The following is a 72,089-nucleotide window of genomic DNA, read 5'->3' as shown; positions in this document are numbered from 1 at the left end:
GTATCAGGAAGGCCAATAACTGCCAGATAGAGCAGAGTTCTGTTGAGTACTTGGGCCACCTTGAAGATTGAGGCCAAGTCCAACCTCTCCAACCCAAGATCCAGACTATTCTGGAGTAGCTCCCAAAACCCAGACTCAAGTCTGGGCCTTCCTTGGCTTGACTGGGTACTACAGGAGGTTTATGATGATTTATGGGACCCCTGTGATCCCACTCACTGAACGTACCTTCAAAAAGCATCCTAAGAAGGTCACCTGGACCACAAGATGCCAAAAGGCCTTTGACAATCTGAAAGAGGCTATGTGCTCAGCACCTGTCCTGAAGGCACCTGACTATGGAACATAGTTCATTGTCCAAACAGACGCTTCTGAACATGGGAGTGGGGCAGTGTTGCCACAAGCAAATGATGAGGTCCAGGATCAACCAGTTGCCTGTATCAGCAGGTGACGCCTCCCTAGAGAGCAGGATTGGAGTGCCATTGAGAGGGAAGGCTTTCCTGTGGTTTGGTCCCTAAAGAAGCTAAGACCATACTTGTTTAGGACTCACTTCAAGGTTCAAACCGACCACAGGACTCTCAGCTGGCTGATGCAAATGAGAGGGGAAAACCTCAAACTGTTGAGGTGGTCCATTTCCCTACAGGGAATGGACATTACAGTGGTGCACAGACCAGGGACTGGTCATGCCTATGCAGATGGCCTGTCCAGGTTTTGCCACATAGAGAATGAAACTACCAGGAGATAGGTTAGTAGCTCATCACCTTTCATCTGGCGGGGGGTCATGTAGGAAAGTGTCCTTTTTGGATGGTCACCCTCCCACGTTTTGCTCTGATCCCGATGATTATGCCTCTTATAGTGCAGTGGAGCCTGCTGCCCAGGCCCCAGTGCCAGTGCTTTCTCCCTAAAACTGTTATGTGTAAATTGTCAATCCCAATTGACAAGGACTTTACCTACCCATATAAGCCCCTAGTATATGGTACCAGTAGTCCCCCCCGGGCATGGGTGGTAAAGGGGTCCCCATGGCTTGCAGCACTGTTTGTGCCACCCTGAGTGACCCCAAAAAACTACTGACAGCAGGCCTGTCATTTCAGACTGCAGAAGCAGTGCAAACTGCTTGAACTCGACTTTTCCCTCCCTGTGTGTCAATGCACTATCTTTAATATCACCCCTAAGAAAAGGCTCCTAAAGCCCGGGAGGCAGGGTGCATTATATTAAAGGTTGGGACATGTATGCACAAGCATGTATAACCCTATAGTGCCCTTTACCATTAAAGAAACAAACGGTTCTGTCGGGTAAACAGTATTGCTTCTAGCAAACAACCTTCATTGGTTTGTTTATATGAACACACATAAAGACCATAAATAGTATTCAAAATAGCTTTATGAATTGCATCATTCATGAATAACTCCTTACAATGGCTGTCAAAGAATAACCGTGAAACATATTTGTGACAAAGTGACATATAGTGCTCAGTGCTGTGGTGAACGGTGCGTAATATATACAGTGTGACTTATGGAGGTATCGATAATTTAAAAAGGCCAGAAAAGCAAATATTTGAAACAGTCTGCAGACGGATTGAATAAGTCTTTATGCAGAGTCTTTCAAACTGATCCTTGAAAGAATGTCGACGTTTCAACCCAAGGTAGCGTTACTAGCTAGTCAGTACGGGTCTTCATCAGGACAGGGAGTGACAGCCTATGGAACAGTAAGGAATACGGTCAAGTGTGTTCAAAACTATGGATGCCGTGTAAATTCGGCGCATGCAAGGTGAAAACTCACCAAAAAGGAGCCCAACGTAGCTCCTGGGACGGGGTGGACAGATGAGCAAACAGGAGCAACTGTCTCCTGTAAGACGTGGCTAGGAGTCTAATTGAGAAAATAAAACTGTATAAGACAAGGCCCTAGAATGGCTGTCAAATAAAGGGATTACCGGAATTACGCTGGTGAACTCACCCGGTAATGGGATTTAATCTCTCTCCAAATGGGTTCAGAAGGAGTAACCTCTATGTCGTATTAGTGATCCTCCTGAAGTTCCGCAAAGGGAATGAATCTCTTCCAGGCGGCAAAGGGGCAGCAAAAGTCTGGTAACCTCAGAAGGAGCCAATCACACTGAGGTCCTGTGAAATAAATAACGGGAACTAAGTCTTATATAATGCCATCAAGTCGGGCGGTGTATCTAGATCAAGTAGGGCAGGGTGTCTAAATCGGGAACTCCGCTCACCTTAAATGCCAGCCCGGCAGGGAACAACTACTTCATGTTTGAACGAGCGCAGGCAAGCGTCCTGTCTCTAGAGAAATCTGTCGGTGAATGTTTGACAGGCGCTGTCAGTTAAATGACTGAGTGAGGCGCGAGTACGTAGCGTGAGCAACCGCGTCATGCATTCGTTGCTAGGGGACGCTCGTTGTGTGGGAACCTATCCGGGAATGGGTGATTCCTGATTGGATATACGTGGCTTAAGCAACTACGACAAGCGTTCGTTGCTAGGAGACGCCTATCCTGCGCGAACCAACTCCGGACTGATTGATTAATTAAATACCACAGATTCCTGAGTAAGTGAGTGTTAAAGGCGGTCTCGTGAGTACCCCAAGTAACTGCTACATGTTGGTGCGTTTTCTTGTATATGTTCTTACTTGCCCAACTTGGTACAGACCATGTTGAACTACATTGAAGAAACTGTGAAGAGGTTGTGACAGATCTGGCCTCGTAAACACTCAATTTATTTAATTATGCCCCAGACTAAGTTTTCTAGATTATTGTATTAGTAATCAAAATATCCGCAATATGTTGGCGTGTTACTCTTTGATTTATGCTTTTAAACGAATCTGTGTGTAATGTTTTTAATCATGAATAGTCTGTATGTATGACACTACAATACATGCAGAAAAGTCCTGGTTGTAGTAATAAGCATTGTTTTAACATCAATCATACGATCATTTAGATTCGACGTTCGTGGCACTGCTTATTGAAGCCATTACTGGGTTGACTTTAATTTTAATTTATGAACTCGTCCCCTATAAGTATAATTCCCATTTCAACCGCAACTGTTGACATTGCATTCTCATACAGATAGAGGACACTGCGGGGTAACACACTTCTCATGAGCTGAGCATCATAATTGCTTTCTAGGTAACAATCGGTATTTCTTATACCGCGACTTACTGACACCAGCCTTGCTATTCTCCTAATCGTTTAGGGTTCCGCGCTCCATTACGAGACCGCCTTTAACACTCACTTACTCAGGAATCTGTGGTATTTAATTAATCAATCAGTCCGGAGTTGGTTCGCGCAGGATAGGCGTCTCCTAGCAACGAACGCTTGTCGTAGTTGCTTAAGCCACGTATATCCAATCAGGAATCACCCATTCCCGGATAGGTTCCCACACAACGAGCGTCCCCTAGCAACGAACGCATGACGCGGTTGCTCACGCTACGTACTCGCGCCTCACTCAGTCATTTAACTGACAGCGCCTGTCAAACATTCACCGACAGATTTCTCTAGAGACAGGACGCTTGCCTGCGCTCGTTCAAACATGAAGTAGTTGTTCCCTGCCGGGCTGGCATTTAAGGTGAGCGGAGTTCCCGATTTATGTTTAAAACGTTTTTATTGAAACAAAACAAACCATGGGGGAGGGGGGTAGGAGGTTAGGGTACATTTAATACAATCAAAGAAAAAAGGTGCCACTCAAGAGGGTTGGCGATGGATAGCTCGATGGGCCAGGGGAAAAGCACAGTAAATGAAAGGCTAGAAATGCAAACTGTGGAATCCCTGCGTGCATATCCAACACCCCAAATCTGAGCAATGAAAACCAGCGGCAACTCGACAAAGCACAATCCACCCCCCCTCCATCCCCCCAGCAAAGAAAGGAAGGAAGAAAAAACAATACCCCACCCCCCCGTCCTATGGTCCCGCGTCAGATTAGTCCTCACCAAGAAGCCCCGCACCCCCCCCCCCGAGGCCTCTATCTCACATGTGATCTAGTCCGCCGGGATCACCGGCGGCTTCAGCCTGAGAAGCCTAAGATACCTCGGACAGGTGAGCTCCCGGAATTCGGTGGACAGCAGCGCTAGAAAGGGTTGCCACAGCTCTTCAAATTGGTCTATTTCCCCCGCCACCGTGAGCGACAACTTCTCCATTCCCAGCACATGCCAAAGCCTATGCAACCAACCCGTGATGGAGGGGACAGTGTTGGTGCGCCAGTGGATAAGGATGTTCTGGACCGCAGACCCCAGCGCAATCACGATCTGCCTGCCCCTGCGGGACTTCAGTGGGTACATTAGGTCATTGGGGAGGCCCAGCAGGACATACGCCGGGAAGCGCGGCAGCTCTATCTCAAAGTGCTTATCCACCTCGTCCAAAACTTCCTTCCAGTAAGCGGTCAGCACGGGGCAATCCCAAAGAATGTGTGAGAGGGTACCCTCCTGCCCGCAGCCTCGCCAGCACCCCTTGTCAGTGTATTTATGCATTTCATACAGTCGCTCCGGGGTGTAATACCAATAAGTGGACACCTTAGTGAAGGTCTCCGTAAGACCCGTGTGATATGCAGAGTGCCGCGCCCGATACGCAATTTTGTCCCATTCCTTGTGGCTGAGTGTCCTACCCAATTCCTTGTGCCAGCGCTCCCTCCCCGGGTTGTAATAGTGAAACGGCGGGGGTTGTAGGTATTTGTACAGATCGGTAATTAGCTTAGCATCGGAGGTCCGGGTAGCCAGCCACCTCTCATACGGTGTAATTTGACGAGCAGCGGTGTCACGCACCTGGGGCTGGAGGGCCCAATGCCGAACCTGCATGTAGCGCAATCTGTCCAGCTCCGTCAGGCCGAACTCCTGGCGGAGTTGCTGAAACGGAATCACTCCCTCCGGGCCGTAGATCTGGAAGAGCGCCCTGCAGCCCGCCTGCACCCAATGGGAGAAAACTGCCGGCTCCATCCCTGGGGAGAAGTCCGGGTTGCCCGCTATGGGTGTGAACGGCGAAGGGATGGTGGTGAGGCCCCGAGCCTCACAGACTGCGTCCCACACCCGCAGGGGGACCCGCGTAATAAAAGAAGCATAAAGGTTAGGGGGGCGGTGCGTGCGGCGCAAGAATGGAACCTCTTGTAAAGTGCGGCCCGCCACTGCCTGGTCTTGAAAGAGCCAGTGTTTGTCGGACTCCCACCTGCTCCACTCCACCAAATATCGCAGCTGTGCCGCCTGAAAGTACTTACGGAGGTCCGGAATACCGAGGCCCCCCGCCTCCGGAGCAAGCGTGGAGAGGACCCTCTTCATTCGTGGCTTGCGGCCCTGCCAGACAAAGCGGGAGATGTCAGCCTGCATTTGTCGTATCCAGCCCACCGGGGGCTGGAGAGGGAGGGCCCGGAAAAGATACAGTATCTGGGGCAACACCGTCATCTTAACCGCCGCGATTCGCCCCAGCCAGGACAGTAGGCCTTTGCTCCAGCGACCAAGCTCCTCCTTGATCTTCCTGCTGAGGGAGGCATAGTTAGCCGTGACCATCTCCGGTAATGTGGGCGCCAGCAGAATCCCCAGGTATGGCACCGTGGAGGAGGACCACTGCATGGGGAAGAGTCGCTGAAGGTCCCTCCTGGTGTCCGCAGCCAGGGACACGTCTAATGCCACCGACTTGCTCATATTAATTTTGAAGCCGGCCACACAGGCCAAGGCGTCTAGTTCCTGGAGGCAAGCAGGCAGCGACCTCCTAGGGTCGTCCAAGGTCAACAGGACATCGTCCGCGTAGAGACTGACAGTGTGGACATACTGGCCCATCCGGACCCCAACCGCATCCGGGTTATCGCGAATCCTCTGAGCAAACGGCTCCATGTAGAGGGCAAACAAGAGCGGCGAGAGGGGGCAGCCCTGCCTTGTGCCGCGTTCGATGGCAAATCCACCGGAGCTACACCCGTTGACCCGCACCGACGCTGAAGGATGCTTATAACAGTTGAATACCATGGTGCGGAACTTATCCCCGATTCCCAATTTCTTGAGAACCAGCTCGAGATACGGCCAGTGAACTCTGTCGAAGGCCTTCTCCGCGTCGACGGACAGCAACATCCGCTCCCCCGGGATCCGCGAGGCCTTCTCCAGAACATGCGCCACCCGCTTGGTATTGTCAACCGTCTGTCTGCCGGGTACAAAGCCAGCCTGGTCCGCCTCCACCAATCCGGGGAGGTGCGGACCCAGCCTGGACGCTAGAATCCCTGTATACAACTTGAGGTCGACATTTAAGAGCGAGATGGGTCGATACGAACCGCAGAGGGCCCGGTCCTTCCCAGATTTCGGAATTACCGCGACCGTCGCCCTCAGGAGATCCGGTGGGATGGCTCCCGGTTCGGAAAAGGAATTAAATAGCCGAGTAAGGACAGGGGCCACAGCCGTGCAAAAAGTCCTGTAAAACAAAGACGTGTACCCGTCCGGGCCCGGGGCCTTACCATGCTTCAGCCGCGCGATAGCGGAAATCACCTCCTCAACATGGATATCCCGCTCCAGGTGGTCCGCCTGAGCCGGATCCAGCACCGGAAGGGTCACCGACTCCAAATAGCCTTCGGCGTCCTGTGGCGAGGAGGGTTCCTCCGCATACAGCGCCTCGTAGAAGCCGCGGAAAGATTCCGCTACCTCTGCGTCCCCGGAGACGACCACCCCGTCCGTGCCCACCAGTTCCCTCACGACGCCACGCTGCTGCGCGACCCGGAGCCGGTGTGCTAGGAGCTTGCCACATTTGTCCCCCCCAGTGTAGAAGGCGTGTTTCAAGCGCAAGGCGGCATACTCCGCCCTATCAAGATCCAATGCCGACAGGAGCTTCCTCGCAGCCTTCAACTGCCTCCACACCCTTGGCGCCCCCGTACGGCGGTGGACCTGCTCAAGCTCCCGGACCTGAACGGTCAGCTCGTCCCTCTTTCGTTGCCGCTCCCTATTTTCGGCTGCGGAGATAGAGATAAATTCCCCCCGGAGGACTGCCTTCAATGCCGCCCACTGTGTCGCCTGCGAAGTGTCGGTGTTGCTATTGTGAGTTAGGTAGTCCTGTATGACCTCCCCAATGCGCTGCACTACAGACTTTTTGTGTAAAAGGGTATCCCGGAGGCGCCACACTCCCCGAGAGGGGGAGGCCGCCGGCCACTGGAAAACGCCGGTGACTGGTGAATGGTCAGACAAGGTCAGGACCCCGATGTCCCCCGCTGGCAGCGGCATGCATCGGTCCACTCACCAGAAGGTAGTCCAGCCGTGAGTAGGTTCGATGTGCGTGTGAAAAGTAAGAGTAGTCCCTATCCGTGGGGTGCATGGAGCGCCAAAGGTCGTGTAAGTCCATTTCCGCAATCCGGGCCTTCACAGCCTGGGACAGTTCCCCCGTCTGCGGGAAGCGCTGCGCCGATCTGTCCATCACAGAATCAAAGACAATATTAAGGTCTCCCCCCAGAATGACGTGGCGGTCGGGGGAAGCAGTGACATCCACCAACACGGAGTCTAGGAAACGCTCTTGGTGGTCGTTTGGGCTATAAACGGAGCCAACCGTAAACGCTATGCCTCCTAAGCGCATGCGATACGCAAGAAGCCTCCCCTTCTGTTCAGCACACTTATACAAAACCTCCCCCCTAAAGGAGCTCGCTAAAAGAATGGCTACCCCCGCCGTCTTGTTCGCTGCCGAGGAGAAGAACTGGGTAGGGAACTTAGCAGAGCGCAGCCTATGGCAATCCCGGGACAATAAGTGGGTCTCCTGTAAAAGGCAAATGTCCGCCTGCGTCCCCTCCAGCAAAGATAAGATCGCTCTGTGCTTCACGGGGTTGTTCAGACCCTGAACATTAAGGGTCACTACCTTTAGGGCCGACATTCCTCTCGGGGATCGGGAGCGCCGTGCAATGGGCAGGGGATCAGCGGGTGGGGCGCGCGGGGCAGCCGCGCAGGACAAGCCATAACAGACCAAGCGTGGGCATGGACAACGTCGGACGGGACCTCCCCAACCCCAGAACAACCCCTACACCCACCCAAAACACAACCCTGGCAACTAGCCAAACGCAAGCTCAAACACCCCATTGTCCAGTCAAGCCCCAAAACGGGCAAGTCCGTAGAAAGGAACGAAGTGGACGTCCAGCCACTCACCTCCAGCCGCTCCCCCCCGACCCCCCCGCCCCGAACCCAGCAGTTAAAGAAGCTAAAGGCATCTCCCCCCGGAGTGAGTGTTAGGCCGTCAAGGCCACGCCGGTGGAGCCGGCCGAGTCCTTGGCCGCCGCCCTCAAAGCGTCGGCCATGTCCGCCCTGATGGTAGGGGAATCAGGACGCCCTGCGCTGGCCGTTGATCGTCGCCTCGCCGACCTCCGCCGGCTCCGTCTCTCCGAGGCCCTCCACGACGGTGTAGCTCCTTCCTCCTCCGCCGCCGTAAGCCCCAGGACTCCACAAATGTCCTGCAAGGAGCGTAGCTGGTGTAGCACCCCGTTCCATCGGAAGATCAGGCGGAAGGGATGACCCCAAGAGTTCGGCGTCTCGTGCTCGCGCAAAAAGTCAGTGGCAATCCTGAAGGACCTGCGTTTCTGCAGCGTGATGGCGGAGAGGTCCTGGTAAAGCGCCACCGGCCGCTCCCGGAAAGTCAGGGGCTGTTTCCTGCGGGCCTCAGTCATGATGCGTTCCTTCAGCGGGAAATCGGGCAGGAAGGCCAGAATGTCCGGTGGAGGTGCCGATGATTGGCGCTGCCTGCCAACCCTATGTGCCCTATCAATGCTAATGGGGAAGTCCGCAGCTTCCCCCAGGATCTCTCGGAACAGGTCCCGCAGGTAGCTCCCCAGATCGGACCCCTCATCTGCAGTCGGCACACCACGCACTCGAATGTTGTTCCTCCGTGATCTGTTCTCAAGGTCCTCAGAGTGGGCCTGGAGCTCAACACACTGCTCCCGGAGGCGGAGAACGTCCTGTTGAAGATGGCCTATCTCCTCCTCCCGGCGTTGGGCCTCCGTCTCCACCGTTTCAACGCGCTCGCCAAGGCCCTCCACTTCCCTGCGCACTTCCCGGACCTCGCTGGCCACCTCCCGCTTCAGTGTCTGGAAGTCCTCCCTGAGGGAGCTAAACAGTTCCTCCATAAAGGTCCTCGTGACGGGTGGCTCCCCCCCAGTCACGTCCGCCGAGGCCCGGGAGGTCCCCGGCGAAGGCTGTGTTCTGTCCCGCAGTTGCTGGGCCCTGCCAAGCATGTCCGGCAGGGTGCGGTCCCCCTTCTTCGAGCCTCCTCTTCCAGACATCGCAAGCACTGCGGTCGGGCCCTGGTCCAGCCGCCCCAGGGATGCCCAGCTGCTGGCAAGCACTCGACGTGGGTGTCCCCCCACAAGCAGGGTCGCTGCGTCACAGGTGACAAGATGGCGGTCCAGTCCGGTCACCGCCAGCCGCGGGTGCCCATCCGAGACAGGAATGGAAGCTACAGTGAGGGGCTCCTCGTCAGCACATCCCCCAAAAAGTCAGCCCGGCAGCCGTGGCGGTCACATACATCCACCAGCGAGGGCTCCGGTGAAGGCCAACACCACTGATCCCACGGGGACAAAATGGCGGCAGGGCGAGGCAGGGCAGAGCGACCAGGCCCGGCGACACCACCGGGGCCCCCAAAACGCACAGCAATCAAATAGGTTCCACCGCCGGTTTCAGTCTGTCACACGCAGGGGCCCAGATGGTCCGACCCCAACAGAGAGTCCGCCGTACTTCGGCCAAGGGACAGGGGCCTACACAGTGCGAAGTGTCGCCGACACAGGTCTGAGTGCCAAAGCACCCGTCCGAAGTCTTCCGCACCGTCGGGTCCCCTCCCGCAGGGCTCCTTCACCCTCCGTCGAGCGACGGGCCAGATTCCTTCCAGATCGCAACTTTCAGCACCAGGCCCAGCCGAGGCGCCCGGACAGCACTCCGATGCGCTCCGCCTCTCAGGCCCTCCTTCGCTCCTCGAGCTCGATCGGACTTTTTGGGGGCTTCCCCCGAGGCGATCAGAACCAAAACGGCAACAACGTGCGCACCAGGTGCTCCGCCACGCTCCTCTTCCATGCTGAGCCTCAGCGGGGGGAGAAAAGCATAAGAAAAGGCCTCAAGCTTGGCCGGGCCGGAGGAGCTACGGGAGGAAGCGTCCGCTCACCCCGCCATCTTGGCCACGCCCCCGTTCCCGATTTAGACACCCTGCCCTACTTGATCTAGATACACCGCCCGACTTGATGGCATTATATAAGACTTAGTTCCCGTTATTTATTTCACAGGACCTCAGTGTGAGTTTTCACCTTGCATGCGCCGAATTTACACGGCATCCATAGTTTTGAACACACTTGACCGTATTCCTTACTGTTCCATAGGCTGTCACTCCCTGTCCTGATGAAGACCCGTACTGACTAGCTAGTAACGCTACCTTGGGTTGAAACTTCGACATTCTTTCAAGGATCAGTTGAAAAGACTCTGCATAAAGACTTATTCAATCCGTCTGCAGACTGTTTCAAATATTTGCTTTTCTGGCCTTTTTAAATTATCGATACCTCCATAAGTCACACTGTATATATTACACACCGTTCACCACAGCACTGAGCACTATATGTCACTTTGTCACAAATATGTTTCACGGTTATTCTTTGACAGCCATTGTAAGTAGTTATTCATGAATGATGCAATTCATAAAGCTATTTTGAATACTATTTATGGTCTTTATGTGTGTTCATATAAACAAACCAATTAAGGTTGTTTGCTAGAAGCAATACTGTTTACCCGACAGAACCGTTTGTATCATTTTGATAAACTGCCCAGGTTCTGAGGGATACTGGGTTACCCCATTGTGATAATAATAAGTTGAGTGCAGGTTTTTTACCTGCGAGGGTTTCTAACTCTCATTCATTGTTTTGTAATAATTTGTCAGTTGTATTGTATTTGTATTATTGTAGTATGTCTGAAAAGGAAACTCTGTCATATAGCGAAGATTATATAGCGAAGCTAATACAAGATCAAGGTGCTTCTAATTTTCTTCTAGGCTCAGACAGAGTATCAGTTGACTCAGGTCTTAACGAGAAATTGGCCAAAATTGAAAGACTAGAAAAGAAACTAATTAGAGCACGCCTTCACGGGCACGTACTAACCAAGTACTTGCAATCCAATATAATTCCCAAAGGATTGCAAGTACGCAATGAACCAGCCATTTTTATAGACATCCCCAAGTTCAGGGAAGGATTCAGCTACGTAGCCAATAATTGTTCTAGACACTGGACGGTTCTTGGTGTTGAGACTGCGATTGAGTACGTTAAAAAACTCACGCAAGAAATCTCTGACCTGAAGAAGGAGATTCTTGAGGATAGAGCTCTTTCTAATGCCAGAGAAGCCCTTGAGCGGGCTGAAAAAACATTGGCAGAGTTTAATACAGTCACTCTGAATAGGAAGTTGGATAAATTAGCTAAGGATATAAGGAGTTACGATAAGAACAATACATATCCCTATTTATCGGACAACTATTACCAGCAGGATAGTTAGGGTTTTTTCTCTAATAAAAGCAGACAGGGCCCCAGGAGATTCAAAACATTCTCAGATTCTTCTTTTGGAAGTGGCTCAGACACGGATTCTGACAGACCCTCCACTAGTTATCAAGGCAATCAAGGTAATCAGGGCCCCAATTTTTTAGGGGAAGGTTACCGCCAAACCAACAGGGGAGGAGGCAGGGCGCAGAACTGGGAAAGACCAAGGAGTTGGAACAGAGGCAGGAATACACAGCAGGGAACATCGCGTGTCCGCTTCTACCAACCAGAAACTCACGGAGAAATCTCCACTCGGAGACAAACCTACAGGTGGTAGATAACCAGAGAACTAGTGTTAATAACATTCAGACACAGAGTGCCTTCACCAGTACTGACAATATGAACAACGAAGCTTTATTAGCTAATTCTCACCACAATATCAATTTGAGAACACAGAATGAAAGGACAAATCAAAATATGATGAGCATTGCCACTACAGACAGCATTGACATTTCAGTACCACAGATAGCTATAACTGGCAACACAGACATTATTGACACCTCAGCACCTCAGATAGCTATAACTGGTCCTATTGACACAATAGATCGGACTGAATGTACAAACAAAAACAATATCACTACAATTGATCATAGAGAACCAATAATTAACTTGTCAAACCATAGCTTGACCGATGCTGAGAGAAATGTTCTCATTAAAGGATTGTCCTTTGTGCCTACCGTTATACCTGACTCATTTCAAGTGAAACTGGAGCTCCAACACTTCTTTCGCAAGATCAGACTGAAATACTATTTCTGCAAAAATACTTTTAATCCAAAATCATCGGCGACGAGTTTTAGGCCTGCCTCCACTTTCACTCCAAGTGCTTACCAAATAAGTGAGAAGATTTTAGCATTTGAGAAGATTGTTCTGCAAGAGACCATGCAACTTTTGGATGGAAGAAAATATATACAATATAACATCGACAAGGACGAAAAGCTGGCACTGCGCTCCCTGAGCTGCAATGATTCCATCGTTATCAAAGCAGCAGACAAGGGCGGAGCTGTCGTATTACAGAACACTATGGACTACGTGGAGGAGATAGAACTTCAATTGGGAGATTCGGAAAGTTACCAACTAACCAGAGGAGATCCGACCCCTACAGTACAATCATTGATTCAACAGGTGACCAAATACGGAATGGATTGTGGTTTCCTGAGTCAACAGGAACATGATTTCCTTAATAAAAAAGAACCTCGAATCCCGACAATCTACACGTTACCTAAGGTGCATAAGCGACTAGTCAAACCACCAGGTAGACCAATTGTTTCTGGTTGCGGATCAATCTTGGAACCACTGAACAAGTTTATTGACCATTTTTTGCAACCTTGGGTTCCTAAGACAAAATCCTTTGTTAGAGACACGATGCACATTATACAACTTTTGGAGGGGCAGGAATTTGATACACAACTGCTGGTAACACTGGATGTCTCTTCACTTTACACTTCAATCCCTCAAGATAAAGCGTTGGAGGTCATCAGAACCACCCTGGATGAACGACAGAGACCCCATTGGATCCCAACTGATTTCTTGATTACACTCTTGGAGATCGCAATGAAAAAGAATTACTTTGTTTTCCAGAAACACTTTTACTATCAGTGTAAAGGAGTGGCGATGGGAGCCACATATGCGCCGAGCTTGGCGAATATCTTTATGGATCACTATGAAGAGGAGCATTTGTACAGCCACCAAAATCCATACCTCGACCAGATTGCGGTATGGAAACGTTACATCGACGACGTCATCATGGTGTGGTCTGGTGACAGCATAGAGTTGAATAACTTTCATGAGTGGCTAAATGCCAGGTCCAACGACATTCAATTTACAATAACTAGTAACAACGAGTCAATAGACTTCTTGGATCTCACTTTTCGAGTGGAGGAAGGGCTCTTGTACTGTGACCTTTTTCGAAAGCCCATGGAAAGAAATACACTGCTAAGATACAACTCACACCATCCTCGTAATCTGAGAGACAATTTGCCCTACGGACAATACCTGAGACTACGAAGAAATTGTACTCGAAGAGTTGATTTCTTTAAAGAAGCAGATATCCTCACAAATCGCTTGAAGGAAAGAGGTTATCCCACGGGTTTGCTCAAACGAGCAAAAAAACGCGCTTGGTATTGTCCAAGAGACCAGCTGTTGGAGGTCAAAGCTAAAGATACTGAAAAAAACAATATCGTCTGTGTCACGACATTCAATACCAGAAGTAATGACATCAAAAAAATCGTGAAGAAATACTGGAACCTGGTAGCAAGCGAGCTTATGACTCAGCAGGACCCCATCTTTGCATTCAAGCGGGGCAAAAATATCAAGGACACTATAGTAAGAGCATTTCTTGAACCACCTAAACAACCTGACCTAAGGAACTACTTTGGACTACCACCCGTGTCCGGACACCACAAATGTGGACAATGCAAGGCATGTGACCTTTGCCAAGAGGGGACTAGCTTCACATATGAGAACAAAACATACAAATTGCCCCACTTCACCAATTGCAATAGCTCGCATGTTATATATGCCATTCTTTGTCCCTGTGGTCTTATTTATGTAGGACAAACCATCCAGAAAGCAAAGGCTAGAATCCTTCAGCATACGAGCAGAATACGGTGCAAAGTGCAAGGTGCACCGATGGTCGAGCATTTTATGACACACAATCACCCTCCAGACAGCATTAAATGGTGGATCCTAGAGAAGGTTAGCCCCAATGTTAGAGGAGGTGCAATCTCTGTGGCCTTAAACTACAAAGAATGTATATGGATCCATTCGCTCAACTCGGTACAGACCGGGTTGAACGAAATTGAGGAGACTGCAAGGCAGATGGGGCAACTTTAGCTTGTTTATCTCTAGAAGTATTCTACTATGTTGCATCTCTATGTTTACCGTATGAATTTTGAGTACCCCAAGTAACTGCTACATGTTGGTGCGTTTTCTTGTATATGTTCTTACTTGCCCAACTTGGTACAGACCATGTTGAACTACATTGAAGAAACTGTGAAGAGGTTGTGACAGATCTGGCCTCGTAAACACTCAATTTATTTAATTATGTCCCAGACTAAGTTTTCTAGATTATTGTATTAGTAATCAAAATATCCGCAATATGTTGGCGTGTTACTCTTTGATTTATGCTTTTAAACGAATCTGTGTGTAATGTTTTTAATCATGAATAGTCTGTATGTATGACACTACAATACATGCAGAAAAGTCCTGGTTGTAGTAATAAGCATTGTTGTAACATCAATCATACGATCATTTAGATTCGACGTTCGTGGCACTGCTTATTGAAGCCATTACTGGGTTGACTTTAATTTTAATTTATGAACTCGTCCCCTATAAGTATAATTCCCATTTCAACCGCAACTGTTGACATTGCATTCTCATACAGATAGAGGACACTGCGGGGTAACACACTTCTCATGAGCTGAGCATCATAATTGCTTTCTAGGTAACAATCGGTATTTCTTATACCGCGACTTACTGACACCAGCCTTGCTATTCTCCTAATCGTTTAGGGTTCCGCGCTCCATTACGAGACCGCCTTTAACACTCACTTACTCAGGAATCTGTGGTATTTAATTAATCAATCAGTCCGGAGTTGGTTCGCGCAGGATAGGCGTCTCCTAGCAACGAACGCTTGTCGTAGTTGCTTAAGCCACGTATATCCAATCAGGAATCACCCATTCCCGGATAGGTTCCCACACAATGAGCGTCCCCTAGCAACGAACGCATGACGCGGTTGCTCACGCTACGTACTCGCGCCTCACTCAGTCATTTAACTGACAGCGCCTGTCAAACATTCACCGACAGATTTCTCTAGAGACAGGACGCTTGCCTGCGCTCGTTCAAACATGAAGTAGTTGTTCCCTGCCGGGCTGGCATTTAAGGTGAGCGGAGTTCCCGATTTAGACACCCTGCCCTACTTGATCTAGATACACCGCCCGACTTGATGGCATTATATAAGACTTAGTTCCCGTTATTTATTTCACAGGACCTCAGTGTGATTGGCTCCTTCTGAGGTTACCAGACTTTTGCTGCCCCTTTGCCGCCTGGAAGAGATTCATTCCCTTTGCAGAACTTCAGGAGGATCACTAATACGACATAGAGGTTACTCCTTCTGAACCCATTTGGAGAGAGATTAAATCCCATTACCGGGAGAGTTCACCAGCGTAATTCCGGTAATCCCTTTATTTGACAGCCATTCTAGGGCCTTGTCTTATACAGTTTTATTTTCTCAATTAGACTCCTAGCCACGTCTTACAGGAGACAGTTGCTCCTGTTTGCTCATCTGTCCACCCCGTCCCAGGAGCTACGTTGGGCTCCTTTTTGGTGAGTTTTCACCTTGCATGCGCCGAATTTACACGGCATCCATAGTTTTGAACACACTTGACCGTATTCCTTACTGTTCCATAGGCTGTCACTCCCTGTCCTGATGAAGACCCGTACTGACTAGCTAGTAACGCTACCTTGGGTTGAAACGTCGACATTCTTTCAAGGATCAGTTGAAAAGACTCTGCATAAAGACTTATTCAATCCGTCTGCAGACTGTTTCAAATATTTGCTTTTCTGGCCTTTTTAAATTATCGATACCTCCATAAGTCACACTGTATATATTACGCACCGTTCACCACAGCACTGAGCACTATATGTCACTTTGTCACAAATATGTTTCACGGTTATTCTTTGACAGCCATTGTAAGTAGTTATTCATGAATGATGCAATTCATAAAGCTATTTTGAATACTATTTATGGTCTTTATGTGTGTTCATATAAACAAACCAATGAAGGTTGTTTGCTAGAAGCAATACTGTTTACCCGACAGAACCGTTTGTATCATTTTGATAAACTGCCCAGGTTCTGAGGGATACTGGGTTACCCCATTGTGATAATAATAAGTTGAGTGCAGGTTTTTTACCTGCGAGGGTTTCTAACTCTCATTCATTGTTTTGTAATAATTTGTCAGTTGTATTGTGTTTGTATTATTGTAGTATGTCTGAAAAGGAAACTCTGTCATATAGCGAAGATTATATAGCGAAGCTAATACAAGATCAAGGTGCTTCTAATTTTCTTCTAGGCTCAGACAGAGTATCAGTTGACTCAGGTCTTAACGAGAAATTGGCCAAAATTGAAAGACTAGAAAAGAAACTAATTAGAGCACGCCTTCACGGGCACGTACTAACCAAGTACTTGCAATCCAATATAATTCCCAAAGGATTGCAAGTACGCAATGAACCAGCCATTTTTATAGACATCCCCAAGTTCAGGGAAGGATTCAGCTACGTAGCCAATAATTGTTCTAGACACTGGATGGTTCTTGGTGTTGAGACTGCGATTGAGTACGTTAAAAAACTCACGCAAGAAATCTCTGACCTGAAGAAGGAGATTCTTGAGGATAGAGCTCTTTCTAATGCCAGAGAAGCCCTTGAGCGGGCTGAAAAAACATTGGCAGAGTTTAATACAGTAACTCTGAATAGGAAGTTGGATAAATTAGCTAAGGATATAAGGAGTTACGATAAGAACAATACATATCCCTATTTATCGGACGACTATTACCAGCAGGATAGTCAGGGTTTTTTCTCTAATAAAAGCAGACAGGGCCCCAGGAGATTCAAAACATTCTCAGATTCTTCTTTTGGTAGTGGCTCAGACACGGATTCTGACAGACCCTCCACTAGTTATCAAGGCAATCAAGGTAATCAGGGCCCCAATTTTTTAGGGGAAGGTTACCGTCAAACCAACAGGGGAGGAGGCAGGGCGCAGAACTGGGAAAGACCAAGGAGTTGGAACAGAGGCAGGAATACACAGCAGGGAACATCGCGTGTCCGCTTCTACCAACCAGAAACTCACGGAGAAATCTCCACTCGGAGACAAACCTACAGGTGGTAGATAACCAGAGAACTAGTGTTAATAACATTCAGACACAGAGTGCCTTCACCAGTACTGACAATATGAACAACGAAGCTTTATTAGCTAATTCTCACCACAATATCAATTTGAGAACACAGAATGAAAGGACAAATCAAAATATGATGAGCATTGCCACTACAGACAGCATTGACATTTCAGTACCACAGATAGCTATAACTGGCAACACAGACATTATTGACACCTCAGCACCTCAGATAGCTATAACTGGTCCTATTGACACAATAGATCGGACTGAATGTACAAACAAAAACAATATCACTACAATTGATCATAGAGAACCAATAATTAACTTGTCAAACCATAGCTTGACCGATGCTGAGAGAAATGTTCTCATTAAAGGATTGTCCTTTGTGCCTACCGTTATACCTGACTCATTTCAAGTGAAACTGGAGCTCCAACACTTCTTTCGCAAGATCAGACTGAAATACTATTTCTGCAAAAATACTTTTAATCCAAAATCATCGGCGACGAGTTTTAGGCCTGCCTCCACTTTCACTCCAAGTGCTTACCAAATAAGTGAGAAGATTTTAGCATTTGAGAAGATTGTTCTGCAAGAGACCATGCAACTTTTGGATGGAAGAAAATATATACAATATAACATCGACAAGGACGAAAAGCTGGCACTGCGCTCCCTGAGCTGCAATGATTCCATCGTTATCAAAGCAGCAGACAAGGGCGGAGCTGTCGTATTACAGAACACTATGGACTACGTGGAGGAGATAGAACTTCAATTGGGAGATTCGGAAAGTTACCAACTAACCAGAGGAGATCCGACCCCTACAGTACAATCATTGATTCAACAGGTGACCAAATACGGAATGGATTGTGGTTTCCTGAGTCAACAGGAACATGATTTCCTTAATAAAAAAGAACCTCGAATCCCGACAATCTACACGTTACCTAAGGTGCATAAGCGACTAGTCAAACCACCAGGTAGACCAATTGTTTCTGGTTGCGGATCAATCTTGGAACCACTGAACAAGTTTATTGACCATTTTTTGCAACCTTGGGTTCCTAAGACAAAATCCTTTGTTAGAGACACGATGCACATTATACAACTTTTGGAGGGGCAGGAATTTGATACACAACTGCTGGTAACACTGGATGTCTCTTCACTTTACACTTCAATCCCTCAAGATAAAGCGTTGGAGGTCATCAGAACCACCCTGGATGAACGACAGAGACCCCATTGGATCCCAACTGATTTCTTGATTACACTCTTGGAGATCGCAATGAAAAAGAATTACTTTGTTTTCCAGAAACACTTTTACTATCAGTGTAAAGGAGTGGCGATGGGAGCCACATATGCGCCGAGCTTGGCGAATATCTTTATGGATCACTATGAAGAGGAGCATTTGTACAGCCACCAAAATCCATACCTCGACCAGATTGCGGTATGGAAACGTTACATCGACGACGTCATCATGGTGTGGTCTGGTGACAGCATAGAGTTGAATAACTTTCATGAGTGGCTAAATGCCAGGTCCAACGACATTCAATTTACAATAACTAGTAACAACGAGTCAATAGACTTCTTGGATCTCACTTTTCGAGTGGAGGAAGGGCTCTTGTACTGTGACCTTTTTCGAAAGCCCATGGAAAGAAATACACTGCTAAGATACAACTCACACCATCCTCGTAATCTGAGAGACAATTTGCCCTACGGACAATACCTGAGACTACGAAGAAATTGTACTCGAAGAGTTGATTTCTTTAAAGAAGCAGATATCCTCACAAATCGCTTGAAGGAAAGAGGTTATCCCACGGGTTTGCTCAAACGAGCAAAAAAACGCGCTTGGTATTGTCCAAGAGACCAGCTGTTGGAGGTCAAAGCTAAAGATACTGAAAAAAACAATATCGTCTGTGTCACGACATTCAATACCAGAAGTAATGACATCCAAAAAATCGTAAAGAAATACTGGAACCAGGTAGCAAGCGAGCTTATGACTCAGCAGGACCCCATCTTTGCATTCAAGCGGGGCAAAAATATCAAGGACACTATAGTAAGAGCATTTCTTGAACCACCTAAACAACCTGACCTAAGGAACTACTTTGGACTACCACCCGTGTCCGGACACCACAAATGTGGACAATGCAAGGCATGTGACCTTTGCCAAGAGGGGACTAGCTTCACATATGAGAACAAAACATACAAATTGCCCCACTTCACCAATTGCAATAGCTCGCATGTTATATATGCCATTCTTTGTCCCTGTGGTCTTATTTATGTAGGACAAACCATCCAGAAAGCAAAGGCTAGAATCCTTCAGCATACGAGCAGAATACGGTGCAAAGTGCAAGGTGCACCGATGGTCGAGCATTTTATGACACACAATCACCCTCCAGACAGCATTAAATGGTGGATCCTAGAGAAGGTTAGCCCCAATGTTAGAGGAGGTGCAATCTCTGTGGCCTTAAACTACAAAGAATGTATATGGATCCATTCGCTCAACTCGGTACAGACCGGGTTGAACGAAATTGAGGAGACTGCAAGGCAGATGGGGCAACTTTAGCTTGTTTATCTCTAGAAGTATTCTACTATGTTGCATCTCTATGTTTACCGTATGAATTTTGAGTACCCCAAGTAACTGCTACATGTTGGTGCGTTTTCTTGTATATGTTCTTACTTGCCCAACTTGGTACAGACCATGTTGAACTACATTGAAGAAACTGTGAAGAGGTTGTGACAGATCTGGCCTCGTAAACACTCAATTTATTTAATTATGTCCCAGACTAAGTTTTCTAGATTATTGTATTAGTAATCAAAATATCCGCAATATGTTGGCGTGTTACTCTTTGATTTATGCTTTTAAACGAATCTGTGTGTAATGTTTTTAATCATGAATAGTCTGTATGTATGACACTACAATACATGCAGAAAAGTCCTGGTTGTAGTAATAAGCATTGTTTTAACATCAATCATACGATCATTTAGATTCGACGTTCGTGGCACTGCTTATTGAAGCCATTACTGGGTTGACTTTAATTTTAATTTATGAACTCGTCCCCTATAAGTATAATTCCCATTTCAACCGCAACTGTTGACATTGCATTCTCATACAGATAGAGGACACTGCGGGGTAACACACTTCTCATGAGCTGAGCATCATAATTGCTTTCTAGGTAACAATCGGTATTTCTTATACCGCGACTTACTGACACCAGCCTTGCTATTCTCCTAATCGTTTAGGGTTCCGCGCTCCATTACGAGACCGCCTTTAACACTCACTTACTCAGGAATCTGTGGTATTTAATTAATCAATCAGTCCGGAGTTGGTTCGCGCAGGATAGGCGTCTCCTAGCAACGAACGCTTGTCGTAGTTGCTTAAGCCACGTATATCCAATCAGGAATCACCCATTCCCGGATAGGTTCCCACACAACGAGCGTCCCCTAGCAACGAACGCATGACGCGGTTGCTCACGCTACGTACTCGCGCCTCACTCAGTCATTTAACTGACAGCGCCTGTCAAACATTCACCGACAGATTTCTCTAGAGACAGGACGCTTGCCTGCGCTCGTTCAAACATGAAGTAGTTGTTCCCTGCCGGGCTGGCATTTAAGGTGAGCGGAGTTCCCGATTTAGACACCCTGCCCTACTTGATCTAGATACACCGCCCGACTTGATGGCATTATATAAGACTTAGTTCCCGTTATTTATTTCACAGGACCTCAGTGTGATTGGCTCCTTCTGAGGTTACCAGACTTTTGCTGCCCCTTTGCCGCCTGGAAGAGATTCATTCCCTTTGCGGAACTTCAGGAGGATCACTAATACGACATAGAGGTTACTCCTTCTGAACCCATTTGGAGAGAGATTAAATCCCATTACCGGGTGAGTTCACCAGCGTAATTCCGGTAATCCCTTTATTTGACAGCCATTCTAGGGCCTTGTCTTATACAGTTTTATTTTCTCAATTAGACTCCTAGCCACGTCTTACAGGAGACAGTTGCTCCTGTTTGCTCATCTGTCCACCCCGTCCCAGGAGCTACGTTGGGCTCCTTTTTGGTGAGTTTTCACCTTGCATGCGCCGAATTTACACGGCATCCATAGTTTTGAACACACTTGACCGTATTCCTTACTGTTCCATAGGCTGTCACTCCCTGTCCTGATGAAGACCCGTACTGACTAGCTAGTAACGCTACCTTGGGTTGAAACGTCGACATTCTTTCAAGGATCAGTTGAAAAGACTCTGCATAAAGACTTATTCAATCCGTCTGCAGACTGTTTCAAATATTTGCTTTTCTGGCCTTTTTAAATTATCGATACCTCCATAAGTCACACTGTATATATTACGCACCGTTCACCACAGCACTGAGCACTATATGTCACTTTGTCACAAATATGTTTCACGGTTATTCTTTGACAGCCATTGTAAGTAGTTATTCATGAATGATGCAATTCATAAAGCTATTTTGAATACTATTTATGGTCTTTATGTGTGTTCATATAAACAAACCAATGAAGGTTGTTTGCTAGAAGCAATACTGTTTACCCGACAGAACCGTTTGTATCATTTTGATAAACTGCCCAGGTTCTGAGGGATACTGGGTTACCCCATTGTGATAATAATAAGTTGAGTGCAGGTTTTTTACCTGCGAGGGTTTCTAACTCTCATTCATTGTTTTGTAATAATTTGTCAGTTGTATTGTGTTTGTATTATTGTAGTATGTCTGAAAAGGAAACTCTGTCATATAGCGAAGATTATATAGCGAAGCTAATACAAGATCAAGGTGCTTCTAATTTTCTTCTAGGCTCAGACAGAGTATCAGTTGACTCAGGTCTTAACGAGAAATTGGCCAAAATTGAAAGACTAGAAAAGAAACTAATTAGAGCACGCCTTCACGGGCACGTACTAACCAAGTACTTGCAATCCAATATAATTCCCAAAGGATTGCAAGTACGCAATGAACCAGCCATTTTTATAGACATCCCCAAGTTCAGGGAAGGATTCAGCTACGTAGCCAATAATTGTTCTAGACACTGGATGGTTCTTGGTGTTGAGACTGCGATTGAGTACGTTAAAAAACTCACGCAAGAAATCTCTGACCTGAAGAAGGAGATTCTTGAGGATAGAGCTCTTTCTAATGCCAGAGAAGCCCTTGAGCGGGCTGAAAAAACATTGGCAGAGTTTAATACAGTCACTCTGAATAGGAAGTTGGATAAATTAGCTAAGGATATAAGGAGTTACGATAAGAACAATACATATCCCTATTTATCGGACGACTATTACCAGCAGGATAGTCAGGGTTTTTTCTCTAATAAAAGCAGACAGGGCCCCAGGAGATTCAAAACATTCTCAGATTCTTCTTTTGGTAGTGGCTCAGACACGGATTCTGACAGACCCTCCACTAGTTATCAAGGCAATCAAGGTAATCAGGGCCCCAATTTTTTAGGGGAAGGTTACCGTCAAACCAACAGGGGAGGAGGCAGGGCGCAGAACTGGGAAAGACCAAGGAGTTGGAACAGAGGCAGGAATACACAGCAGGGAACATCGCGTGTCCGCTTCTACCAACCAGAAACTCACGGAGAAATCTCCACTCGGAGACAAACCTACAGGTGGTAGATAACCAGAGAACTAGTGTTAATAACATTCAGACACAGAGTGCCTTCACCAGTACTGACAATATGAACAACGAAGCTTTATTAGCTAATTCTCACCACAATATCAATTTGAGAACACAGAATGAAAGGACAAATCAAAATATGATGAGCATTGCCACTACAGACAGCATTGACATTTCAGTACCACAGATAGCTATAACTGGCAACACAGACATTATTGACACCTCAGCACCTCAGATAGCTATAACTGGTCCTATTGACACAATAGATCGGACTGAATGTACAAACAAAAACAATATCACTACAATTGATCATAGAGAACCAATAATTAACTTGTCAAACCATAGCTTGACCGATGCTGAGAGAAATGTTCTCATTAAAGGATTGTCCTTTGTGCCTACCGTTATACCTGACTCATTTCAAGTGAAACTGGAGCTCCAACACTTCTTTCGCAAGATCAGACTGAAATACTACTTCAGCAAAAATACTTTTAATCCAAAATCATCGGCGACGAGTTTTAGGCCTGCCTCCACTTTCACTCCAAGTGCTTACCAAATAAGTGAGAAGATTTTAGCATTTGAGAAGATTGTTCTGCAAGAGACCATGCAACTTTTGGATGGAAGAAAATATATACAATATAACATCGACAAGGACGAAAAGCTGGCACTGCGCTCCCTGAGCTGCAATGATTCCATCGTTATCAAAGCAGCAGACAAGGGCGGAGCTGTCGTATTACAGAACACTATGGACTACGTGGAGGAGATAGAACTTCAATTGGGAGATTCGGAAAGTTACCAACTAACCAGAGGAGATCCGACCCCTACAGTACAATCATTGATTCAACAGGTGACCAAATACGGAATGGATTGTGGTTTCCTGAGTCAACAGGAACATGATTTCCTTAATAAAAAAGAACCTCGAATCCCGACAATCTACACGTTACCTAAGGTGCATAAGCGACTAGTCAAACCACCAGGTAGACCAATTGTTTCTGGTTGCGGATCAATCTTGGAACCACTGAACAAGTTTATTGACCATTTTTTGCAACCTTGGGTTCCTAAGACAAAATCCTTTGTTAGAGACACGATGCACATTATACAACTTTTGGAGGGGCAGGAATTTGATACACAAACACAACTGCTGGTAACACTGGATGTCTCTTCACTTTACACTTCAATCCCTCAAGATAAAGCGTTGGAGGTCATCAGAACCACCCTGGATGAACGACAGAGACCCCATTGGATCCCAACTGATTTCTTGATTACACTCTTGGAGATCGCAATGAAAAAGAATTACTTTGTTTTCCAGAAACACTTTTACTATCAGTGTAAAGGAGTGGCGATGGGAGCCACATATGCGCCGAGCTTGGCGAATATCTTTATGGATCACTATGAAGAGGAGCATTTGTACAGCCACCAAAATCCATACCTCGACCAGATTGCGGTATGGAAACGTTACATCGACGACGTCATCATGGTGTGGTCTGGTGACAGCATAGAGTTGAATAACTTTCATGAGTGGCTAAATGCCAGGTCCAACGACATTCAATTTACAATAACTAGTAACAACGAGTCAATAGACTTCTTGGATCTCACTTTTCGAGTGGAGGAAGGGCTCTTGTACTGTGACCTTTTTCGAAAGCCCATGGAAAGAAATACACTGCTAAGATACAACTCACACCATCCTCGTAATCTGAGAGACAATTTGCCCTACGGACAATACCTGAGACTACGAAGAAATTGTACTCGAAGAGTTGATTTCTTTAAAGAAGCAGATATCCTCACAAATCGCTTGAAGGAAAGAGGTTATCCCACGGGTTTGCTCAAACGAGCAAAAAAACGCGCTTGGTATTGTCCAAGAGACCAGCTGTTGGAGGTCAAAGCTAAAGATACTGAAAAAAACAATATCGTCTGTGTCACGACATTCAATACCAGAAGTAATGACATCCAAAAAATCGTAAAGAAATACTGGAACCTGGTAGCAAGCGAGCTCATGACTCAGCAGGACCCCATCTTTGCATTCAAGCGGGGCAAAAATATCAAGGACACTATAGTAAGAGCATTTCTTGAACCACCTAAACAACCTGACCTAAGGAACTACTTTGGACTACCACCCGTGTCCGGACACCACAAATGTGGACAATGCAAGGCATGTGACCTTTGCCAAGAGGGGACTAGCTTCACATATGAGAACAAAACATACAAATTGCCCCACTTCACCAATTGCAATAGCTCGCATGTTATATATGCCATTCTTTGTCCCTGTGGTCTTATTTATGTAGGACAAACCATCCAGAAAGCAAAGGCTAGAATCCTTCAGCACACGAGCAGAATACGGTGCAAAGTGCAAGGTGCACCGATGGTCGAGCATTTTATGACACACAATCACCCTCCAGACAGCATTAAATGGTGGATCCTAGAGAAGGTTAGCCCCAATGTTAGAGGAGGTGCAATCTCTGTGGCCTTAAACTACAAAGAATGTAGATGGATCCATTCGCTCAACTCGGTACAGACCGGGTTGAACGAAATTGAGGAGACTGCAAGGCAGATGGGGCAACTTTAGCTTGTTTATCTCTAGAAGTATTCTACTATGTTGCATCTCTATGTTTACCGTATGAATTTTGAGTACCCCAAGTAACTGCTACATGTTGGTGCGTTTTCTTGTATATGTTCTTACTTGCCCAACTTGGTACAGACCATGTTGAAGTACATTGAAGAAACTGTGAAGAGGTTGTGACAGATCTGGCCTCGTAAACACTCAATTTATTTAATTATGTCCCAGACTAAGTTTTCTAGATTATTGTATTAGTAATCAAAATATCCGCAATATGTTGGCGTGTTACTCTTTGATTTATGCTTTTAAACGAATCTGTGTGTAATGTTTTTAATCATGAATAGTCTGTATGTATGACACTACAATACATGCAGAAAAGTCCTGGTTGTAGTAATAAGCATTGTTTTAACATCAATCATACGATCATTTAGATTCGACGTTCGTGGCACTGCTTATTGAAGCCATTACTGGGTTGACTTTAATTTTAATTTATGAACTCGTCCCCTATAAGTATAATTCCCATTTCAACCGCAACTGTTGACATTGCATTCTCATACAGATAGAGGACACTGCGGGGTAACACACTTCTCATGAGCTGAGCATCATAATTGCTTTCTAGGTAACAATCGGTATTTCTTATACCGCGACTTACTGACACCAGCCTTGCTATTCTCCTAATCGTTTAGGGTTCCGCGCTCCATTACGAGATCGCCTTTAACACTCACTTACTCAGGAATCTGTGGTATTTAATTAATCAATCAGTCCGGAGTTGGTTCGCGCAGGATAGGCGTCTCCTAGCAACGAACGCTTGTCGTAGTTGCTTAAGCCACGTATATCCAATCAGGAATCACCCATTCCCGGATAGGTTCCCACACAACGAGCGTCCCCTAGCAACGAACGCATGACGCGGTTGCTCACGCTACGTACTCGCGCCTCACTCAGTCATTTAACTGACAGCGCCTGTCAAACATTCACCAACAGATTTCTCTAGAGACAGGACGCTTGCCTGCGCTCGTTCAAACATGAAGTAGTTGTTCCCTGCCGGGCTGGCATTTAAGGTGAGCGGAGTTCCCGATTTAGACACCCTGCCCTACTTGATCTAGATACACCGCCCGACTTGATGGCATTATATAAGACCCGTTATTTATTTCACAGGACCTCAGTGTGATTGGCTCCTTCTGAGGTTACCAGACTTTTGCTGCCCCTTTGCCGCCTGGAAGAGATTCATTCCCTTTGCGGAACTTCAGGAGGATCACTAATACGACATAGAGGTTACTCCTTCTGAACCCATTTGGAGAGAGATTAAATCCCATTACCGGGTGAGTTCACCAGCGTAATTCCGGTAATCCCTTTATTTGACAGCCATTCTAGGGCCTTGTCTTATACAGTTTTATTTTCTCAATTAGACTCCTAGCCACGTCTTACAGGAGACAGTTGCTCCTGTTTGCTCATCTGTCCACCCCGTCCCAGGAGCTACGTTGGGCTCCTTTTTGGTGAGTTTTCACCTTGCATGCGCCGAATTTACACGGCATCCATAGTTTTGAACACACTTGACCGTATTCCTTACTGTTCCATAGGCTGTCACTCCCTGTCCTGATGAAGACCCGTACTGACTAGCTAGTAACGCTACCTTGGGTTGAAACGTCGACATTCTTTCAAGGATCAGTTGAAAAGACTCTGCATAAAGACTTATTCAATCCGTCTGCAGACTGTTTCAAATATTTGCTTTTCTGGCCTTTTTAAATTATCGATACCTCCATAAGTCACACTGTATATATTACGCACCGTTCACCACAGCACTGAGCACTATATGTCACTTTGTCACAAATATGTTTCACGGTTATTCTTTGACAGCCATTGTAAGTAGTTATTCATGAATGATGCAATTCATAAAGCTATTTTGAATACTATTTATGGTCTTTATGTGTGTTCACATAAACAAACCAATGAAGGTTGTTTGCTAGAAGCAATACTGTTTACCCGACAGAACCGTTTGTATCATTTTGATAAACTGCCCAGGTTCTGAGGGATACTGGGTTACCCCATTGTGATAATAATACTTTACCATTAAAGGACACTCTAAGTGATAGACAGTCCATAGGATAACATGGGCTGGCACCCGGGCAAATCCGAGGTTGGCAGATCCATTATGGTACCGCCTAAATATATCATGTTTGGTATTCAACAACATGCCTTCTCACCCTTAACATGAATCTCGTGCCTGCAGCGATGTGGCATGCACACAGGTGGCTACTTTAGAGGTTGCTCATTTGTTTGCACCGGCTTTCCTGTATGTTTGCTGACAGCCCGCGCTTGTTGCTGCTAAGACAGGATTCTGACCTCCTGCTAGGCAGTGCGAACAGTCCCAAGATTCAGGAACAAAGGCTTGGGCAGGAAAGAGGTCACACCTCCTCCCTCCCAGGGTGGCTAGTGAAATGGCACATCAAGGCATGAGCTTCAAAGGCTACACTGCCTCTGATATGTATCCAGGCTGACTTCCCTCTGAAGGAACAGCCATCCCCCTGCCCCCAGGCACTTTTGTACCGGGCAGGCAGGAAATTAGATAGTCAGGAAGCATAGAGTCCCAGAAGGCTAGCCACACCTCTAGGGTGGGCTACCTGGTCTGTACAGCCAAGGAAAACATCTGCCATTTTTAAAAGTGGGTGAAATAGTGAGCTCTGGGTAGAAAAGGTGACCTCACCCCTGGATGTAGTCACTTCAGGGGCAGATTAGCTGCGGAGGCTAGTATCCCATTGGCCACTTGCACCCACACCCCTAACGCCCCTAAATCTAGGATTTAAGGGCTACCCCTGACCCCAGAACCCCAGTTCTTAACATCCTGCAGCGACGAGAACAAAGAAGGGACCTGTGTCGGCGACAACAGGACTTGAACAAAAGCATAGGAGGAATGCTCTGTTCCTTTGGCACCACTCCCGTAACTGCCTTATTGAGACTCATCCGAGGCTATCTCTCAATGCCCCCTCGTGGAAGCGGGAACCCTTGGATTCCCTTTGACTAGTGGCACTTGTCCTCTGCAAACTGCAGATAAAATCACCCAAATCCAGATGGCCTAGTGCACGGGTACTCATAGTACAGCCCAGGGGCCGCCAGCGGCCCGGCAAGCCTTCCTTGGCAGCCCGCGGACCTTGCAGACATTGTACCTGTGTTTTAAAAAAAAATATTTAAAGAGCGTCAGCAAACACCCCCGCAGCAGCGCGGACTCTGAGACACTGCTCTGTGGGGGCCGGGCGACAGAGGGAGGGAGACAGAGGGAGCGAGACAGATAGAGAGAGACAGAGGGAGGTAGACACACAGAGAGAGACCGACAGAGGGAGAGAGAGGGAGACAGAGGAAGAGAGGGAGTGAGACAGAGGGAGAGAGAAGGAGGGAGACAGACAGAGTGAGTGAGACAGAGGGAGACAGAGAGAGAGAGGGATGGAGAGAGAGGGAGAGAGAGAGAGATAGAGAGAGGGAGGAAGACAGAGAGTGAGAGAGAGAGAGAGAGAGAAGGAGACAGAGAGGGAGGGAGAGATAGTGGGAGGGAGACAGAGAGAGAGATAAAAAGAGAGAGAGAGAGAAAGATGTATGTATGCCAGGTCTGGTGGCTCAGTGGATGAAGGCGTCCACTACAGGGGCCTGTGTTCAACCTCATGGTCACAGTTCTTTTTTTGCTCTAGCCCCGCGCCCCTCCCCCATTGACCCCGCCCCCACCGGTGTAGCCCTTGGCCACAAACCACACTGTAAATTTGGCCCCGAGAGAAAGTTTGAGTACCCATGGTCTAGTGCATTGTGGGAACTCTAGTCCTACCTTCCACGAAGGTACAGGCAGGTACCACATTCCCTGGGACCACCGTACCTCGAAGTAACTTTCTGCTCCACTTACCTTGCCAAGGCTTGTTGGTCGCCAGTCTGGAAACTAACCCCTACTTTCGATGCTGCGCCTAGAGAGGACTTCATCTGAAATCAGTAGAGGCCCCATTGTTGTGTTTGTGCATCTTTTCCCCTGCAGCACCGTTTCAGCAGTAAAAGCAGCTCTTTCTTGGCTCCCGCTCATCACCAGGGACAGCCAGGGCAACTCTGCACCCAGGCTCCACGGGCCAGGTAAAATTGAACTGACTGTTGTGGCTTGGTCCTGGGACCCACATCACCTGTACCTTGCAAGGGTTCCATGCAACTCGACCTGCAAGTGACCAATTCTCATTTGTGGTTTGACCCTTTGAGAGAAATGATAATGTTACACTGTATTAGTTTGCACTGATGTTATACTGGTTAAGCAATCTATACATCTGGTTATATGTATGCTATTTCGTTCATTTTAGTGCCTAAATTAGGATAAAAATCTGCTTTATTGTTATAAATTGGTGTCGTATTTCTTTTGAGTCGTTTCACATACTTATCGTCCATGTTAGTACTCTGAAAACCTTAACACATGTTCCTCTTGTAAAACCTGACTGTTCTTTGCCACACTACCAGGACTGAGCTAAGGATTTTTTTTTAAATGTCTTTGTTGGCGTTTTGTGCAAACAACACAAGAAGCATGTGAACACGCAAAGAAACGACAGGCACATGAGAGCGAATACACAAAAATGTACACCAACATATTTCTGTATTGGGCTAAGGATTTATTGATGTGAATCTAAAGACCATCTTTGGGGTTTGTGATAGTATTTCATAGTAAAGCCTAACCATCATCACTACATACTATTCCATCTTCCTACAACCAAGTCTACCCTGAGGGCACTTTCTAAGCATAAACAGGGCACCTCTGGCACCAAGTACTCAGATTTCAACTGGACTGGAAGGAGGACCAAAGAGGGACTGTCCTGCTGCACTATGAAATCGACAGAGAGGATGCACTTGCGTGGACTGCGACTGTGGAACCTGGTGACTAGCACAGGAGAGGGACTGTGACTGCTGTGTCCTGCTCATGAAGAAGTCTTCTCCAGAGCCCACCTGAAGCAAGAGACTCCAAAGGTCAAGGTCAAGGTCAAGGAAAGCTTATTCGACTGCATCTTTTTACAATCATAAAATCGTACAATATTAATAAAAAATACAAACGATAACAATTCTCTCATCTATACATAAACCTAAATGCTCAGTCAATTATAATTCATCATACATTTAAAAATATTAAAAAAAGAACCATCACATAAAATTCGTCATAATTTAAAAATCTTCACATATCATACTTTTTCTAAAGTGCAGTGCTTTCTTCAGGAACCTTGCTATGCGCCAAGCTACATGTTCATTCTCCAGAAACTGGAGTCTAACCATAGACGGACCACATTGTTTTAGCCCCTGCTGCTTTAAAAGTGGTAATATCCACACTTTCCTTAACACTATACCGTATTTACAAAACAGAACTAAGTGTATTGTAGACTGTTCAGCCTGCATGTCGCATGGACACAGTTGCAGTGTCCTTGACCAGTCGTTCATTTTTGGAAAGGTTACTAATCTATGAACGATATCCAGCCTGAACCATGTTAAGAGCCGCCTGTCAAAGTTGTCAGGTACAAATATTAGATACAATTGCATATCAAAGGAAGTTAAAATTAGCTGGTGTTGTTTTACAGTAAATTTTGAGCACTCTCCCGACATCCTTATCATACCCAAATGCTGAAGACCCTCCTTTCGCAATTTCTTTCCAGGGATTTCATACATACTATTGGGGTTGGTCAAATATTCTTTGTGCCCTAGGTCACTCATACAATTTCGGACATACCTGACCCAGGGGATTTTTAATGCGCCCTCATGTTTAAGGCAATCTTGAAGTATCTCTCTATTTAACTTAGTTTGCTCCTCTGTTGATATTCTATGCCATAAGAGGATAGGTTCCAGTTATTGAGGTCTGAAATATACGGGAGACCCAATTCCTCATGGCAGACAAAAGAAGAGGTGCTGGCTGGAACAGGGAGGTGATACCTTAAAAATTAGTTTTCCACTACTTGAATTGGTTGAGCTATAGTGAAGCCCCATACATTACCGTTGAGGTACATTTCGCCTTATAAATTTGGATAAGCTCTGATGGGGGTTTCCTACCTAATTATTTAGAGAAGGAAGAAAGGGCAGCTGTTGTCTTTGCAAAGGCCATCTTCTTTGTTTGTATTGCTTATGCCCATAAGTCGCTTTGATTGAATATAATACCTAGATAGGAGAAATTCTTGGTTGTAGCTAACTTCTGCCCTCCCACGACATGCTCCTTGGCCTGTTTTTTTCCCCACCACAGTTCATAATATAGGTCTTTGACTTATTAATTGTAAAACCTAAATTCTCCATAAATTCTGTATACCTGTTTAGGGCCCTCTGCAGGCCGATTTGGGTTCTAGACATCAGTACTGCGTCATCCGCATAGAGAAGTGGAGGTATTGATCGACCACCTACTATGGGGAAATCCTGGTTATTGTCAAGGAGTGCTCGTTCCAACCCGTTAGTGTACAAATTAAAAAGAAAAGGGGCCAGTACACAGCCTTGCCTTCCACCCCTTTTGATAGCGAAGGGGGCTGTGCGCTCGCCCCCTAATCCAAAGCGCACAGTAGCTGATGCATCTCTGTACAAATACTGTAAAAAACAGGTAATATGGGATTCCACTCCTAAGGCTTCAAGTATCTCCCATAGTCTGTCGTGTCTCACCGAATCAAAGGCAAGCCGTGAGATCCACGAATGCCAGAAATAGGGAGCCCTTTTATACCCTGACGTATTTCCCCACCAATAAGGCGAGATTTAAACTCTGCTCAATTGTTCCCAATCCCTCGCGGAAGCCATACTGTATGTCTGATAGGACCTGTCTATATTGTGCCCATGCCTGAAGGCGCTCTAAAAGGACTCTACCGGCAGCCTTTACCAATGAGTCCAACAGGGATATTGGCCGGTAGCAGCTGGGATTGTTACAATCCCCTTTTTTAAATATTGGGACTATTATTGATTCCCCCCAGCTCTTTGGAATTGCTTCCATTCAACTAGCATTAAAAACCTGGGTTAAGGGGAGGAGCCTAGCGCGCATCCAAGATGGTCGCGTGAGCACAGGGCTCCCCGGACCCTCGCTGCTCCTCGGAATTTATCCTGACTTTATCCTGACTTGGTTGATGGAATCTGGAAGACGAATGCTGGCTGAACACTAAACTCCTTTTGGAAATCTAATCAGACCTGGCAATCCGGAGTTATGGTGGTTTGAACTTTTGAGGCCCAACCGATGGCTGTGCCCGATGCGAGGGTGATCTGTGGAGCCGGGGCGTAGTTGAACAACAACGGCAGCGGGGCTGTGCCAGGGGCCGTCACATCACTTTCGGTTTCACTTTTGGTCTTTGAGGGGCTGGACAGTGGACTTGCTTGGTGCGACTGGGCTTTCACTTTGCCTTCGCTTGATGCCTGTGTCTTCGCCCGCTGCCAGTGTGCTCATCGACGGTGGTCCCTTCGCTCCGCCACATTGCGGCCTGTGGTGCGGACCGCGTCTGCCTGGCCTGTGCCACCTCGACGCTTCCTCGGTGGTCCCCTTCGGCGGTCGAGGTTCTCATGGGAGGCAAGGGAGACCCCGAGAGGCGTAAGACCAAAACATCCCTACGTGGGGGACCGGTCCAGACGAACAACATGGACCGCTACACTCAGGGTAAAGGATCCCCTGGGACGGCCAATGTCCCCCCGGAGGACACCAGTGGTGGCCCGTCCGTTTCTCCGGATTTGTCCCTGCAGGACATCATGGGCGCCATTAAGGGCATCAGGGAGACCATCGCTACGCAGTATGAGGCCTTGGCCCGTAAAATCGACACGGTGGCCATTGATATTACGCTAATCCGGGCGGATCTCTCTAAGACCAACGAGAGGGTTCAATCGCTGGATGTGCGGACGTCCTCCCTTGGTACGGACGTATCGGACCTGCAGGCCACTCTCGGCGATCTCAAGTCGGCCAACGATCTGATGGCCCGGCGGCTGGAGGACTTCGAGGGACGGGCCCGACGCAATAACATCCGCGTCATAGGCGTTCCGGAGACCTCCGATAACCGCCCGGTTGATCTCCTGGTCGAGGAGCTCATCCTCGAACATCTTTCCCCCGTTGGCCTGAGTAAGTTTTTCGCTGTGAAGCGGGCCCATCGGGTCCCAGGTGGCCGGCCGCGACCGGGGGTCCCCCCGAGGCCTATCGTTGCGAGACTTTTCCATTACAGAGACCGAGACGCGATTCTGCAGGCCTCACGGGTCCATGGCCGGTCCGACATGAGAACTCGTCCATTAACTTTTTCCCGGACTTCACCCAACTTGTCCAGAAACAGAGGATGGGCTTCCAGGGGGTGAAGCGGCGTCTCCGGGACCTCGGTCTCAAGTACTCTATGCTTTTTCCTGCAAGGCTCCGAGTGGAACATGAAGATCGGACTACCTTTTTTGACTCTCCTGCGACTGTGAGTGACTGGCTGGATTCGCTGCCGGACCGGGGTGACCGGACTGGGCCCTCTGCCGGTACCGAGGGTGGCGGGTCTCCTTCGGAGTGACTTATGGTCCCTGACTCTGCCATGTTGCACTGTTCGGCTGGGTTCTACTTCTTTTGTGCATTTTGTTTCATTATGTTGTGTGTGGGGGGCAGGCGGGGACGGGTCCCTTTCCTCCTCCGGGGTCTTTTCGTAGAATGGGGTTTGTAGGGCGACAGGCACACTGCAAGTTGGGGTGGTTTTTTGGACCGCAGGGGTGCAGGGTGGGGGGTGTGGGAGTTGGGGGGGGTTGGTGGGTGGGTGGGTGGGTGGGGTTGTTTGGATTTGGGTTTTTTGTTTTCAAGGCGAAGTATTGGCTATGGTTCATCCTTGGGTGTTGCGCTCTTTGCTAGGGGGCCCTTGATCTACTGGAGGGGATGGGGGGGGACGGGTTGAGATTGATGTCTTGGAACGTCAATGGATTGGGGGACCGTATCAAACGGGGTGTTGTGCTGCAATATCTGCGTCGTCTGACTCCTGATGTGGTGTTCTTACAGGAGACGCATCTGGTTGGCAATGTTTGTCAGGCCATGAACAGGGGGGGATATCGACTCGTGGCCCACTCTGGTTTCACCACTGGTTCGAGAGGGGTAGGCATTCTCTTGCGAGCTTCACTTCCGTTGGAGATCACCAGGGTGGCCCTAGACGATAGAGGGCGCTATGTGGCTCTGACTGGGAGGTGGGAGGGGCAGTCCCTTTCCTTGATCTCGGTCTATGTTCCCCCGGGCCTCCAGGACTCCACCTTCTCAGACTTGGGTCGTATGTTGCTTGGGCTTCCTGACAGTCTTTTGCTTATGGGTGGGGACTTTAATTCGGTTGTCTCGGGTGACCTGGATCGTCATCCGCCCAGGGCCCTCCCTGCTGCCCAGGCATGGCTTGGCGGACTCCTGGAGACCTTCGGTCTGGTGGATTGTTGGAGGTTAATGCACCCGACACGGCGTCAGTACACCTATCACTCTGGGGCCCATGGGAGTCTCTCCAGATTGGATTATTTCCTTATGCCCACGGCCCAGGCTACTCGGATTCGAGAGGTCAAACACCTGGCCCGGGGTATCTCTGATCACTCCCCACTGTGGTTGCTTTTTGACACTGGGTCGCGGTCCGCTGGGCGGATCGCTCCTATTAACCCTTGGTACCTGCGAGACCCCAAGATCCGTGATAGCCTGATTAAGTCGATTGATCAATATTTTCTTGAGAATGAGGGGTCGGTGTTGTCCTCGGTGTCCCTGTGGGAAGCTTTTAAAGCAGTGCTCCGCGGGCATGCCCTGTCCCAGATAGTGGAGGCTAAGAGGGTTAAGAGAGAGGCGGTGGTGACGCTGGAGACTGAAATATCGGGGCTGGAGGCGGCCTTGGAGGCGGGTGTCACCCCGGATGGGCTGCACGCCCTCAGCCTGAAGCAGTTTGAATATAAGTCTCTCGTCACTGATGCTGCCAAGACTATGTATAGGGAGCAGCAGGGTAGGTTGTATGACGCCGGAGACAAGGCGGGTAAGCTGATTGCCTGGTTGGACAAGAAGGAGAGAGTGAATCGTGTGGTCCCGGAGCTTCGGGTTTCGGATGGAGTGTGTGTGACCGAGCCTGGTGAGATTGTGGAGTGTTTTGCTGACCACCTCCGGGCAGTGTACTCCCCGGTGTCTGATAGAGATGAGGACGACTCTCGTCTTCTGCTTCGGGATATTGCCCTGCCCGGCTTATCCGTCGAAGACCGCGAGCTGATGGATGCCCCTTTGTCTGTCGAAGAGATTGCTACTGCGATTCGCTCCCTCCGCTCGGGCAAGGCTATGGGCCCCAACGGCCTGCCGATTGAACTATATAAGTTGCGCCCGGATAAAATCGCACCTTTCCTCCGTCATATGTTTCAGGAATCGCTCTAGAGGGGTTCCCTTCCCGACGACCAGCGTCTGGCTACTATAGTGGTGATTCCCAAGGAGGGTAAGCCACGTGACCGCTGTGCCTCATATAGGCCTATTTCCCTACTAAATGCCGAACCCAAAATCCTTGCTAAGGTCCTCGCCAATCGCCTGCTGAGCGTTATATGTGACTTGATACATCCGGATCAATGCGGCTTCATCCCACATCGTAATACCGCTCTCAACTTGCGGCGTCTGCACGGCGTCCTCGCTAGGGCTGAGTACATCGCTGAACCGGCCATATTGGTTTCCTTAGACGCCACGATGGCCTTTGATACCATTGAATGGCCATTCCTTTGGGCCGTCTTGGCGAAGTTTGGTTTTGGGGAAGGGTTCCTTAGCTGGGTGAAGCTCCTTTATGCTGGACCAATGGCTCAGGTTGTTGTTAATGGGCGGGTTTCTCGGCCTTTCGCTCTCGGGAGGGGAACTAGGCAGGGGTGCCCGTTGTCCCCGCTGCTCTTTGCTCTCGCCCTGGAACCGCTCGCTGCCTGGCTCCGTTGGGAGCCCTCGATTAGGGGGCTCCGGTGGGCCCCGGGCTTCGAGGATCGGGTCTCATTGTACGCGGATGATATTCTCTTGTATCTCACCTCACCGCGGAAGTTGCTCAATGTTCTCTTTGATGTCCTTACTTCCTTCGGGAAAAACTCGGGTCTGATAATTAATTGGTCCAAATCTTGTGTGTATCCTATCTCTGGTGGTCTTCCTCTCTTGCCGCCTCGGCTTCCGCTCCAAATATCTCAGTCCGGCTTTAAATACCTGGGGGTGTACGTTTCGTTGGATCCGGCGGTCCGCTATGAGCAGAATCTCCTGTCTCCACTCTGGCGTTTGAGGGCAGATACGGCTCGGTGGTGTAAGCTGCCCTTGTCTCCACTTGGTCGCGCGGCGCTGTTTAAAATGATGTCCCTTCCCAGATTCCTTTATGCACTCCAGAACTCCTTCGATGTCATTCCTGCGGCCTACTTTAGGGAGGTGGAGAGTTTGCAGAGGAGACTGGTTTGGGACGGGCGATCGCGTATCGCTTTGGCCAAGCTGACTCTTCCCTGGTATGACGGGGGCATCGCGCTTCCTGATATTAGACGGTACTATTGGGCCTCCCAGCTGTCTGCCATTAATCATGCTACGTACGCTCCTGGTTTGAACCCGGCATATGAGATGGATAAATTCCTGCTCCCCGGCGGTAACTATAACAGAGCGCTTTACTCTCGATCCGCTGGTAGGACCCTTACGGGCCCTACCAGGATTGCGGTACGTGTGTGGAAGGCGGCTAACGTAGCGATGGGCTGGAGTGAGCGTTTAACGTGCGCCACTCCTTTATTCGCCTCAGACCGCTTGGGAAGCCTCTGGACAACGAAAGGCTTCGAGCGCTGGGATACGATCGGCATCAGCAGAGTGGGGGACCTGTGGGTTAAAGGTGCGGTTAAATCCTTCGCGGCGCTCCAGCGCGAACACGAGCTTAGTGAAATAGAGTTCTTCCGTTATGCACAGGTTCGGCACGCCCTGCTCTCGGTCTTTGGGGAGGGGACCACGGTCCCTTCTTCTTCGCCTCTCGAGGACCGCATACTCGACGGTCACGTCCCCGACAGTACTATCTCCTTGATCTACAAAAAACTGATAAACAATCGGGCTGACCTCTTGGTGCGTCTTCGGGAGGCATGGACGGGAGATGGGGTGGAACTGGACGACGAGGACTGGTAGACTGCACTGTCATCCCCTAAGGAGGTGGCCATCCCGGCCCGTCTCCGCCTGGTCCAGCTTAAGATTCTCCATCGTGTATATGTGACGGGCCCCCGCTTGGTCTCGATGGGGTTTTCTGCCGACGGACTCTGTAAGCGTGGCTGCGGGCTCAGTGCCACTTTTTTCCATATCCTATGGGAATGCCGCGTTGTGGCGGAATACTGGCGCCAGGTGCATGATATTATGAGACGAGTCACCGGGGTCGCTCTGCTGCCGGAGGTGCGTCGTTGTGTGCTGAATGTATGGGAGCCCAATGACTACAATGCGGCTCAGGCTCGGTGGGCGGCCTTGGGGAACATGATTGCAAAGAGAGACATAGCGCAGCTTTGGGGTTCCCAACGGCCTCCCACCGTGTCCGTGTGGAAGGAGAACATGGACTGGTGCATGTTCAGGGAGAAAACTGTGTATGTGGCTCGTGGTAAACCGGGGGCTTGGGGTAGAATTTGGGGGCAGTGGAACGTGTATCGTGGGTCTATCTGTGCTCCCCCTTTGGTGGAGACGTCTGGGGTTGCCTCGTCCCCCTGATCCTTGAGGGTTCCTTGTGTATCTCGTACTTTGGAGTACAGATTTGGTTCTCCCATGGCCCCCCCTCCCTCTCAGGCCTTCTTTTATTGACCGCCCTCGGGTGGTTGGGTGTTGACTCCCTGGCTGTGGTTCGCCGCCCATTTCAAGTCGTTTCGCCTTGCTTTTTGAATTTTTTTTTTTTTGTTGTTATTTATATTAAAAGTGTGTATTCTGATTTCCCTTATGTGCAGTCTGATCTACTGTGATATAGCGGAGCCCCTGTGGGCCAGTCATTGCTTTCTGATCTGCTGGAACACTTCAGCTACTAGCGGCCGGCCCTGGTGGTTGTAGGCCCGTGTTTGTAACCCTTTCTCTGCACAATAAAAAAAAAATTCAAAAAAAAAAAAAAAACCTGGGTTAATATAGGCCCCCAAAGATCAGTGTTTTCTTTAAATAAGTCTACAGGAACCCCATCGGGGCCCGGAGTTTTACCTCCCTTACTCGCTGCAATTGCTCTCCCCACCTCCTCCATTGTAAATTTCAAGTTAAGTTTTTCCCGCTTCTCGATTGTTGTAATCATGTAGGTTTCATTAATGGGCTCCAACTCCGCATAAATCTTTGGAAAATGGCTAACCCAGGATACCTCGGGTATAGCGATTTCTATAGAGGGGCCCCCCACTGGTTGTAGGAATGGGGTTTTCACTGCTCTCCAAAATGCGGCACTATCCTTCTGTAATGCCGCATCGTGGAGTGATTCTCAGGCTTCCTTTCTCAAGGAACATTTTCTCTCATTAAGTACCCGCCTATACTCCTGTCTAGCTTTCTTGATATTATCGGCGCTTCTGGGATGCCTGTGTATCTCGTTTTTAAGGGTGTTGTAGGCAGTCGTGCAGTGCTTGTCAAACCAGCCCGGGGTTTTGTTTTGTCCCGGTGTTGTACCAGCAATGACTCTCTAATCCCAGCTGCTAGTGTCTGAAATGAGGTTAGTATGCTATATGGTAACGCTGACTCGCTCAGACATGGTTCAATGGAAGTTTTATATTTGGTTACTATCTGTTTAGTGACTACTTCTGGATCTACCTTAGACCATCGTAATGAGTAACCATTCATTTTATCCAGTTTTATCACTCCTATATCTTCTGTGTGGATGGCTGTCTTTTGTGGCCTCTGTGCTGGAAGTCCAATTGTTAAACAGAGGGGGAAATTATCACTCATGGGGTTATCCCCTACACTGAAATCGTATATTCTCGATGCGTGATTACGTGATACAAGAATAAAATCTATGATCGACGATAAACCTCTCCCGTTGTGGGTGGCATAACGCTTGGGTTGGGCAGTAGATCATTTACAAAGCCCAACTCATTATTGACCATGAGGTTATTAAATAATTCCCCTAACCTTGTGGGACAAAAATGTGAGTTGCATAAACCTTCTTCGTCCATAAAACCACAGATTCTATTATCCTGATGAGAACATGGTGAGCAGTTAAAATCCCCCAGCATGATTGTCATACTATCTTTGGCACCATCAGAGGTGGCTCTTATGAGGTCACTAAAAATATTTTTTCCACATTTTTCAACTCAACTAATGGAATGTTATTATAAAAGTTAATCAAAACTATGCTATAGGTCAGATTTATGTGGAGTTTGATCAATTGATAATATCTATCCCCCCCCACTAATTCTGTTTTGACTTGTGGTAATTTATTCGATAGGTATATACACAGGCCTCCCATTGCTCTACCCCGCGGCCCCTTTACAGCGGATATGTGTAATGTTTTAAATCCGTTAATATGTATTAGATCTATCACCCACGTTTCCTGCAAACAGAGTATATCAAAATCTAAAATCAAGTCACACCACATTTGATTATTCACCTTATTGCACAGCCCTGTGACGTTCCAAGATACAATCTTGCACAGATTGTGATTGTTATATAACACAGGTGCCTTTTGTTCTATCGTTGTGGGGGTAGATCTTACCTGTCCCATGGGGGGCGTTATATTCGTTTGGGAGCCATACAATCCGGATATTGTGGGGTGAACTACCTGGTCTGTGCAGTCCCTGAGGCTGTTCCAGCTCTAATGAGATGAATGAAAACTTGGGCAGTATTTCTCCAACATCTATACTGCTACCTTTAAGGGGAGTTACCGCACCACCCGAACTAGAGGGGCCTTTATCCTGCGCCGTTTCACAACTTAATGGGGCCAGTCAGTCGATGTCCTCCAGTGTATTAAAGACATCATAGCATTTAGTGATTGGAATAGTGTACCTAGTTTGACTCAGCCCATAAGGTCTATCTTCCTCAAACATAAATTGTGGAAATCTATCCGGTTGGTAAAAAAACCCCAGAGGTAAAATACTTATCCTTGATGTATTCATGCCCCCCCCCCCCACCTAGTATGGTATGAACCAGTGCTGGGGTCCTAAAAGTTAGGACAACACAGTCCCCCTCTAGGCATTTTTTAGAATTACCTACCCAGCCAATCCGCCGGGCCATATTGAACTCTGCGAATAAAGGATTTAGAATACCTGTTCTAGCTGATAATAGATGCAGAGTGTTGACCAATGCTCCGACTCCCCTGGTGCCAGTTTGGGAACGTTGGCCAAAATGACCGTGTATGGTGTAACCTCTGCGGGGAGTTGCAAGTTGCCACGGCCTTCTTCATTGCCTCTAGTTGGGTTCTGTTTTCCCGGATCTCTTACCGACTGCGCTCCCTGACTGTATATCCCCTCTCAGGAAAAGTGTCTTTTTGTGTGATAGGCATTCGTTTACTACCTCTATTCAAATCCTGTAAAGGCTGTTGTTGATTATTAATGGGGTGTGTTTCTGTTAGGTGTGGTGGACCAGACCCAGCCGGGGGCTTAGTTTTATTGCGTGTTTGTTGTTGATACTGTCTAGACACTCTGCTATCCCCCGGGTTTCTACTCTCTTCGTGGATTAAACCCACAGGGTTACTAGTTAAAGTATCTACTACCTTGCATTGGCAAGTCTTGGGGGGGGCTAGGGTTGGATTAGTCACCCAATTTTCCACCTTTGCTATGCTCTCCTCAATAGCAGATAATTTAAGCATTAATGGGTTCAGGAGGGCTAATATTACTGTTTCTATCTTTTTCCAAACCTCCAAGGAATCATTTACCTGGCCTAAGGCGGGGCAGAAAGAACAATTTAATTAGGTGTCATAGAGACATCTGTGCAGATCCCCCCTCTCCATAGTCTTGTGATTGTGTCCCGTTACCTTTGAGAGGGGGAGGTTTTTCCTATTAGAGAACTAGGCCTTTCTTTTCTTAGCAGGTGGTGCCGAGGCTACTAAATGGCTAGTTTTACCTTTCTGAGCCCTTGTGACTACCTTGGGTCTTGTTGCTCTATCGATCTCTGAGATGCTTTCCACATTCTCTGAGTCAGATCCCTGAGAGTGCTGAGCTCTCATTAAAGATGAGTTGGGCACAAGATTTGCGCTTTCAGAGGAAGCATTTACCCTCACGTGGCAGGGGGGGGCAGTTAGGTTCTAGGGAAAGTCTTCGCTCCGTTTGGGCGATTTCTTGGATTAAAACTGACTCTGTCCTTAATAAAAAGGCGTCAAATGTCTCCATCATGCCGTGACCAATACGCTTATCATGATCTCCTCCCCCAATTTATTAACAACAGAAACCAATATTATATGTTCTAAAACGATCTCTATAGTGGTTAAGCCCAAAGTGGGAGCATAAGAAAAAGGTAACAGTCAGAATCCAGATCTAATACCTTAACGGATCAGTCTTAATCAGGTTCTGCAAGTGTCCTTGGGTCTCCGCCGATCTTGCCAATGTTAATACCTTGGCCCAGCCCGGCCTCCTTCGGCCTCTCACTGGCTCGGATGGGCCCGTCCTTGGCCCGGGCTTCGCTGCGGGAGGTGGAAGCTACCTTTATGCGCTGGGTGGCACGTGATTCTAACGCGGCTCCTGCCGCAACACCCCCTGGTCTTTGCAGTCCTTGTTGCATGTGGCTGTATTAGGCGACAGTCTACCAATGTGTCCCGCGCTGCGGGAGGCGGAAGCTGCCTTTATGCACCGGGTGGCGCACGATTCTAACGCGGCTCCTGCCTCAACACCCCCTAGTCTTTGCAGTCCTTGTGACGTGTGGCTGTTATCGGGTGAGTGTCTACCAATGCATCCCGCGCTGCGGGAGGCGGAAGCTGCCTTTATGCGCCGGGTGGCACGCAATTCTAACGCGGCTCCTGCCGCAACACCCCCTGGTCTTTGCAGTCCTTGTGGCATGTGGCTGTATCAGGCGAGAGTCTAACAATGCGTCCCCTCAGTTGACTGACCTCCTGTTCGCAGCACAGGGCCACAAAAAGCTGAAGAAGCTTACTAGGGCAAGTCGATAGCCTAGAATCTGCAGACCGCCACCATGCAGCAATAGAGACAAGAACTCGGCACTTAAAGATGTGCCCGAGTCTGCTGGACCCAGCAGAATTGTTGGAGTGCAGTTTGGTAGCCCGGAAGATGAGTTATTGCCCAGGAAAGAATTTGGATGTGACCATGATACTGGGCGACTGGTAGCCCACTCGCAGCTGGACCTCTACCAGGACCGAGAGGACTTCTAGTAATGTTGACCCTGTGACCAGGACCACCTCATCCCTTTCATGGACTGAGGAGTAGCCACAGTAAGATCCCCAATGACTGCATCTACAGGATCCTTGGGCATTTTCAGCATGCTGTATCCTTTGCATCAGGATCACTTGCATTGGGAACTACAGCAAAGGATAAAAGTGTCTGAAACAGACTGAAGACTGCTTCACCTGCTGATATATCAGTTTCTATGGAACTTGTTGGTTCCCCTGACTTGTTCCCTGTCAGAGCTGGTCTCCCCAAGTAATTCTAACTTACTGCAATACAACTAGCCAAAAGTTTTTGCTCCAAAATTACCCTTTGCTTGTTCGCATTTGAGTGAAATGTTTTGATTTACTATACCTTGTAAATTCTATATCACCAGAAACCTCTGGTGGATCTTTTTCATAGTGTTGTCTAAAAATGCATAAAATACAGTCTTTTTTAATAATTTGTTGTCCTATTTCTTGAGTGTCATGTTTGTTTCTTCTTAAATTGTTGTGGTGCAGTGTAAATGTACTATAGATGTTCCTTTGTGTAAGCGTTCCTGTTCAGAGTCACAGCTACCCATGGTTAAGCTAGAGGGTTTAACAAACAAAACCTACTGGTTCTAAAGGGGTTGGTAAGTGTTAAACACAGGGAGGTTGCACAACATCATCTAATATACCCCATTTCCACAGAATGGTGCAATGGGTGCTGAAGTCCACTTGTGACATTTTACTTACATACCCTGAGTACACCTTGGTCCATATCCTAAGGGATTATAGGTAAGTTTGATAAGCAAATCAGGTGTTTACCAAGTTTACAATGTTGAAAGCAGGAGCTCAAGCACTTGTTAGCAGAGGTAAAGTGCATAGTCTTTTTATAGCTAGCGCATAAAGGCAAACAAATCTGGGGTGACTGCAAAAAGGGCACAATTCCAACAACATATATTTATGATAATGGATTTGAACCATTTATTTCAAAAGTTATGTGTATTTGTAAAGAGTACTATGGCTTGCAAGGGAATCTTGGTGCTGAGCAGGAGTGAGCACCGAGCCCTGCTTATGGTAGGTTGGTTAATTGAAAATTGAGGCCCTCAGCGTCTTGTGGAATTCAAGAAGAGAGAAGGAGGCTCTTTTATGGAGTGGGAGATTTTTGCACGCTTTAGAATTGATGTAGGAGAACGACCGTCCAAATCTGGTTCTGTGTATGAGTTGATGTTACAGCAATACTTATAACAGTTTTTCAAAATGTTCTAGTGTGCCCATGAGCCTGACAGCCATTTGCTACTATCGATTTCCCTAAATTACCTATGGCAAAGAGAGAGATAAGATGGATAGCTTAGTAGGTCATTCATGGAGCTCAGAAACACATAAAGGCAGCCACAGAGCATCTAGCCTAAATGAAACAAAAAAATCAATTATGGCATAAAAAGACGGTTCATCCTTTGACTTGGGTCTCTAGCCAACCAAGGATAGCAGCAAGTACACTATACAATAATAACATTCTGGACATATATTGTTTGTGATGTCCATGCAACACAAGGCCTGATACACACTAAGACAGTATGCACCAAATGTGGAAAAATACAGAGAAAGCTGTAATAAAATCTGTGAGCTATGCATATCTATGGCACCGATTTCATGTTAGCTCATTTTTTTCCACAATTGCGTTTAGATGTGTACTACTAAGGCTCAGAATTTTGACGCATCCTCCATGCTTCAATGCTTTCTCTGTGTTGCCACTCGGGCCCAGAGAGTACAATTCGATTCCAATCCTCTGGGAAAAGCATTCGTCATCTGTGTTGCTTTCGGCAACAACCTTAGGAGGCCGGCTCACCATTGACTTCTGAGTGTTAGAGCCGGAGACCACTCATCTTAGACAATTTCTATGCAAAGAATGCACTCACGGAGATGGAATAAATGCCATTCCAATACTGTCCACAGTGCAGCGGCAAATATCTGCGGTCTGATCACCCCATGGTTTGCACCTTTGATGCTGAAACCACCTTTGATGCTGCACCAAGGCCAACCTCAAACCCAAGGTCTTTGTTGACTCCGAAGCTGCCGTCAGTCCTGAAGCCCCCATCGGCACTGAGGAATCCATCACCAGCGGGCTCCGACAAATCACAGCAACCTATCCTCCAAACACTGCAGGATGAGTTGAGCACATGGAAACAACAACTTTTCATCAATCCATAAATAGGGAAAATATGGACAAATTTATCTCCAACATCTCCTTTTGAGCCTTTGTCTCAGAAGAGGAAACTAACTTTTGAGCACAGTTGACAATGAAACCCCCTCCAGCTCCTAAACCTAAGAAATCCAAGGACTACAAGTTTTAGGGGTGGGCGATAGGCACTCTGCTATGTTGAGGTGGCAGGAGGTTCTGATACCGCCATGCAGGGAGGGGGGTCAGTTAAGGTTTGCTGGGTGGGAGGGAACTTTGTCATTGAAGAAAAGTGCTCATTTCATTTACGATTCCATTGGGATGCAGTTTGTCCCATATTGCGACAATAAGGGGGGGAGGGTTGATTTAATTCAGTTAGTGCAAGGTTCTTACAAGGTTGATTCAACAGGTTGTCATAATGTCGCCGCAATGTTCGTAATCACAGGTATCACGTTTGCTCTGTGCACAGTGGCTGCAGTTGGACCATATTGTCTGAAAAGTGATGCATCCGTAAAGACTCCCCTGGGGTACCAAAATACCACATTACTCAAGTATGGGATTACCATTACCCATCGGATTTAAACTAATGTCCTGGAATGTCAACGGGCTGGGAGATAAGTTGAAACGGGGCATAGGGCTTCAGTATATCAAAAGACATTTGCTTGACGAGATTTTGCTCCAGGAAACACACTTACTGGGTAATGCATGCCAGGCTCTCACACGATGGGGGTTCAAACTCGTGGCAGTCTCGGCGTTTGGCTCTGGATCTCGTGGGGTGGGGATACTGCTCTGGAAAAATTTCCCAATGACGATTGATCGTATAAATACAGATAACGTGGGTAGATTTGTGGCTGTCTCAAGGTGTTGGGAGGGGCGGACGTTAAACTTAGTCTCTGTGTATATTCCATCTGGCCTTCAAGCCCCGGCCTTCAAAGATTTGGGCGACCTTTTACTCTTTCTGCCTGAGGGGAGACTTACGAAATCGGAGACTTCAACTCCATCATCTCCGATAGTTTGGACCATTGGCTCCCCAGGGACCTGCCGTTGGCTCGCACACAGGTACATAACTTTTTGGAAGCGATGGATCTCATTGACACCTGGAGGGCACTACATCCCACAGAACAGCAATACAAGTTTACTCAGGGGCTCACCGCAGTATGTCGAGAATAGACTTCATTATAACACCAGTGGATCAACTAAGTCATGTCAGGGAGGTTAATCACCTTGCATGGGGTATATCAGATCACTCGCCCCTTTGGGCCCAGGTGGAGGTGGGAGAGCCACAAAGGGGGAGGACAGCCCCTATAAATCCTTGGTACCTTAAGAATTCTAAGATACATGACAGGATAGTAAGTGACACGGAACACTTCTTTCTTGAAAACGAACACTGGGTAGACTCGGCACGAGTGCTGTGGGAGGCCTATAAGGCAGTATTAAGAGGGACAGCTGTCTTCCAGATCACCGGCACTAACACGGAGAAACAGAAGGAACTGGTGCGACTAGAAACCGGAATATTGGACCTGGAAGGGAAGCTTCACAAGGCTAACACGATGAGGCAAGACACAAATTGCAACTTAAAACAAAAGCTTATTGAACGGTAGCCACTGATGTTGCCAGGGCTCAGTAAAGTTTATGAAGTGGGAGACAAGGCAGGGAAGCTGCTTGGGTGGCTTGATCGTAGAGAGCAGGCCAATAGAGTAGTGGTGGAACTCACAACAGAATCCGGTCAAACAATCTCTGACCCGCAAGAAATTACTAATGCGTTCGGGGATCACTACCGCGGAGTATACATGTCACAAACGACATACACAGAAATAGAAGCACTATCGTTGCTGCAAGATATCCCCTTGCTGCAGCTCTCCGGGGAGGAATGCTTAGACCTGGAAAGCTCAGAGATAGAGAAAGCCATTCAGGACCTACGTGCGGGTAGGGCGTCGGGTCCAAATGGCCGCCGGTTGAATTGTGTAAGCTCGCCCCAAGTAAAATTGCACCATACCTGACAAACATGTTCGACGAAAGTTGCAAGGTAGGATTGCTCTGAGTAGACCAGTGGTTGGCCACTATTGTGGTCATCCATAAAAGTGGGAAACCCAAACATCTCTGTTCCTACTACAGGCTGATTTCACTGCTAAATGCAAAACACAAAATACCGGCTAAATTACTCGCAACACGCTTGCTAACTGTAATTACTAAGTTAGTACACCCCGACTAGTCTGGCTTTATGCCAGCCAGAAATACCTCTCTTAAGCTGTGAAGATTGCAAGGTGTGCTAGATCGGGCTGCCACAATTCGGGAAGATGCTGTGGTGGTGTCACTTGACTCGGCCCTGGTATTCGACAAGATCGAATGGCCATAAATGTTCGCAGTATTGAGGAAAATAGGGTTCGGCCCGGGCTTTGTGAGCTGGATACACCTCCTATACGCGAATCCACTGGCTCAAATAGTGGTCAATAACCGAGTCTCATCAACATTCGTGCTCAGAAGAGGCACTCGACAAGGTTGCCCCCTCTCCCCACTACTTTTTGCCCTCATGTTGGAACCTCTGACGATGTGGATACGGAAAGACCCGATTATTAGGGGGCTAAGATGGCCTGAGGAATGAGAGGACCGCATTTCGCTGTATGCCGATGATATTTTATTATACGTGGCATCGCCGGTGTCCTCCCTGAATAGAGTACTACACATCTTCATAGTATTTGGACAGTTTTCCGGCTACACTATTAACTGATCTAAGCCGGTTCTCTATGTCCTTAATGGTAAATTGCCAATCTTACCCACGGGGTTCACTATTGCTGAAGCCCCAACAGGATTCAAATACCTGGGTATCCATGTGTCCAAAGACCTGACGCTTTTTCCTTGGCTTGGTTGCCCCTCCCCAGTCCACCACGGGTTGCGTCCCGCTTGAGTGGAGGGAGGAATAGGTGACTTCCGGTTTGAGGGAGGTTAGCGGTCTAGTGGCCACTCTCCCCCTCTATAACACCGGATGCCCTGCTCAATGCGCAGCGGATGCGCACAGCGGGCACGCCAAAGGCAAGCCCGTCTGCGCCCAATATAAGTGGCCAGGGCCAGAAATGCTGCCGGTTTTGGACCAGACCGCCGCTCATACACTAGAGAAGAGCTAGTAGCACTTAGGCCACTTGTCAATATCTGTCAGGCCACTTGTCAATATCTGTCAAGCCCACCCGTTTACGGAAAACATCAAAGGCCCTCTTTCCTGCCTTACATGTAAACATACCTTTAATCATGAGCGCAGTAATATGGCTGGATGCATTGCTCTTGACAAGGGCAAAATTCAGCGCAAACAGGTATGCTGTGGCCTCATAAATGCCAGATCCCTAGCAAAAAAGGCCTTACCTATCCAGGACATGCTGATAGACTGGAATTTAGACTGCCTTTTTGTCACTGAAACATGGCTAACGGAATGTTCTAATCCCAATGTAGTACAAGCACTTCCGCATGGTTATACTATCTCCAGATTAGACAGAAATGGGCAAAAAGGAGGCGGTATAGATATAATATACAAGGACCACTTGAAGTGCTCTATTTCTAAAATCACAGAACTAAAGGAAGCAGAAAGCTTCTGTTTTAATTTTAAATTAGACAGTTGTACTACGTTTGCGAGGCTCTGATCTATAGGCCCCCGGGATCTGCTCTCAACTTCTTAGATACCTTGGGAGAAAGTAAAAGCTCTCTAGTAGTCAGATATTCTAATTTTACGCTTTTAGGCGATTTTAATTTTCACCTTGAAGCAATTGATACTCCTTATATCAAAACTTTCATAGAAATTATAAACAAACAGCAGACAGAGGGGTCCACACACTGTGCAGGACACACCCTGGTTTGGATATGTACAAATGCAGACAACCTAACTATCGCCCCTCCAGGTACGATAACCTGGTCAGACCACAAGCTAATTCCCTTCAAGTCTGACCATAATAATATCCAACTAGAAAAAAAACCCAGTCAATTGGGCTTTACATGGAAGTGGAATAGCATGCTCTCAAATCACAATTTGCAGAGCATGGCAGAAGCCACAAAATCTATTCTTACAAGGAATCCTGTAATTGACAATAATCTTTTTAATGACTGGATGTTGTCACTGGTTAATACTTTAGCTCCGCTAAAGAAAAGCACTATAAAAAAAAGTCAGCTCCTTGGTTTACCCTCAGTTTAAAAGCCTTACAGGGACAATGTAGAAAATTGGAAAAGCAATGGCGGAAAAACTGTAAAGTAGAAGACCTGGGGCTTTTTAACCTAGCACTCAGATCCTATCATCAACAAATTAGAATAGAAAAAAAGACACACTATTCTAATCTAATAAACCAGGCAGATATTAATATTGTGAAATCATTCACCAACCCAAAAAGTCTAGAACAAGAAATTCCTCTATCACAGGATCTATGTGATCAAATCGCGGAGTATTTTGACATAAAAGCCTAGACCTAAAGAAAGATTTTACGAATATATCTCCTCAGCCAAATAAAGCCTAAACCTTAGGAACAAAAAGGGAACTCACATGTTTTAAGAAGATTAACTTAACAATACAGGCAAACCATCCTCTCCTGTAAATCGGGCTCGGCTTTCGATCCATGTCCCCCAAAAAACCTACTTGCATTAGTGGATACTATAAATCCCATCATCAATCAGATTATTAATGCCACTTTTAGGCTAGTAAAGATCCCTGATATTTGCAAAACTGCCGTTGTGAAGCCACTTCAAAAAAAAAAATTCTCTGATACCACCACCCTTTCCAACCTTAGACCTATTTCCTTGCTGCCATGTCTGAGTAAAATTACTGAGAAATTAGTTAACACCCAACTCAACGATTTCATGCAAAAAACAAACATCCTACACCCCAAGCAATCAGGTTTCAGACCTGGCCATTCAAAAGAATCAGTGCTACTCCACACTACTGAGACCTTAAAGTTTGCCCTGGATCAGGGTAAGGATGCGGTATTGGTTCTGTTGGACTTATCAGCAGCGTTTGACACTGTCTTTCATGACATCTTGAGAGACAGGCTTGCACACAGCGAAATCACAAACAAGGCATTGGCCTGGATCACATTTTTTTTAGAAAACAGGCATCAGATTATAACACTGGGAAGTTATAAATCAGGAGAATAATGGTTGTCATCAGAGGTTCCCCAGGGCTCATCTTGGAGCCCAACCCTTTTCAGTCTGTATATGGCACCACTTCTTTCTTTGATGACCACTTTTGATGTTGAATCTATTGCTTATACAGATGACACTCAACTGATTCTCACTCTCGATAAAAACTCTACAGTGGCGTAAGAAAAGTTTCACCACTGTCTAACAGTAGTGGTGGATTGGATGAAACTGAATTATCTTAAATGTAACAGCTCTAAAACAGAGATCAGGCTGTTTGGAAAGTCCAACGTATTTAGGCCTAGCTAGTGGGGGCCTTCAAATTCGGCTCCACCCCCTAAAATAATAGTCACAGTGAGAAATTTAGGAATACATTTTGATCCCACATTATCTTTCCACAAGCAAGCTCTTGCTATGGCAGGCACTTGTTTCCAAACAATAAAAATTCGCAGAAAATTCTTTGACCTACTCCCGGTGTCTGCTAGGAAAACGGTTGAAGCAGCCCTAATTTTATCATGCTTGGACTACTGCAATAGTTTATATGCAGGAACAAAAAAGACGGTCCTGAAAAGATTGCCGGTGGTCCAGAATGCTGCAGCGATGAGGGTACTCAAACGGCCCAGAGACTCCTCCCCAGCAACGGCACTTAAAACTCTTTACTGGCTGCCTGTCCACAAGAGGATCTTTTTTAAAATCCTGACCATCATTTACAAAGCTATAAGAACAACCAAACCAGAATACCTAAGACCCAGAATCAGGCCATACACCACCCAACATACTCTGCGGTCATCCTCAGAATTTTTTAACAGTCCCCAATTTCAACCTGAAATCCAGAGGAGGCAAGACAATGGCGGTCCTAAGGACCACAGCCTGGAACTCCATGCTCACTCAACTTAGACACATACAAACAGAACCTCCCTTTAGGAAGCTTTTAAAAACATGGATCTTCACTATCCTGGATAATACTGTGCTATCACTTATCTAAGCTCTGTCACTGAGTTTTCTTCTCTTCTGCGAACCTTTCAGATGTTCTTTCTCTGCTAAAGCGCCAAGATACTCCTTGAAGTAAACGTTGCGCTATACAAAAACCACACATTCATTCATTCATGACCTGAATCTCCTCCCCCCGTTGCAAAGACTCAGGAGCGATGTCTTGCATTGGAAGACGCTCCCACTGTCCCTGTTGGGGCGTGCAGCACTATTCAAAATGGTGTCACTTCCACGCTTCCTCTACGCCTTGCAGAACATGCAACACCCAGTGAAAACAGAATATTTTAAATCTATTGACTGCGCTCTTAGGGAACTCATAAGGGAGGGGAAGCCGCCTCGGATATCAATTCCTAAGCTCACGAGAAGCTGGTATGATGGGGGCATAGCCCCCCTGGACATAAAAAGATATTACTGGGCGGCTCAACTCACCGCAGTAAACCAATGTACATATTGCCTGCAGAGTGATCCGGGATTTATCATGGATAAGTGGCTACTCCCCGGTGGAGGTCTCAAGGGTGCGCTGTATGCTAACCCCTCCAAATTGAAACTGATGGGACCCATTGGCTATGCAGTTCAGGTGTGGCAGACTGCCATGATGAGTTTGAGCTGGAAAGATAAGGTCACACTAGCCACCCCACTCTGGGATGCTACACAACTAGGCACTCTAAGATTCACTTAAGGCTTCGACAGGTGGAACTTGATTGGTATTTCCGCGGTTGGGGACCTATGGAGGGTTGAGGGGGTGCTTTCCTTTGCCCAACTGAAGGAAGAATATGACCTAGCTGACACACAACTATTCAGATACCTACAAATTGGACATGCGCTACAGGCTGCAATACCTGGGGGAGCGATCCCACCAGAGTCATTACTGCTAGAGGATAGTATAATAGTTGGGCACCTTCCCGAGAAGGCAATTTCACTAATCTACAAAAAGCTTGTTAACAACATGCCTGACCCCTCCTTCGTCTCTGAACCAAATGGAATTATGACGTAGCCGGACTGGATGACGGGGAATGGATTAAGGCTCTTGCCTCTCCTAGGGAAACAGCTATTTTTTCCAGGCTTAGGCTGGTACAGCTCAAAATAGTCCATAGAATTTACCTTTCATGGCCGACACTTGTGAAGATGGGCTATAGGACTGATGCAGGTTGTCCAAAGAGATGTGGGCAAAACGGCACGTTCATACATATGTTCTGGGAATGTCAATCAATCCAGGAATATTGGGCGGGGGTGACGAGTTGTATGATGGAAGGAAAGGGCATCACGACTGAGTGCAGTATAAAGTTGTGTTTCTTAAATATTTGGGGTCCCACTGACTTAATGCTAAGGATAAAATATGGGTGTCCTTGGGGATGATGATCGCTAAGCAAAATATTGCAAGGTTATGGGGGGCACAGGAACTGCTATCCTTGAGATTTTGGGAAAAAGATATGGATCACTGAATGTTTACCGAAAAGACAGTATATGTATCAAGAGGCTGCCCCAATAAGTGGACACAAACATGGAACAAATGGAACAGTTACAGTGGGGAGATCTGTGAACCGCTCCTTGTTAGACAAAGGCAAGATTCAGAGTAATATACTCCCAGTAGGTCAGAAGGTGCAATGTTTTACACTGATTGGTGAACGGTGTGCTTAGTAGGAACAGTGTTGATTGATGTACTGCAGGAAGACATGCTTGTACCTTGTATTTACCTGTGATACCTTGTTTTTAATAAAAAGAAATGTTAAAAAAAAAAGAAATGCAAGGACAAGGGCACCAGCCCTCTTCCCTGCGTTGCTCCTCCTCCTCCACCACCAACACCACCTCCTGTGTCACCCTCTCCATTGCCTCCATACTCACCAGCGGGACCCTGTGGAAGGCAGCCTCTTTAGCCTTGCCGAACCTTACAAGGCAATATTCGAACCAATGCCCACATGTTCACCCACTTAGGGATATAGACCTGGATCTTTATCTTGTTAGCGCACCTCCATTGGATGATAACACATCATACCACAAGATAATCCAACAGGCGACCACTTTCCACAAAGTAGGCATGCAAGTTCTCAATGAAGAAGACCATTTTCTCATGGAAACATTGTCCAAGTCTGAAAGAACTATCCAGTTCCTTTCCATGATGAAGGGCAAATTAACATAGTCCCCCGGCACTTTTAAAGAGCCTGTCAAGGCCATGGTTGGAACACCACAGGTACAAAAAATATATATAAACCATCTCCCAAAAACCTAGCCTACATCAAGTCACATGTCCAACAGGACCCCCTTTGTTGTCCATACTGCATGAAAGCGAGCTACTGCTCAGACCATGCGCAATGTGCCTGTGCCCCTAAAGGAGATATAAAGGCTGGACACTTCTGTCAAGAAGGTAGCGGGATAGGTCACTACCCACTGGAGGATAGCCAACTCCGTTGCTTACCTTTCCCACTATGACAGGGCTCAGAGGGATGATATGCAAGAGCTAGTCAACCATCTCCCAGAGGAATTCAAAATGAGCGGCGCCCTTGACGCAGTGGACACCACATCACAAGAGACAATACCAGTCTCCTCATCAGATGACATGCCTGGCTCCGCAGCTCAGGCTTCAGATTAGAGGTCCAGCAACATCTTCTCAAACTGCCCTTTGAGCCACAGGTTGATCAGATATTAGAAAAAAATCACACAAACACTGTAAAACCATGGGAGCCCTTTAGTCCGCATCACTTCAGGTGACGACCTGTATTATAAATGTGTTTCCGGGGGACCATGGTATCTGCAAAGTGTTGCCTATTAAATATATGGGAAGAAACAGATCTGCAAAGCAAAGATCGCCTTTGCATTAGCGCAATATAGCTAGGATGTGGAGGGCTACCTCCACCCCAACTCTGGGTGGTAGGGGGGAGATTGGAAAGCAGACATAGACTGGTGTAAGCAGGCTGAGAGGCTGGTTTACGAGGGCAGAATTTGATTAAATAAATGGACCAACATTTGGGGAAAGTGGAATGAATATAGGGGAATGTTATGTGCACCTCTTGATCAAGTTAATCCTGTTGAGCCGTCCCCCAACCCCGATCACACAACTCGCGTTGAGGGAGACTGCAGGATGTTCTTCCCTGCTGGCGGACAATCACATCAGACAAGTGGGTTACAGTAGTGTTTTACCATAGATACTGCCTAGAACCACGACCCAATGAGAAGCTCCGGAGCGGCTGGACCTTTTCACCTGGAGTCAAGGCCAAATCAGACATCCAGACCCCATACTGCTCAATCCAGCGATTTGGTACCTGAGGTCCTAGTGTTTGGTTATCTACGTCTCCTACAAGTAAGCATGGCCATTGTAGGAGGCTGGCTTAGTATATGGTGCACACTTATTCACGTGGTGCACCTTGCACTAATCCAGGCAACCCTTATGGTGATTTTAGTGGTTTTTGATAACCATAGAAAGCTTTCAAAGTGGTAGCTGTGAAGAGCAGCCTTCAGGCTTATCTTGAAGGAGTGTTAAGCAGCTTAGTGTTACCAGTTTAATCTTATAGTGTAAGTTAAATAAAAAAAAACACACAGTGTTTATATCAAAATACTTCTATTTGCACACACTAACACATTGGTATATCTCCTACCCGGAGATATCAACACAATACACAAGAATACTTCAAATACAATTAGGTAAGTAGCACAAAATACTGTGGGGGAGACCAAACCATATACTAAGAAAGTGGAATGTGAACTGCAACGGAGATTGGGACTTGAACCAGAAGACCCAGAGGGACGGGGACACAAGGAACCACCCGAGGTAGGTACCCAGGAACCCCACGCAGGCTGTGTGCAGAGTGGAAACACAGCCACGTGCCCAATGGAAGTCAATGGAGAAGTCACAGTTGCAGTTTTGAAGAAGAAGGACGCTTCCCAGAGGACCCTGAAGAATTCCCTTGGAGGATGGTAGGTTGGAGAGCCACCCCACCCATGGATGCCCTGGGAACCAGGTTACCGACACCAGGGAAGCCAGGTGCATAGGGTTGAAGAGACATCGGAAACCTAGGTAGACGGCAATGGAAGACTTAGAAGAAGATGCCTCTGGAGAAGTTCAGGAAGGAGTCTGGGGGAATCAAAGGGTGTATTCTGAAAGTGAAGAATCTGCATGCAGAGGGGACAGAGTCTATGCCACTCGGACATGGCCAGGAGGCACGAAGACACAATGCTCACCGATGTCGGTAGGTTCAGAAGAGTTGACGGTGACCATGTCACTGCAGTTATGAGGACAAGGCGACACTGAGGAAGACCAGGAGCCCTGCACGAGCTGTCCCACATCGGATGTTGGTGACTAGGTGTGCGGTGTCCAACGGAAGCACCAACAAGCCTTGGTAGCTGCAACTGGTGTGGAAAATGAAGAAGGAGCAATATCGGGACAAGCAAGGTCCAAGAGACTTCCCAACAGCAGGAGAGTCGGAGCAGGCCTGAGCAAGCAGGGGAGCCCATGGAAGCAGTAGAAAACCCTCAGGAGGACCCACAGGCCAAAGGCACAGGAGTTGCAAGAGGACCTCGATCACCTCACCAAAGATGAAGGTCCACAGAGCAGAGGATGCGGTGAGGACTCAGATCTTGGATAGAAGAGATGCTGGCGGCTGGAGCATTTTGTAACCTGAAGATCGCTGGAGTGCAGAGCCAACAAGCCTTGGCAACGGCAAATTGATGCAGTGCACAGGGGTTTGGTCCCAGCGGTTTCGACGAGGGATACTGGCCTCAAAATTGCAGAGAGGACAGGTCAGGCCTTGAGGGAGTTGTAGAACCACCACCTGTGATGCTGAGCCTCAGAAAGTCCAAAGGACTGTTAGCTTCGTTGCGATGCCTGCAGATGCAGGAGAGTGACTCCTTCACTCCAGAGGAGATTACTTTGGGTGTCCTTGATGCCCACAGGTCGGTGGAAGAACCTGGAAGTGGCACAAACACAGACGATGAAAAGACTTTATGAATAGCGAGACCAGGAGCAGCAGGAGTCTTCCTTGGTGCAGTCTCGGTTCCAGTCGAAGTCCAACGAAGTCCAAGTGTCGAGGCGGTCGAAGAGCAACATAGTTTTAGGTTGAGTCTTGACCCACAAGGAATCTGATTGCCAACCCACACGTAAGCCCTTAAGTACCCCGTGGAAAGGGTTGGAACCACTCAGGGGTACCTCCCAGAGGAGGGGCTGGACAGAGTGGAGGAATTCCCTCATGTCCTTTGTCCAGGGCACCCTGAACTAGCTCAAACTAGAGTATGCAAGGAGGACACCAAGTGTGCCCTTCAAAGCAGTCTGGTGGCGCTGGCAAACGCCCCTTCCCCCCCAGCCCAATACACTAAGTCCTGTCTGGGAGGTGGTCACATCGCCCTGTGACAGGAAACCTTTTGTTCTACCTTTCCCTGCTCAAGCTCAGCTCAGCAGCAGGAGGGCAGAATCATGTCTGTGATCGGCAGCAGCACTAGCTTGCTGGCAGACCATGAAAGGCTGTTACCAGGAGTACAGGGGGGTACCCCCAAGGGAACCCCGCAGTACCTGGGATTATACTTCCAACACTGGAATTGGTGTTTGAGTATGACTCCAACATTTTTTATACCAAACATGACCAGGTGCATTGCAGCAATTATATAGTTAGACATCTCGTAATGGCTGATGTTCACTATATGTATTAAAATGGCTTACCGCACTTACAATGCCTGGAGAATCGACTCCAGAGTTTGTAGGGGTGTCCTGCTCATGCAGGTGCACCCTCCCATTTATAACCAAGCACCCTGCAGTCAGGACTGAACAGCCTGCCATAGGGGTCACTTATAGTTTTAAAGTGCAGTGACCTCAGATAGAAAACATATCTGTTGTGGGAGGTGCAAGCACCAGTTCATACAGGCTGCATTGGCAGGCGTGTAGTCACAGTTTAAGTGGACTTCCATGGGTGGCACAATACACGGTGCAGCCCATGGGATACAATTGGTGTACCTATGCCCTGGGTACCTTAGTACCATATACTAGGGACTTGTAAAGGTACACCAGTAGCCAATTGTGGCGGTACCAAAGTACTTACAATAGTCAATTTAGGGGAGAAAGCACGTTGCTGGAAACCTGATTAGCAGGACCCCACCAGACTAGGTCAAAAGCAGACTGACACTTGGTAAAAAGTAAGGGTAACTATGCTAGAAGGATCCTACCTTCCTACAGACATTCTAGATTCTACGAGAATCCCACAACCCGACCACAGGAGCCTATTATGCTGCAAAGTGGCACCAGGATAAATATTACATGCTTACATGTTTCACCTGCAAAAGTCAGGTCTTGTCTATAATGTCGTACAGCTCCATTTAGCAGCCATAGCCACTTATATGTACAATAGTGAACACTTCTCCTTTTCCGCATATCAGTAGTTAAAGCTAAGGGTGGGTGGTAAACTCTGCTCTGCCAATGGAATTCGCAGAGTTTTGCCCACACAGTGCTCCGCTTGGAGCCCGGAATTCTAAAAAAAATCACCAAGCGATGTGCGGCAGAGTTTTAGTTTTTTCTCGCGTGTGGCTTGCCAACATTAAGTTGGCAAGTGTGAGTGAGAAAATCGACCAATAGACCACCTCCCGGTGGGATTTCTCCCCGGGCTCAATCGGGTCTTTCCTCCCAGAGTTCCTCCTCCCCCCCACCATTCCGGAACCTCAGTATAGTTCTCACTAGTCTCATTGGACCACTTTTGATCCTGTGTGAAAAACAATCCAGCACAGAGTCGGTGCCCAGGCCAACTAAGGAAGTAGATTCAGTGCTTCCCCAATATTGAATCTTTCATAGATTCACATGTAAATCTTCCCCGTCGTCAAGGTAGGAGTCCCTCTGTAATTATAACTAGTAGTATAAAGTCTTTCAGTTAGCGCTGTTATTATTGCATTTCCCCATAAGATTGAGTAGCAATCCACAGAGTTTTGTACATGACCGAGGTTGAACTACTCAGAGCAGAGCTTGCACCGTTCTCTCCTGTGTAGTGGCTTCACACCTCAGATTTATTACTTCACATTTTAATAAGGTAGTCTCCCAGAACTCTGGTCAGTTTTTTCCTCATCACATCCTCAGTGGATACAGTGACCGCCAGGTAGACTTATTTCATACAATTCTATCCATCTCTCCATATCTGACACATTCTACCAACATGTCAGAGGGGTCAAAGATGGGGTTATTTCGCTCATGTAAGACATGTGGGAAGATGAGGCTTTTCTCTGAAGACCCTCACAAAGAGTACTATACTGCCTGCACCCCCACCACAAACCCAAGGACTGCAAGAACTACAGAACATTTTCAGCCAAAACCCTTAAAGGTAGGGAGGTAAGGCTTTTATAATTGCTCCAAAAGAAAAAGACTTCAGAAACTCCAGACTCTCAAGATAAAGGACACTGCTCTATGGCCAAAGAACCTAAAAAAAAGAGTCAGATCAGACAAGGACACAGCTGAACCACCTGAAAAGACTAAAAAAGGTGAACAAACAGAAACTAGTACCAGTTACGGTTGCTTCTCTCAGACCTCAGGAGAAAAAGGGTCAAAAGGTGTCAGCTTCTGAGCTATCAGCGCCTTTTGAAAAGGCATTAACCTCCGCTTATGTAGAAAAACCTGCCTCTGAAAATTATGTCAGGCTGACGACTAAACTGTAGACGAATCTAACAGTGACTTAGTCGACAGCGAGAATGTCTATGGCGACGAAACCCACAATCATGGTGTCTTCCGCTTCAGCGACCGCGACAGTAGTTTCGACAACAAGTTAGTAGACAGCAAGATTTTCAATGATGGGACCATCGTCAGGGCACACTCTGCCTCTACCATCATCGACATTGTCGGCGTACGCACCGAAGACAACTCTATTGACACCACTTTTTTAGACAGTGACAACAACACAGAGAAAACAGTGATCCTGCTCATCATCTACGGCACTGTCGATGGCCGTTGCCAAACCATTTTTAAGGCCAGAATTAGCATCGCCTAGTAAGGTTTCACTGTTGCCACCAGTGCGCCTTCTCGAAATGGGGGATGCAAGTGGATGAAGACGACGTTTTATTGGGGATGCCACCAGCCCATCTCAACTACATGTGAAATTTCAAGATTTAGATGACAACGAGGAACTAGAATCACAATGCATTTGAGCATATTTCTCCTTTAAGGACAGACAATAAGGATAAAAGGATTATGAAAACCTCATGGAGTTTGAGCCTTATGATGATTCCTTTCAGGCATAACAATCGCAGGAGCCAACAATGCAAATGCCCATGGTGTTGGTGACACGCATTGACATGATGCTGCAGGGCTATCATAGGAGGATTCCTCCTAAGGCAGTCACGCCCTCAAATCCAGAGATGGCAAGGACGGCCCAAAAAGAACCTCTACTGCCTTCCCCAACACAGAGGATACCCCAAACAAGACAGTTGGAATCCATAGCCATACATGACGACTATGTGGATCAATGGGGTGATGACCATTAGCCTGAAGAGGGGAAAATATTGCAGGGCCAGACGAATATTGCGGATGACAAATATCAGCACCACCATAACCTCCAGGTGCTAGCTCACCATCTGATGTCATCGGAGGGCCCCACGCACTTATTGAAAGGGCGGCAATGAGCTTTGACCTACCAATGTTGGTACAACAGAACGAGTGCTTCCTATATGATTTTAAAGAATCATACAAAAAATTAATACGATCCATTCCAGTCGTTGACCATATTTGTAATGAAGGACTCAAGGCTACAGTAGATGCAGTGATAAAGAGACTGGGCAAAAAATACAAAGCGCCAGAACACTCACCAGCCTGCCTGATAGCCCATCCTAAGCCAGATTCGATTGTGATGCAGGTGGCACATAAAAGATCTAAGAATCCTACAGCACTGTCTAGGGCAGGCAGCTAGACAACATTGGTAAAGGGTCCAGCTATGGCAGCAATCACAATAAGAGCGTCCAATGCCCTAGCAATACTGGGCAGGAATGATATCCAGATGTGGTCAGACATGGCTCATGTACTGGAGTCACTGCCAAAATCAAAGAAACAAGAAGCCAAGACAATCCTTCAGTAAGGGGAAAGAAAATCATCAGAGATGATAGATACGGCAATAGATGTGGCACTCATAGGCTTTAGGCAGATGGCAGGGGCAGAAATACTATGGCATGGTTGACTTACAGCAAACTCTTTTCAACCAGAAGTCCAATCCAAAATATTAGACAAGCCTTATAATGGAGAAGCCTTGTTCAGTAAACATATTGATGATGCACTGCCTACACGAAGGGATGAAAGACGTCGCCGAATGAATGAACATCAGCCGCCTGAAGTTGAACACGGACAAGACAGAAGTCCTCATCCTGGGACCGTCGCCCTCTGCATGGGACGACTCCTGGTGGCCCCCGGTCCTGAGCACCGCACCCAAGCCAACGGACCACGCACGCAATTTGGGCGTCATCCTGGACTCCTCCCTATCGATGACCAGACAAGTCAACGCCGTCTCTTCATCTTGCTTCCACAACCTCCGCATGCTCCGCAAGATCTTCCGATGGATCCCGACCAAGACCAGGAAGACTGTCACCCAGGCCCTCGTCACCAGCAGACTAGACTACGGAAACACCCTCTACGCCGGTACAACAGCCAAGCTTCAGAAAAGACTTCAGCGTATCCAGCACGCCTCCGCCCGTCTCATCCTGGACGCCCCCCGATGCAGCCACATCTCGAGCCACCTGAGAGACCTGCACTGGCTCCCTGTCAACAAGAGGATCACGTTCAGACTCCTCACCCACGCACACAAATCCCTCCACGACCTGGGCCCAAGGCACCTCAACGACCGCCTGACCTTCTACACGCCCACCCGACAGCTACGATCCGCGAACCTCGCCCTCGCCGTCGTCCCTCGCATCCAGAGAGCCACCGCCGGAGGAAGATCCTTCTCCTACCTGGCGGCTAAGACATGGAACTCCCTGCCCGTCCACCTGCGGCTGACCCAGGACCACCTCGCCTTCAGGAAACAGCTCAAGACCTGGCTGTTCGAGCAGTAGCAGACCCCCTCCCTCAAGCGCCTTGAGACCCTTCCGGGTGAGTAGTGCGCGATATAAATTCCATGATTGATTGACTGCAATCAATCAAAGCTGACACAGAGACTGCTTGTGCCTTAGGTATACTCCAACAGAAGAGATTCTCTTAATTTCGAGGTGGCAGAGGACAGTACTTCTTTCGTGGTGGATACCAACCATATAGATAACAACCATACCATCAGCAAGCACATGGCTATAGGAAGCGGTTTTCACAATAGTAACCACCATCCCTGTTAGAAATGGGAGACCAAGGCTGCGGTGCGAAGTGGGGTAGTGCTCGTTGTGGTGCTAGCCGGTCACGGTGCAGGCAGCGGCATCGTCGTTGAACTGAAGTCGATGGCACCGGTGGGCCAACGCTGCGGTGTGGGACGGTGTGGTACGTAGTGTAACATATGAGCGGTGCCCCCAAACCACAGTACAGGTAGTAGCGTCAAGGTCAGCTTGCAGTGGCGGCGTCAGTGAGACCAGGGCTGTGTTGTGAAGCGGGACGGTGCTCCGTGTTCTCCATGACCTTTGTCCACAGATCACAGATCACAGTGCAGGCAGTGGCGTATCTGATGGCATTGTGAGGAAAACCAGAATGGCGGTGTGAAATGAGGTTGTGCGGAGTTCGGTGGCACCGGTCACAGTGCAAGCAGCGGCTCGGTGGTGGCGTAGAACAGTGTCGTTGGTGAGACCAGGATTGGGGTGCGAGATGTGACAGTGCCCTATGCTGTGCCTTCAGGTCACGGAGCTGGCAGTGGCATCGTTGACAGCGTTGGGTTGCTTTTTCTTCTGTTGCAGCACAAAACACACAGTTCCCAGTGCTGGTAGCAGATGAACTTGAAGTCTTTGTTGTTCCTGAGAGGTCTTGAACATGGGGCAAGATCTACCTCAAGCCCTTAGAGACACTCAGAAAGAAGATTGCAGAAAGCTCAGTCCAGTCCTTTCTCTGTCCAAGACAGAAGCAGCTGTGGGCCAACACAGCAAAGTGGTAGTCTCTCCTCACAGTTTCTCCAGCTTTTCCTCTTGGCAGGTTCCTTGGTCCAAAAGTGTTCTAACGTTCTGGGGTCAGGGCCCCAATATTTATGCTACATTTCTCTTTGAGGTTCCACTGCCATACATAAACCAGTTCTGCCTGGCTCAGGCCAGGTTCACTCCAGGAGGGGGAGACAGCTTTGTGGAAGGCAGCCCCAGTCCAATCAGGTGCAAGGGACAACTCCTCCCACTACTCTAAATGCAGCCATGTCTATTTAGCCTGGCTATGAGTCACCCAGGAAAGGCAGAGCACACCCCAACCCCCTTGTGTTTGTCTAGTGTAAATGCACATCCCTGCTCCTGTCACTCTGAACCCAGATGGTAAATACACAAATGGCAGAGGCACACAAGATGGTTAAGCAAGAAATGCCCACTTTCTAAAATTGTCCTTTTCAAACACACACCATAAAAATCATCTTTACTAAAAGATGTATCTTTAAATTCTGAGTTCAGGAAGCCAAAACTCCACCTCTCCATCTTGTCCCAATAGTAAGTTATACTTGTAAGATGTTACTAAGCAACTCCCATGTTAACCTAAGAGACAGATAGCCTTTCTATAGAAAAACTGAAATTGGCAGTATTTCACTATCAGGACATGTCACACCACCAGTACGTGTCCTACCTTTCACATACACTACACCCTGACAAGGGGTATCTTGGGCTGACCGTAGGGGTGACTTGCATGTAAGAAAAGGGAAGGTTTGAGCCTGGCAATTGGATGCACTAGCCAGGTCGACATGGCAGTGAAAACTGCACGGAGACAATGCAGTGGCAGGTCTGAGACACCTTTGAAAGGCTACTTGTTGTGTGGCACAACCAGTGCTGCAAGCCCACTAGTAGCATTTGATTTACAGACCCTGGGCCTGCACAGTGCACTGTACTAGGGACTTACTAGTAAATCAAATATCCCATTCATGGAAATACCAATCCATCAACATAATATACAGTAGGATCACTTGCACTTTAGTACTGATCAGCAGTATTAATTTGCGCAGAAACACTAAAACAGCCAAAACAATATCCACAGTACCACAAAAACCAGGACGTCAGAAGCAAAAGGACTGGGGAAACACACCAAACGGTGCCAGGTCTAACACATGTGTCCTCCAGCTCAAAGTAGGGAGAACTACCAACCCCCTTTGTAGTTGAAGAACCAGAAGAAGCAGAACCTGGACAGACCATCAGCACTGGTGTTTTCTGCACCAGTGCGGTGTTCCACTGTAAAGTCCATACCCTGTAGGGAGATGGACCAACGCAAAAAGAACTATTGATGGACAGAATGCAGAACAATGTCATACATTCACCCCAGTAAAGAGATCTGGGACAAAATCCATTGTTTTTTTGCTCACCAGGCCATTCCAGTTTGGACCCAGCCATATGCAAATCAGTCTTGACCCTGTGCCCAATGGGAACAGTCCAGCCCGAACTGCCAGGCTAGGTTCTTCCTGAACTGGAACCAAGCATCCTAGGACCGGTTTCGGGGTTTCACCCCTCTTCAGCCAGGATAGCTTGATTCCAGTGGCATGGAGAGCACGGGACTCACGTCTGAGCATACCCGTCCCACTCGGGGTGACAAATGCAAAAAGAACTATTGATGGGCAGAATGCAGAACAATGTCATACATTCACCCCAGTACAGAGATCTGGGCCTAAATCCATTGTTTTTTTGCCCACCATGCCATTCCAGTTTGGACCCAGCCGTATGCAAATCAGTTGTGACCCTGTGCCCAACTCAACAGTTTTGGGCTCTCACCCCTCATTTGTATCAGCCCTCTGAGGGGCCTGTGGTCTGTCTGAAACAGCAAAAGTCTCACGCACTCCACCTCTGTTCCCTGGGAAGAAGCCTCCTGCTAAGGAAGACTACAGGCTGGTGTAGGCCCTTGTCATTCAGTTGTGAGAGCACCACTCCCACATCATGCTCTGAAGCATCCTTCTGCACTACGAATTACTTAGAGAAGTCGGGTGCCTTGAACATGGGTACCATGCACAATTACTGCATTCAGGGCATCGAAAGCGGTCTGGCAAGCATCAGTCCAGATCACCTTCCTGGGCTGTTTCTTGGAAGTCAGCTCAGTTAAGGGGGCAACAATGGTGCCATAGCCCTTGACAAAGCTCCTATGGTAACCGGTGAGATCTAAGACAGCCCTCACCTCTCTCTGGGTCTTGGAGGGCTCCCAAGCCAGAATGGTGTCAATCTTATGTTGTAGAGGCCCCACCTGGCCTCTGCCTACCTGGTGCCCTAAGTACTATCTGTGGTGACAGATCCCTGCCCGATCTGGCACTTACTGGCCTTGATAGTGAGGCCTGCCTTCTGCAGCGCCTTCAACACTTCACAGAGGTGTTGCAGGTGTTCCTCCCAAGTGAAACTAAACAATGCAATGTCATCCAGGTAGGAGGCACTGCAATCCTCCAGTCCAACCAACACCTGGTTAACCAACCTCTGGAAGGTGATAGGGGCATTTTTCAACCCAAAGGGCGTAACTCGGAACTGGTAGTGCTCCTCAGGGGTTGAAAATGCAGACCTCTCCTTGACGCCGTCAGTCAAGGCAATCTGCCAGTACCCAGACGTCAAATCAAACGTGCTGAGGAACTTGGCAGCTCCCAACCAAGCTATGAGCTCATCAGCTTTGGGGATGGGGTGTGCATCAGTCGTGGTGATGGAGCTGAGCTCCCTCTCATCCACACAGAATCGGAGTTCAGGTAGGGTATTGGGTGCTACAGCCTTTGGGACCAAAATCACTGGGCTGGCCCAAGGACTGTTGCAGGGTTCAATCACCCCCAGTGTCAACATCTTAGAAACCTCTTATTTGATGCTAGTCTTTACCCTGTCAGTCAACCTGTACATTTTGTGTTTTACAGGAGGACTATCCCCAGTGTCCACATCAGGGACCCACCAATGAGTAACACCCGGGTTGAGGGAGAATAGGATGGCAAAGTGGCTCAACAACTGGCGACAGTTGCGCTGCTGCTCTGGGGTCAGTGTAGTGGAGCAGATCAAACCTTCCACTGACCCATCCTGCTCCATGGTAGACAGTTCAGGGAGAGCTTCACTCTCCTCTTCTACCCCATCATCTGTCACCAAGAGCGTGCTTACTTCAGACCTCTGAAAGTGAAGTTTGGGGCGGTTCATGTGGAGGACCCTTAGAGGGTCCCTGGGAGTCTGCAAGTCAACCAGATAGGTGACATCACTCTTGCGCTCCACCACTTCAAAAGGCCCGGCCCATTTGTCTTGGAGAGCACATGGCTCTACTGGGCCCATGAACCACTCTCTCTGTCCAGGTTGCAACTCAACCAGAGTGGTATTCTGGTCATACCAGCATTTCATCTCTTCCTGGCTGGCTTCCATGTTCACCTGAGCGAGCTTCCTGTCTGGTTTCTAAAGGCCAACATGTAACTAAACACAGCCTGGGGAGGTTTCCTGAGAGCTGTCTCCTTGCCTTCTTTCACCAGACTGAGATGTTCTCTCACAGGGTGCCCATACAGCAACTCAAAGGGACTGAACCCTAACGACTTCAGCTGTACCTCCCTGGAAGCGCTTACGCCTCATAGGTTCTGATAAACCTTAAGGATTTGGTTGAATCTCTCCACCAAACCATTACCTTGCAATTGGTAGGAAGTGCTTATCTTGTAGTTCATACCGCGCTCCTTCCACAGGGATATCATATAATTTTATATGAAATTGGTGTCTCAGTCAGATACCACCTCCATGTGGAAAACGATCCTCATCAAAGCCTGACCCCCCACGAGTGCCGTAGTTGTCATCAGAGGGATTGACTCCGGGTACCCGGTGGCATGGTCCACCAAGACCAGGATATACTTGTTGCCCATGGCTGTCTTAGGGTCCAGAGGCCCCCCCCAATGTCCATCCCCACCCTCTCAAAAGGGGTGTCTACAACCAAAAAGGATGCAGAGGAGCTTTAAACTTCCTCCCACTCTTACCACTTGCCTGGCAAGTTTGGCAAGACCTACAATAAGCATCAGACTGCCTTTGCATTTGGGGCTACAAGAAGTGGGTGACAATCCTGTCAAAGGTTATGTCCTGCCCCCAAATGTCCTGCCAAAGGCACATCATGAACCAGACCCAGTAGGAATGTCCTTAAGTGCTGGGGTACCATCCAGGCTCAGCGACCTTAGGCTTGCTGTACAGGAGACCATTCTCTCAATAGAGCCAATGCGATCCAGACTGATCATCACCTGCCTGATTTGCCGTCTGCTGCCGTAAACCCTCTAGAGAAGGGCATACTTTCTGCTCCCTGCAAAACTCTTCCCTGGTGGGACCCTCATCTTGCTGCCTATGGTTCAGCTCAGATAAGCCTCGAGGTCAGCCTCCTCCCGGACCATGGGAACTTGAGGGGCGGGTTTCCTGCGACCCTCCCCTTTCTCTTGGTAGGCATCCGGACCACTATTTCATGCTCCAGGCCCTTTTGATCACCCTTACTAGCTGTCATTGACCGAGTGGTAACGCATGCCCACTCTGGCAAACCAAGCATTCCCAAGTGAGACCTGAGCTCCATATCCTTCCACAATGACTGCTTCAGGTCATTATCTAGTAGACAATCGACAGGCATGGTAAGGCTAACAACCACCCTCAAGGGACAGGAGACCCCCTCCACTCAAAGGAAACCTGCGCCACCTTACACTGCCGCTCTGAATGGTCCACAGCAATTACTTGTTGGACTACTTGCTCCTCCGAGACCAGGTGACACTGGACTGAGGTCACACTGGCTCCCTGAGGTCACACTGGCTCCAGTATCTCTGAGAGCATCTACCCTTTTCCCATTGATGGTCACCCAGGTGTTGTACTTCTTAGTGGTTGCAGGCACCTGGATTCCTAGGACCATCTTACTGTCCCCTAGTGAGACAAAGGTCATCTCTGTGGGGTCCTCACCCTACTCTGTGTCCCCCTCCTCCCCAAGCACTACACTAGCCATCACCTTGGACTGCCTACCGGTGGGTGGCTGATCCCCCTTCGGGCATTTGGGATCTCCCTTCAGGTGACCTACCTGGTCACATGTATAGCACTTATCGGGTCCCGTCTCTGCAGGCATTCCTGAAGAGACCCATTGTTTCAGTGACAAAAGTGTAGCACCTGTCACTTCAATGCCTCCACCCACCTCCGTTGCATTTCAGATACACTATTTTCAACTGTTACAAAAATTGGACATCCATCTCTTCAGACAGGTGGGTACTGGATATCATAATGTATGGTCACACCCTAGAGTTTATCCAGAAACCTCCCTAGCATCCGCCTCTCAGACGGACACATCAACATCTTTGAAAGTTAAAACAGGAAATTCAGTCTCTAATATCCGAGGAAGCACTAGATGAAGTCTCTCAAAATTTCAAAATGACAGCTTCTATGCCAACTTTTTTCTCCTCAGGAAAAAAAATGGGAAATGTAGACAAGTGTTAGATTTCAAGGTGCTCAACAAATATCTAAAAAAACAGCCCTTTTGAATGAACACATTGCTGGATATCATCCGCTTCATGAACAAGGGAGAACACATTACATCATTAGATCTTCTGGACGCATATTTCCACATTTCCATTCATGTGAGGCACAGAAAATATCTCAGATTTGAGGTGGTGGAAGACACTACCAGTTTAGAGTACTACTATTTGGGCTAAAATCCGCCCCAAGAATTTTCGCCAAATGAATGGCCCCAATAGCAGCCTACCTCAGTCGGAGCGGATTCATACTTAGATGATTGGCTCATAAAAGCACAATCCTGCATGGCTGCAAGGGATTTGACAAGCACATGCCTACAATTATTCAAGAACCTGGGCCTTCAAATAAACAAGGAGAAATCCACTGTAATCCCATGAACGACAATGACTTTTCTGGGAGCTATCATGAATGCAACCATCTGCAAGGTGTATCCAATGGAAGAAAGAGTGACAAAGATTATCATGCTGGGATCTTCTCTGTCGCAAAAAAGGTAAATTTCAGTAAGGAAATTCAAATCATTCCTGGTAATGATATCCTCTTGCATCCCTCTCATACTGAAACTGCCAGCGGTACATGAGGCCATTACAAGAATAAATGGACAGGCAATGGACAAATGACAGGGGCTCATTTGCTGATATGGTCCAGATAAAGTGGAGATAATGTTAGCGATGCAATGGTAGACAAAAAGAGAAATTATCAAAAAGGAATCAACATTCTTATTCAAGACCACAGAGCTCATTAAGACAACGAATGCATCAATGGAGGGATGGGGAGCACACCTCCAAGATCTGAAAGTGAGTGGAAAATGGTCCGACAAAGAAAAACAGAACCATCTGCAATATATTAATTCAAAATAAAATAGTTATTGTTAGCACTCCACGTTAAGCAGTTTTCATATGAGATGACTGAACTATATCCATGCAGGAACATTGCAACTGGAACTGGCAAAAAAGTTAGATGCCTTGAAATAACTTTGCAACAAATGGTGTTCATGCGCACAAAGAACGTAAGTATTTCTTCAAGCCCCAGAACACATAGAATATGTGGCTGATAGGCAATGCCGTATAAATAAATTGTGTCTATTAATAACGTAATTTACAATAACAACAACTATGCTTTTAATTCTGTTCTGCTGAAGACCTCAGCACTTATTACATATAAACCTTGTTTCTTTATCACTTATGGGTCAATGTTTTATAAAATGCGACATTTGTTACTAATTGATCCAAAATTCCCTTGTGAAGAATGACCATATTTTCTTATATGGTTGTTCTTAAATGTCTATACTAACTATAGCAAAGAGTGCTGTGTAGAGAAAGGGACAACATTGATTGGGACATATGAAAGACAACAACCAGTTTGTCATTGTAACACTGGAACAAATACTGCATAAAGTAGTATCTTGATTGAGCAACATTTTGACACTGGTTACCTATTAGTCACAATATCAGAATCAGGTATGTTATGTTGAAAGTAACAGGTATGGGGTGGAGAAGTGGGGCATAGTCATCAGTGGGCCCAGATGCGCAATTCTAGAAAGATCTTAAGCCAAGGCACAGATTTACTAAATATTAGCACTGAAAAATTCCTTTTTTTCAGCAGAATTGAAGCTTTTCTTCACGTTGCGTCAAAGAGACATTACTGGGACTTGGAAGGTTCAGAGCAAACAGCCATATCCAAGAGCTCATCACACAGGAACAGGGGCACAACTAGACCTGAACGTTCTAATAGGTCAACCATCAGAAGTGAGCTATCACTTCAAACAATGAGTTAGACCTATCATCAGAGCTAATACAAGAAAACAGAATGATAAACTGCATTTTAAACATATTAGTCAAACCTGATACGATTACAAGTAAATTATTTTTGTGGATTTGACAATGTTTATAGGTTAATAACAGAGATCTTTAAAAGGGTAGGAGTTATTTCACAACTAAAAATCAGCTTCTACAGATTTCAATGCATATAACTTTGGAACCGGTTTTTGAAAAATTATTTCAAAATGATGACCCTTTTTGCCAGTCCTCTGAAAATTAGTTCTGCGAAATGACAGTGAGCTCATTAAATATTTTTAATTCCATCCATCTTCACACAGATACTCCTGTCTGCTTGACTTGACCAAAGGTATATTTTCAATTTGCTCATCATGACGTTGCAACATATGGTTGTTTGAGACTACACACAGGTACAGGTTTCAGAAGAATGAGCCTAGCGGGTTCACGCAACTGATTTCAGGATTTGTGACTGGCAAGTCTAGAGTTTCATTCCTAATACATCTTCCATTCCTCCTACGATTGAATAAGTGAGTGCCGATCATTTGGCAATGTTACACCTGTTAATTACTCTTCCAGCCATCTACAATATTCTAATTTAAAAAAAAATGGTTGTTGTTAGTACTCCTCGTGAAGCAGTTTTCATATGAGATGACTGAACTATATCCATGCAGGATCTGTGCAACTGCAACTGCAAAAAAGTTAGCTGCCTTGAAATAACTTTGCAACAAATGGATTTCTAGCACACAAAGAACACAAGTTTTACTTCAAGCCTCAGAACACATAGAATATGTGGCTGATAGGTAATGCCGTATAAATAAATTGTGTCTATTAATAGCATAATTTACAATAACAACAACTATGCTTTTAATTCTGTTCTAAAGCCCTCAGCACTTATAACATATACACATTGTTTTTAAATTCTACGGGTCAATGTGTTTTAAAATGTGGCATTTCCTACTAATTTTTCCAAAATTCCCTTGTGAAGAATGACCATATTTTCTTTTATGGTTGTTCCTAAATGTCTATACTAATTATAGCAATAAGTGTGGCCAGGGTAGAGAAAGGGACAACTTTCAATGGGGCATATGAGAGACAACAACCAGTTTGTCATTGGAACACAGGAACAGATACTGCACAAAGTAGTATCTTCATTGAGCAACATTTTTACATTGGTTACTTAGTCACAATATCAGAATCAGGTATTTTATGTTGAAGGTAAAAAGAATGGGGGTGGAGGGTTAATTCAGAGAAGAGGGGCAGATTCATCAAGGGTCCAGACACGCAAGGCAGAGAAATTAAGTGTTTGGTTCCCCAGGACACATTGCTTCTAGTTCAAACTGTCTAGCTAGAAGTGTATTGTGTAGGTGTTGTGGGAAAAGGGGGCATTTTGCAAAAATGTGCAGGACCAGACTGCCGAGAAAAAAGAAAATACAAGAGGTGGATAATGTGTGAGGGAATGTACAAGACATTATATTGACTATTGATGAAAGAGAAAATGAATCCAAGGGTTGAGACATTAATGTAGTGTCAAGAAGTCCAAGTATAAAAATGGTATGTATGGGGACTTTAGAAAAACCACATTGTAGCATTTCTTTTGATGGTAAGGACGTAAAAGTCTTGGCTGATCCTGGAAGTTTATAGCCCCTTATGTCTAAAAAGTCTTATGAAGGCAACTGACTTATGGAAGGTGGCCCAAGGTTAGGTACTCCAGACATACGAGCAGTAGGTTATGCAGGGAAAAGAATAGAACTTTTAGGAATGTGTTGGATGGTCCTAAGGTTTAAAGGAGAAGCAGTGAAAGGAAGAGTTTATATCACTGATTTTGGTTCGAACCTTTTGGGATGGCATCACCAAGAGAATCTAAACATAATAATAGATCCCAATGCTGTAGAACCTGTGATGGTGATGGAGAAAATGAATATTCAGGAAGTGCACAGAAATAGTAAAAGGATAGTCTAAGGTATTTGATTCAAAGTTAGGCTTGTGGAAAGTATTTTCTCATTAAATATTCTTAAAAAATTGAGCTAAACCAGTGGTTCACATAGTAAAGAATGTTCCAAATATGACGATAGAACCATTACGTAAAGAATTAGAGTATTTGTTAGTACAAGAGATTATTGAACCTATTGAAGCATGGGAATGGTTGGCTCCGATTGTAATGGCTCCTAAAGAAGGAGTAAAGATTTGTCTATGCTTATACTTGAGAGATCTTAATAAGAACGTTTGGATTGATGCACAACCCCTTCCAAACATTTCTGAAATGTTATCGACTATGGAGGGTGGGCGCATCTTTAGTGTGCTGGACATGTCAGTAGCTTATCCTCAAATTAATTTGCATGAAAATTCAAGACATTTGACCTCCTTTGCTACACCTTTAGGTGCATTCAGATATAGAAGAATGCTTTTTGGTTTAGTGTCGGCCTCTGCCGTATTCCAAAGGGTAATGAAGAATAGTTTTGGGGACATGAAACAAGTATGGTGTTTTCAGGATTGGCGGTGGGAAAGGATACTAGTGATCATGATAAATTGTTCAGAGATGTGATGGAACAGCTGGAAAAGTATTGTTTAACCATAAGAATGGACAAGTGTCAGTTAAAAAACAGACCGAGTGAATTATTAGGGACATGAGATAAGTGTGGAGGGCATAAGACCAAAGAAAAATATTGTGAGTGCTGTGGCCATGGCTCCTGAACCATCTAATAAGGATGAATTGAGGTCATTCTTGGGATTAGCAGACTATTGTGCTAAATATGTGATAAATCTTTCAGAGACTGTGCAACCTTTAAGACAGATAATGAAAACAATGTCATGTTTATTTGGAATGCAGACAAGTTTTCTAAATGATCAAGGAGAATATCATTAA

This window comes from Triturus cristatus, chromosome 5_2 (genome assembly GCF_964204655.1).
Source record: "Triturus cristatus chromosome 5_2, aTriCri1.1, whole genome shotgun sequence".
In the NCBI taxonomy this organism is placed as follows: Eukaryota; Metazoa; Chordata; class Amphibia; order Caudata; family Salamandridae; genus Triturus; species Triturus cristatus.
This window is presented reverse-complemented; position numbering follows the sequence as displayed.